We start from the raw sequence: 72,089 nt of genomic DNA, 5'->3' as shown, positions 1-72,089 counted from the left end.
TTTAATTTTGTCTGACTTGTGTGTGTGTGTGGCTAAATGTTTTCCTTCCTTTTAAGCAGCAGTTCCTTAGTTTAACAAAGGTTTATTTCTGAAGATTCACTGTAAGGAGTCCAATAGCTGGAAAACCTGAGGGGAGATAGAGTAGCCATTGTGCAAACATGATAGAGCCAGCTAATTCATAGTAGGTAACCTCACCACTGAAAATACCAGTACCAATATCAGCAGAAAAGCCATTTGTGGCACCATGCCAAGATCTATCTCTACATCAGGAAGACAAGATTCATTTCCCATTACTTAGATACCTGTCAAAGAGCCTTAGGTTTGGGCTCATAACCTTGGGTTCCTCTCACAAAGAATAAGGATTAATGAATTTGTCATGACTTGGGTGCCTATTACAGGTCTAATCTCATCCCATAAAACAGAGTAAATGAACTATCATTGGGATAATTCAGTCTGAGACAAGAAATCAGCCTTGTCAGATAAGTCTGGATCAGACTCGGCTATAATATTTAGATGGTTAATATTAGAGCTGAACCCCACCCTATGGGTTTGAAATTATTGTTCTGGTTACAACTGACCTATGGATATCTATTAGGGTCTCAGTTTTGAGAAAATAGCCTCATACCTTAAACCAAAGCTTCTTTTGGGTACATCACATGAAGACTATTCAACACTTTGCCTTCTCCTAAAATTGCTAGACACCTGTCTTGACCAGGTCATTATCTCTGATAAATATACTATTTAAATTAAGAATCAAGAAATATCCCTGCATTCTCCAACCTGTAACTATTGACATGGGTGACATCCCAGAGAAAGAGCTTATTGAGATCTACTTCAATTTTATTTTGTGCTTCTGCTTATTTTAGGGAAGGAAGAAAGAAAAAAAAAAAAAAAAAAAAAAGGAAACATTAGAAACTTATTTTAACATACAATGGGTAGGTGGCCAGATGTGGTGATAAGTATGGCCAGGACTGCAGGGGTGGTCCATGTATAAAGGCACCGGTGGGCTCTCCTGTATCCTATTCCAGCCAGCTCCAATGTACAGCACCACACAGCTGAGCTCAGCAGCCAAGGTGGTGGTACCTCTGGGAAAACAGGAGAGAGGAGGAAGGAACAAAATGAATAGGAATAAGCAGAAGGATCACCAAGGTTGGAGGAGGAGTTTGAGATGGTCCATCATGGGGCAGAGATTCACTGCAGCCCATGATGGACCTTGTACTGGAGCAAGGAAAAATAATAATGAGGAATGAGCCGTGGAGATGTACCATTCATGTATTGATCATAGCCCTCCAGTCCACTTCTCCCCTGCAACACTCAGGCGGGTCAAGGAGTATAAAGTGAAGGAGTGAAGGGAGCCTGGGCAGAGGTGGGGGGATCCAAGTGTTGTTTGAATGTTTGTCTTTGTATTTCTTACTAAGGAAGGGGAGTGAGCAAGCAACTAGATGGGAGTTTGTCTGTTAGTCAAAGTTAGCCCACCACAATATTGCACCAAAATAGGACTTTTAACTGATCCAGACCATATACTGTTACAGAAGGAGATAACGTTTGCAGCTGGAGTACATACTTTTACCTTATCTCACCTAGAGTTACCAGTACCTGCAGGAGAAATTGCTGAAGAAGTGCTTTTCTTCCAAACCTGGCTCTTCTGCTGGGTGGAAAACTAACATTGATCATCCCCTGTAAGATCAGGCCTATGATGACATGGATGGGTTTTCACATGTCCTGTTTGAACAGAAAGAAGTTTAGCCAAATGAAGAAAAAGTTGTGATTAACAGGTGTCATGGTTTACCCAGCAGGCAGCTAAAACAACCACACAGCCATTTGCTCACTCTGCCCACCCCACAGTGGGATGGGGGGAGAGAATCAACGAGAAAAGGTAAAACTTGTGGTTTGAGATAAAGACTGTTTAATAGGACAGAAAATGAAGATAATAATAACAACAATAACAATGATAAAAGAGTATACAAAACAAGTAGGCAAAGCACAATTTCTCACCATTCAGAGTCAAAGCTCAGCTAGTTCCTGAGCCACACACCTCCCAGACAAACTCCCAGTTATGTGCAGAGAGTGATGTCATATGCTATGGAATATCTCTTTGGCCACCCTGAGTCAAGTGTCCTGGCTGTGTCCCCTCTCAGCTTCTTGGGCACACCCTATCTTCTCATTGTCAGGACAACATGAGAAACTGAAAAGTCCTTGACTACTTGGAAACAACTAAAATATCGGTGTGTTACCAGCATTGTTCTCACCCTACACTGAAAACACAGCACTACACCAGCTGCTAGGAAGGAAATTAGCTCAATCCCAGGGGAAACCAGGACAACAGGTCAATAAAGAAAAACACTAAATCTGAGAAAAATGTGTCACTATGATGAAGATGGACTGCAGCCTGACCTAGGATCTTCTTTATTCAAAAATAATGTGGAAATGTTTAACATTGTAGATATTATGGGAGTCTCTGTGGATATAGCAATGATAACGCAGAACACACTACTGTTGTAAGGTTGTAACCTAATCTTTGGAGATTTGTAGTCTTCATTTTTCACGTGACTTTGGTCACTGCTCACCCTTTCAACTTCGTTAAACAAACATTATACTCAAAAGCAACTCCTGCCGGGAGGGTGTCTTGGTTTGACAAATACTATCAAGGATTTTTCAGTTGGTCTTTGGATGTGATTTGCAGCAAGGAGGCATCATTGCTAAAGCAAAGGCTCTCTGGTAAGAGTGGAGAGACACTAAGCAATTATGTCTTGAAGGGCACTGTCGTTATGGTGTCACTGCTGAGCATAGCACCACCACCAGGTATCCTATTAAAGATGCTTACACACTAGGCTACCAGAACAGACTCCAAAAAAGTGCATAGAAATAAACAAGATGTTCTTCAAGAGCTATCTGCACTGCCCTCATTTATGTCTTGTTGAAATAGTATCCCGTGGCTGATACTTTGATACAGCAAAAAGAGTGTAAGACAGGCCGAGGCAGTCTCACAGGGTCAACAGCTCAGCGTGTGCTGCTTTACAGAGAGAATCCCAGGTGCCGTCACAGAGAGACTAACCCTGTATGAGCAGAAAGGTACTAACTATTCAGTACTCAGGCTCTGAAGAGTAGTGTATGTTTTCTGAACATCCCAAAGGAAAAACTACACCAACTCAAAAAAATAGGGTGGAAATAGTTGTTCAAAGTCTTGAAAGAAAAAAAGAAAAGCGGAACTAGCTTGGATAGCGTGTCTCACCAACTGGAACAAAAGGTCAGTGAATGAGGCATTTCTTAGGAAAAAAAAAATGCTCCCATGCGAAAACTCACTAGAAAGCAACAAAGAGAACATAAACCAAACTTCACTGAGAAATACAGAAAGGGAGAGGAAGGACATCATTAATTTACTTCCTTTATTTTCTCACATAATACTTGGTGTAGCCTAGAATGGAAACGACTGAGGAAGCTGAGCCCAGTTCTCTATGAGTCAGAGTAGAATAGTGAGAGCATGGGTAAGAAATTAAAATGTTTACGTTACTGCTGTATTAGCACAACTTCAGAATGATGCATATGGCCTACCTGGGAATAACCAGATGATTGTCATTGTGATTTAAAAGAAAAATGAATTCTGAAATAAAGAAATGTCTTTTCAGTGAAGGTATTTAGATCTGCTCAAATCAGGCTCAGCTGTCACTATGGTCAGTGAACAGAACTACACTCTGACAAAACAACATTCCTCTCACCCTGCTCATTTTCACCCAGAAAGTGCCCATTTCTCTTCAGAGTCTGAAGGGAGCACAGAGTCATGTAACTAAAGTATAGGTGACTACAATATGCAGTTTTAATGTACAGGTCACAAATTCATCCCACCCTTGAAGTCTTGTTTAAACTTCACTGTGTGGAGCTATACTGTATAAAATGGCTTTAAGAAAAAGCATAATTTAGTCTGTCCAATCAGCATGCCTGGAAATTCAGCACTGATTTTCTCTTTGTCAGTGTATAAGCTCTGTTAACAGATTTTATGTTTTGGTTGAAAGGTTTAAGAGCACCGATTTGGGGGGGGAAAAAAACCCACCAAAATAAAAGCTAAAACAGGTAGTTAACATCGTCTGTGGGTAAAAATCTTTACCTAAACTATCTCCACTTTTCCACCTTTTAAATCTTTTGTTGTACATGGGAAAAAGGGTAAGATAAAAATTTAACACCACAATAAACATTCCATTTAGTTCAAGACTGGATTTAGATTTCACACTGTGATAGACTCCAACATAGATTATTTCCTGATTAACAACTCCAACAAAGGATCAAAGAACTAGTGGAGTTCCTCAGGGGGCAGTATTTGGACCAATGATGTTTAATATCTTTGTTGGAAACATGGATAGTGCATGCTCAGCAAGATTGCTGGTGACACCAAGCTGTGCAGTGGGGTTAACAAGCTGGAAGGGAGGGATGTCATCCATCTTCAGGACCTTACACTTGGCCTTGTTGAACTTCATGTAGTTTGCACAAGCCACCTCTCAAGCTTGTCAAGGCTCCTCTGGATGGTATCCCTTTGCTCCAGCATGTTGACTGAACCACACAGCTTGTTGTAGCCAGGAAACTTGCTGAGGGTGCACTGGATCCCACTATTTACATCGCTGATGAAAATATCAAATATTACGAGCCCCAGTACAGATCCTTGAGGGACACCACTCTTTACTGTTTCTACTTGGACATCGAGGCATCGACTGTAAGGTTTTGGATGCATCCATTCAGTCAGTTCCATAGCCATCTAACAATCAATGTGTCAAACTGCTATCTCTCTAATCTGGTAGCAAGAATATTAAGGGGGACCACATCAAAGGCTTTTCAGAAAGGAGTCACATACAGATGATTTTTGAAACTCACAGTTTGGAATGCATGGACAGTAATTTCCATTGTAGATAAGCCTATGTCTTAGAGTTTAATGTATGGAGTGGCCTGATACTGCTGCTTACAGAAAAAAAAAATAATTACATTTTCCTTATGAAATTAGGGTATGTTACGTCCTGGTTCTGGCCAGGCCAGAGTTAACCTCCCCAAGCAGGCAGCAGAGGTGAGCTGAGTTAGCCCAGGCTTTTCTCCACACCACTTGTCATCACTTCCCCATTAAAGAGGGTGGTAAGGGAGGGGCACTCCTGGGTACCTCCAGGGTAGTCCAAGTGTGGCTAGGTTGTATTCTGGAGTTGGTCCTCATGTTGTGCAACACTGTTGTCATTGGGTTGGTACTCTTCTATCAAGTGCAAGGGAAAGGTACCACGTTCATTGAAGAACTTGTGTGTTGGCCAAGCAAGTGGATGACCATGGTGCAGGGTATTCAGTGTTTGAGGGAGCTAGCCATGCGAGAGATGATTAACTATGATCCCGATAATCTGCAGCTGGACACTGAACCTGATGAAGTCCAATGTTCCAAGCCACATAGCATAAGTTTGTGCAGAGTCCACCAACATCATATGCCAACTCACTACAGGGGAAAGGAAGATGCACCATCAGGGGATGAGGTGGCTGGCTGAGTCCGTCTATTCAAAGAAATTCTTTCTTCCTCTCTTGTCTCAGCTGTGAGGAAGTTGTCTTGACAAGCCTTTGAACAGATCAAACAGCAGACAGTCCATGCAGTAGCCCTTGGGCCCGTCTAGACAGAGCCATATGTAAAGAACATGCTCTACATCACAGCTGGGGAGAATGGCCCTACCTGGGGTCTCTGGCAGAAAACACCAGGGGAAACTCAAGACCAACTCGTGGGGTTTTGGAGTCGAGGATACAGAGGGTCTGAGGCCAGTTACACACCAACGGAAAAGGAAACACTGGCAGGATATGAAGGGGTTCGAGGTTGTAGAGAAATGGATGTTCATCTCTTCACCCAAGCAACAGGTGATAGGACAAGGGGGAATGGACTAAAGCTGCACCAGGGCAGGTTCAGATTAGACATTAGGAAAAAGTCCTTTGCTGAAAGGTTATTGGGAATTGGAACAGGCTTCCCAGGAGGTGGAAGAGTCACTGGCCCTGGACATATTTAAAGCATGGGTGGATGAGGTGCTCAAGGATATGGTTTAATAGAGGACAGGTATGGTTTGACTTGATGATCTCAAAGGTCTTTTCTAACCTAGTGATTCTGTGGTTCTATGAACCACTTCAAAAGTGATTGGAACTGGAGCCCAACTCCTCCTAGCACCCTGATTGCCAGTTCTCGGATGGATGTTCAAAGGGAAGGCCCCTTCTATGTGCCCTGCCACCGATGCTATGTGGAGCAAGTGGGTCACGGTAACCACACAATGGCCTCGAACAGGAAACCCCAATATCCCAGTAATCCTGGAAGTAATCACAGACAGGCCTGAAGGCAAAGATTTTTGGAATATCAGCAAAGGAGGAGTCAACACGTGCTGAAGAGGCCCCACTGCATAGTGAACTGACAGAAAATGACAAAAAATATGCCCTATTCACCAATGGGTCCTGTTGCATTGTTGGAAAAACATTGGAGATGGAAGGCTGCTCTATGGAGTCCTATATTACAAGTTGCAGAAGCTGCCGAAGGAGAAGGTGAATCCAGCCAGTTTGCACAGGTAAAATCCATCCAGCTGGCTTTAAACATTGGCAAATGAGAAAAGTGGTCAAAATTATATCTCTATACTGACTCCTGATGATGGCCAGTGCCCTGTGGGGATGGTTGCAGCAATAGAAACAAAGCAATTGGCAGCACAGGGGCAAACCCATCTGGGCTGCTCCAATGTGGCAAGATATCTCTGCCCAGCTAGAGAACCTAATTGTAAAAGTATGTCATGTAGATCCCCACGTACCTGAGAGTTGAGCCACTGAAGAACATCAAAACAACCATCAGGTTGACCAGGTTGCTGAGATTGAAGTGGCTTAAGTAGACCTCGATTTGTAATGAAAGAGCAAATTATTTATAGGTGGCTGGGCCCATGACACCTCAGGCCATTGAGGAAGAGATGCCACATATAGATGTGCTTGTGATTGAGGGGTAGGTTTGACCATGGACACAATCTCACAGGTCATCCATGAATGTGAAACATGTGCCTTGATCAAGCAAGCCAAGCAGTTAAAGCCTCTGTGGTATGGAGGACAATGGCTGAAATACCGGTATGGAGAGGCCTGGCAGATCGATTACATAACTCTCCCACAGACACGCCAAGGAAAGTGGTATGTGCTCACAGTGGTAGAAGCAACCACCAGCTGCCTAGAAACTCATCCTGTGCCCCATGCCAGGACACCATCCTGCATCTCGAAAAGCAAGTCCTCTGGTGACATGGCACTCCAGAAAGAATCATGTCAGACAATGGAATTCATTTCTGGAATAATCTCACAGATGCCTGGGCCAAGAAACACAGCATTGAACGGGTATATCATACACCCTACCATGCACCAGCATCTGGGGAAATGGAGAGATACAATGGACTGTTAAAAACTACACTAAAAGCAATGGGTGGTGGAACCCTAAAAAACTGGGATATGCATTTAGCCAAGGCCACATGGCTAGTTAATTCCAGGGGTTCTACCAATCGAGCTGGCCCAGCCCACTCTTACCTCCCACGGACTGTAGAAGGGGATAAAGTCCCTGTAGTGTGCATGAGAAACCTGTTGGGGAAAACAGTCTGGGTTGCTCCTGCTTCAAGCAAAGGCAAACCCAGCCCCAGGATTGTATTTGCTCAGGAAACTGGGTGCACTTGGTGGGTGATGCAAAGTGACAGGGAAGTCCAGTGTGTACCCCAAGGGGATTTAATTTTAGGTGAGGACAGCTGCTAAATTGTTACTCTATAACAAAAACAGTCCATGGCAGATGGTTTAAATAATAGATAAATATATGTTATGAACCTCCCAAATACTCTTAAAATTTAAGATCTGAGCATGATGTAGCTGGTGTGGAAAAAGGGGTGGATAATGTCCTAGATCTGTCCAGGCCAGAGTTAACTTCCCCAGGCAGCCAGCAGAGGTGAGTGAGTTATCCACGCTTGTGTTCCACACCACCTGACATCACTCCCCCATAAAAAGGGCTGGTTGAGGATGGGGACTCTGGGATCCCTCCAGGGCAGTGTATGCAGTGGGTTGGGCTTTGTGTTGTTGCAGCATTCTGTTATTGTTGGGTTCGTAAGGTTCTCTGTGTTATTACCAGGTGTGAGTGTAATTTTTGATGCGCTGTTATTTTTCCTCTTTCTTTTTTGTCAGCAAACTGTCCTTATCCCAGCCCACGGAGCCTCTGTCTGTTTGTCTGGGAGCGAGCAAGTGAGCTGTGTGGTGCTCAGCCACTGTTTGGGGCTGAACCACCCTGTGGTGGAGGGGGGACGCACTATATCAGAACAAAACAGACACAAATTAAAGGGCAGAATGAATGTGTTCTAGAAGCAAAAATTTCTGAGTGCAATCAAGGGTGCAAAAATTAATATCTCTGAAAAGTACATGTGGCCTTCAACTTTTATGCAAGCAGTACCTTGCTGATTTCCAGTAATCAGGTTTTTCTTCCTGTTACTTGGGAAGATTCCCAAAGCGGCCACACGATGGTAGCCTAGGATCAGAAGCAAGCAAGCTAAAACATGAAATTAAAGAAATAAGAGAAAAACTACTTCTTCTTTTAAACTGAAATCAAAACAAACGTCCTCACACCTTGAGGAACTGAGCTATATCTCATCTTCCAAGCAGCACAATATCCAAGACCGGGCTGTCCGGTGTACCCAGTAGATAGACACAGGGGTCTCTGGAGCTCTGCACTGTTATGCACAAGCAAGCTCCTGCTAACATGTCCCTTACCACGTGAGGTCAGCACATCATCAGCTGCAGTTGCCTGACGTTTCCCCTCAAATTCTAAAGCACAAAACGGCAGGAATAGAAGTTTTAAGCAATTATTCTTGCTACAGTCTCAGAGTACCTTATTCATGAGAAAAACAAACGGCTTTTCATGTCGCATAAAAAAAGAAAAGAGAAGGAGGATTTGGGATAAAATCAACTAATTCTGTAGTTTGAGGAGACCTGGGGATATCAGGGATATGCAGATTTTAGCCAAATTCAGCCAAGAGATTTCCTGCAGACAGGTTCTTGCTGTGGCCATTTCAGCATAGCCAAGCCACTCCATTTCATGAAAGCCACTCAGGCAACGGGCTCCGAGCAGAAGATCACAATGGCTGTCCCTCCTCCAGTGGCTGAAACAGCAGCAAAAGACCCCGGGGGAGAGAGGGTTTCCAAGCCCCTCACCCCAGGGGGGGCGAGAGGGGCCTCCTAAGGACAGGTGGCTCTGACTCAGTGGGGGCATAGGCTAGAGCGAAGGCAGCCAAACCCCCTCACGTACAAGAGCAGCCCCCAGGGAGCACGTGTGGCACGGCAGTTGGTGCAGGGAGGGCGCGGGCAACTCACCTAATGTCTGTCGCTGGCCCAGAGAGACCAGCACCAGCTATGGTCTCCACTCTGCAGAAAGCCATTGACAGAAAGAACACAGCCACCCAAACAGAGCACCCGCAGGAACACGCAGTATTCCACGTCTCTGGCCACAGACAGTGCCTGAGCCTGTCACTGGAGGAGCACGGCGATGGTGCCGGCTGTGTGTGGTACAAGAAGGTGGATGGTTTGCTTGACGTGGTGGCAGAGCTTAGGGAGGAGGTGGAACAACTAAGGAGCATCAGGGAGTGTGAAAGGGAGGTAGACTGGTGGGGCTGCTCCCTGTCATTCTCACAAGGCAGGCTTGCAGAAGCTTCATAAGGCTATGCAAGTTACTCCACGATTGGCAGAGGTTCTCCTGCCCTGTCACCGTCAGACAGTGGGGACCAAAGAGACAGGGAGGAATGAAGACAGGTCCCTACTGAGAGATGCAGGAGCATCTCTTCCCAGCTGTCTTTGCCCTCCCAGGTGCCCTTGCACAATAGGTCTTCTGCTTTGAAACTCAAGAGGCAGAAAAATGATGACATGGACAACGGCACACCCCGGATGTTGCGTAGGGCGAATTGTTCATCCCTGCTCCTGCAAAAAACAAAAGCAAAAGCTGGGTAATTGTCATGTGTGACTCCCTTCTGAAGGGAATGGAGGGGGACATATATCACACAGACCCTACCCACAGGGAAGTCTGATGCCTCCCTGGTGTCTGGGTCAGGGACATCACTAGGCAGCTCCCTAAACCAGTATGACCTTCTGACTGCTACCCACTTTTGGGTATTCCAGTTTGGCAGCGACAAAGTGGTGGAGAGAAGCCCAAGGGCTATGAAAAGGGACTTTAGGGCATTGAGGCAATTAGAAGTGTGGGAGCACAGGTAGTGTTTTCCTCCATTCCTTTAGAAGCAGGGAAAAACACTGAGAGGAGCAGGAGAACACACCTGATCAACTCATGGTTAAGAGGCTGGTGCCATCAGTGGAATTTGGAGGTTTTTGATCATGGGATGGTTTATTTGGCCCTGGGTTTGTTGGCAGCAGATGGTGTCCACCTGTCCCAAAGGGGACAAGGATCCTAGCCTAGGAGAAGGCAGGGCTTGTGGAGAGGCTTTTAAATTAGACCTGAAGGGGAAAGGGTAAAACCAGGCTAGCTAGAAATGAACTGGACAACAGACTGTCAGAGTCGGGTGGGACAAAAAGTCCAGCTGAAGTGTGTTCACACGGCTGGTGATAAAATATGGAATGGCATGCCTCAATCAGAGGTGCTGTGTGTTAGTGAGTTCCTTAAGTCCACTCCAAGAGCTGTGGGGTACTTTGGAGCACATGTGAAGTGCTTCTACACCATTGCAGGTAGCATGAGGAACAAGCAAGAAGAACTAGAAGTTCTGGTGACATCACTGACTTAAGTGAAACCTGCTGGGAAGAGCCCTGTGAATGCAATGTGATGGATGTTTACAGGCTCTTCAGAAGAGACAGGCAGGGCAGGAGAGGTGGGGTGGTGGTGTTGTATGTAATGAAGTGGCTGGACTGCATGGAGCTGTCAGTTTGTGACAACACTATTGAGAGTCTCTGGGTGAGGATTAAGGGACAAACAAATAAAGGGGATGTTGTAGCGGGAGTCTACTATAGACTGTCCAGCCAGAACAATGACATTGATGAGTTACTCTTCAAGGAACTGAGACACCTCTAGATTGTCTGTTCTTGCCCTTATGGGAAACTTCAACTTGCCAGACATTAACTGGGAACACCACACAGCTAATACAAACTTGTCCAGGAGATTCCTAAAGCAACTGGATGATAACTTCCTTGTTCAGGTATTAAGGGAGCTGACGAGGAAAGGTTTCCTCGTAGATCTTTTGCTTGTAAAACGAGAAGGACTCATGCAGGAAGTGGAGGTAAGTGGACATCTTGGCCACAGTGACCACAAAGTAGTGGAATTTAAAATCCTTGTTGAGAGGACGAAAACTGCCTCCAAAACTTCAGTACTAGATATGGGGAAAGCAGATTTTGGGCTGCTCAGGGAACTAGTTAGTGAGGTCTACTGGGAAACTGCTTTTGAAGGCATCTGGGTCCATCAGTGCTGGTCTCTTTTTAAGTACCACCTCCTAAAACAACAGGAACAGGTAATTCCAAAACTTCAAAAATCAAGCAGCGGGGCAGGAGGCCACCTTGGCTGAACCTTCTTCTAGACCTTAGGATGAAAAAGAAAATGTATGGCTAATGGAAGCAAGGTCAAGGAACATGGTAGGATTACAGGGATGCTGTTTGCCTTTGTAGGGAGAAAATTCCCGTGGCCCAAGCTCAGTTAGAGCCGAGGCTGGCCAGTGCTGTGGCAGACAATACCCCGGCTGAGAGCCGAGATCCACACAGCTGCCTGCTCTTTAAAGGAAAAGAGCAGGGAAAGGGGGGGGTGGGAGGGTGGGGGAGGCAAGGGAAGGGAAAGGGAAGGGGCAAATAACAACCCCAAAACCAAGAAACCAAAAGCCGGTAGGTTGGGATAAGGGTAGTTTACTAAGATAGCAGAAAGATAAAATATAACAATGCTAACAGGACTTTAGAGCAAAAAATACATGAAGCTGTTGATACACAATGCAATTTCTTACCGAACCCACAACTCAGGCCGTGCCACCCAGAGCTGTCCCGGAACCTGACCATCCCCCCAAAACTGCGCTTCCCAGAGCCGCCCCTGCTCCTCCTCCCATCAGCCCCCCCTTATACTGAGCAGGACGTAATTGGCATGGAATACTCTCTTTGGCCCATTTGGGTCACCTGTCCTGGCTTCGCCCCTCCTTTCTCATGAATAGAGAAATACGAAGAGCTGAGAAAGTCCTTGACTGTCTGGCAGCAACTAAAACATCAGGGTGTTATCAGCACTGCTCTCATTTTAACTCTCAAACACAGCATTCCATCCGCTGCTACAAAAGAAGTTAACTCCATCCTGACCAAAACCAGGACATTATCCACCCCTTATTCCATACCATTTACGTCATGACCAGATCCAACCATTTCTTTTGGGTACAACCAATTTCTTATTTCAGACACACATACATGTATGTACACATGTATACACACACACGTGCATACAGGTATATTTCCCTTAGTCTATGGACCATTCCTCTGAGTTCATTGAGTAAATGAACATTTAGTCCATGATGATTTTCAGGCTCCATTCGTCGTAACAATCTCTCATGGTGTGAGTATGCGCCATTGGATCGTTGCATGCTGCATCTCGGGCTCTCAACTGATGCACCTGACATGTCCATGCCCATAGTCTGTGAATCAAAGGTGTTCATTTTCAAAGGGAAAGAGGAAAAAAGGTTCTTGGGAGGCCAGGTTTTGGTCCCATCATCGTGGCACTCTTCCTTCATTGACTTGTATGACTCCAGCTGTAATTCCATTGGTACAACATACAACAACATACAGCAATTATAGCAATAATGAATATATAGTAATGGGTTATTTAGCAATTATTATAATACAATTTCTACCTTATTAATTATATTGGCCATTCTCACCTAAAATCAAATCCCTCTGAGGTACATATCGAACTTCTCCATCCTTCTGCATTACCCACCAAGTACAGCCAGGTCCTTGAGCAAAAACAATCCCAGACATGGGTTTACCTTTGCCTGAAGCAGGGATGACCCAAACCGTCTTCCCTAATATACTCTTCATATGCACCACTGGGACTCTGTCTCCTTCTACAGTACATGGAAATTTTGACTGGGCAGGACCAGCTCGGTTGGTGGATCCCCTAGAGTTAACTAACCGTGTGGCTTTGGCTAAATGTGTATCCCAATGTTTGAATGTTCCACCACCCATTGCTTTCAGGGTAGTCTTTAAGAGCCCATTATATTGCTCAATTTTCCCAGAGGCTGGTGCATGATAAGGAATGTGGAACACCCACTGCCATGCTCTTTGGCCCAGGTATCTATGAGAGCGTTTCGGAAAAGAGTCCCATTGTCTGACTCTATTCTTTCTGGGGTGCCATGTTGCCATAGGACTTGCCTTTCCAGGCCCAGGATTGTATTCCGGGCAGTGGCATGGGGTACAGGAGATGTTTCTAGCCAGCCGGTGGTTGCCTTCACCATTGTAAGCACGTAACGCTTGCCATGGCGGGTTTGTGGGAGGGTGATGTAATCAATCTGCCAGGCCTCCCCATATTTATATTTCATCCACCGTCCTCCATACCAAAGGGGCTTCAACCGCTTCGCTTCCTTGATTGTGGCACACGTCTCACACTCATGGATAACTTGTGCAACAGCATCCATGGTTAAGTCCACCCCTCGATCTCGAGCCCATCTATATGTTGCATCTCTCCCTTGATGACCTGAGGAATCATGAGCCCATCGAGCAAGGAATAACTCACCTTTACGTTGCCAGTCTAGATCTACCTGAGCCACTTCAATCCTAGCAGCCTTATCTACCTGATGGTTGTTTCGATGTTCCTCCATGGCCCGACTCTTAGGCACATGGGCATCAACATGACGTACCTTTACAACAAGCTTCTCTAACCGGGCAGCAATATCTTGCCATAAGTCAGCAGCCCATATGGGTTTGCCTCTACGCTGCCTGTTGTTCTTTTTCCACTGCTGCAACCACCCCTACAGGGCACTGACCACCATCCATGAATCAGTATAAAGGTAGAGCATTGGCCACTTTTCTCTCTCAGCAATGTCCAGGGCTAACTGGATGGCCTTCACCTCAGCGAACTGGCTTGATTCACCTTTTCCTTCAGTGGCTTCTGCTAGTCATCCTGTAGGACTCCATACAGCAGCTTTCCATCTTTGATGCTTTCCCACAAGGTGACACAAGCCATCAGTGAACAGGGCATATCGCTTCTCATTCTCTGGCAGTTTGTTGTAAGGTGGGACTTTTTCAGCGCATGTTACCTCCTCATCCTCTGGTGACATCCCAAAATCTTTGCCTTCTGGCCAGTCTGTGATCACTTCCACAATTCCTGGACAATTAGGGTTTCCTATTCGAGCCTGCTGAGTAATTAGTGCAATCCACTTGCTCCACGTAGCATCAGTGGCATGGTGTGTAGAAGAGACCTTCCCTTTGAACATCCAGCCCAGCACCAGCAGTCGGGGTGCCAGGAGGAGCTGGGCTTCAGTTCCAGTCACTTCTGAAGCGGCTCGAACCCCTTCATAGGCGGCCAGTATTTCTTTTTCTGTTGGAGTATAATTGGCCTCAGATCCTTTGTAGGCCCGACTCCAAAACCCCAGCGGTCGACCTCGAGTCTCCCCTTGTGCTTTCTGCCAGAGACTCCAGGTGGGGCCATTCTCCCCGGCTGCCGTGTAAAGCACATTTTTAACATCTGTCCCTGTCCGGACAGGCCCAAGGGCCACTGCATGGACTATCTCGCGTTTGATCTGCTCAAAGGCTTGTTGCTGCTCAGGGCCCCATTGGAAGTCATTCTTCTTCTGAGTTACGTGGTAAAGTGGGCTCACAATGAGACTGTAGTTTGGGACATGCGTTCGCCAAAAACCTACAACACCTAAGCAAGCTTGTGTTTCCTTTTTGTTGCTTGGTGGAGACATAGCTGCTATTTTATTGATAATGTCCATTGGGATTTGACGATGTCCATCCTGCCATTTTATTCTGAAAAACTGGATTTCTTGCGTAGGCCCCTTGACTTTGTTTTATAGCAAAACCAGCTTCTAAAAGGATTTGAATTATCCTTTTTCCTTTCTCAAATACTTCCTCTGCTGTATTGCCCCATACAATGATGTCACCAATATACTGCAGGTGCTCTGGGGCTTCACCCTTTTCCAGTGTAGTCTGAATTAGTCCATGGCAGATGGTGAGGCTGTGTTTCCACCCCTGGGGCAGACAATTCCATGTGTATTGGATGCCCCTCCAGGTGAAAGCAAACTGCGGCCTGCACTCTGGCGCCAGTGGTATTGAGAAGAAAGCATTTGCAATGTCAATGGTGGCATACCACTTGGCTGCCTTTGATTCCAGTTCATACTGCAGTTCCAGCATGTCTGGTACAGCAGCACTCATACCTGGAGTGACTTCATTTAGGCCACGAAAATCTACTGTCAGCCTCCACTCTCCTTTGGACTTCCGCACTGGCCATATGGGACTGTTAAAGGGTGAGTGGGTTCGGCTGATCACTCCTTGACTCTCCAGTTGATGAATCAGCTTATGGATGGGGATCAGGGAGTCTCGTAATACAGTATTGTCTTCTGTGCACCGTCGTCATAGCAATTGGCACTTGCTGTTCTTCGACCTTCAACAACCCCACAACAGAAGGATCCTCCGAGAGTCCAGGCAAGTCACGCAATTGTTCAATTTCTTCTGTCTCCAAAGCAGCTATTCCAAAAGCCCACCGGTACCCTTTTGGGTCTTTAAAATACCCTCTACGGAGATAATCTGTACCTAAAATGCACGGAGCTTCTGGGCCAGTCACAATTGGGTGTTTCTCCCAGTCCTTCCCATTTAAGCTCACTTCAGCCTCTAACACAGTCAGTTGTTGGGATCCCCCTATCACTCTGGAAATGCAAACAGGTTCTGCCCCTGCATGATTCGATGGCATTAGCGTACACTGGGCACCAGTATCCACCAGAGCCTTGTACTCTTGTGGGTCTGACGTGCCAGGCCATCGGATCCACACAGTCCAATAAACAAGGTTATCCTTCTCCTCCACCTGGCTGGAGGCAGGGCTCCTCTATTGTTGCTGATTGTATTGGATGTTCATTGGTGCAGCGTTCTTCCTGGCAGAATCTCGTTGTGCGATTGTTTTACCCTGTAGCTCATTTACTCGTGCTTGAAGGGTTGAGGTGGGCTGCATGCCCCACTTACTCATGTCCTCACCATGGTCACGCAGGTAAAACCACAGTGTGTCTCGAGGTGTGTACCTTCTGTATCCTCCCTTTTGGGACGATGGACGCTTTCTCCCAGTAGCTGCAACATCACTCCATATGGGTTGGGAGTTGGACACATTGTTTTCAAGTCATTTGACCAGTTTCTCTACCACTGTGTTGACACAGAGGGAAACATTGTCTTGATATTTCCGGAGTCGGCAGGACACATCATATACGGTTGGTGGATATGCATCACTCCAGTAGCCACAGTGCTAGTCACGGGAGTTGCAGTAGCCTCAGTGCTAGTCACAGTGGTTACAGTAGCTGCAGTGCCAGTCACAGGGGTTGCAGCAGCTGCAGTCTCTGCTGGTCTGTTTTCCTTCCTTTCCCTCTGACAGTGCTGACAGTACTGACAGTGCTGCCTGTTATCAAGCAGTGTTTGGTAAATAGTGGCCAGGGCCCAGCACAGTGCAGTTAGGTGTGCATCTCTGGGAAAGCTACAGCAATTTCTTTTCAGATATGCAGTCACTTTATCAGGGTCTTGTAGCTGTTCAGGAGTGAAGTTCCAAACCATTGGGTGTGAGAATGTGCCTAGATACTTGCCCATACTCTGCCACATGCCCTGCCACTCGTGATTATCCAGCCTCGGAGAAAGCTCTTGAGTGGTATTCATAAACCTGTGATTAATATATAATGAAAACTGAACCACCTGCACCAAACCTACCAACAGCAAAATGCTAGTTTGAATATCCCAGGGATATTGAAAATTTTCAAAAACTGTTACCAGAGCTGTTGTATTTAGCCCAGAGGGAAAGCAAGCAGTGTAGTTATTTCTTTCTGTACCCCCACCATACTGGCTGCTGTTATTAACCCCTTCCTGTCCAAAGAATAGACAGGGCAGCAAAATCTCATACAAGTACCAGCACAATTTCATGGCCATCGATATTACTGTATCATAGACTGTTATTATAAAATACACCAAAATGAAGTACAGGAACAAAAACAGGAGCCGCAGACCCAAGATGGTAAAAAATCCTGCCAGAATTGCACACAGGATACAGTGGTTTTGTTGCCACAGCTGTGACCACAGCCTTGTGAATAAATACCACAGCATTGTGACCAGAGACTGCTTAAACAACAGTGCTTATCACAACTTTGTCTTAACTACAATCATGTCAGATCTACCGTTATCCCAACCTTTTGGGCCCCACGTTGGGTGCCAAAAAAAGGCTGTTGTGGTTTTACCCCAGCTGAGAGCCAAGATCCACGCAGCTACCTGCTCTTTAAAGGAAAAGAGCAGGGGAAAGAGGGGGAGGGGGTGGGGGAGTGGGGGCGGGGGGGAGAGGCAAAGGAAGGGAAAATGAAGGGGCAAATAACAACCCCAAAACCAGAAACCAAGAGCCGGTAGGTTGGGATAAGGATAGTTTACTAAAATAGCAGAAAGATAAAATATAACAACGCTAACAGGACTTTAGAGCAAAAAGTATATGAAGCTGTTGATACACAATGCAGTTTCTCACCGAACCCACAACTCAGGCTGTGCCACCCAGAGCTGTCCTGGAACCTGACCATCCCCCAAAAACCGTGCTTCCCAGAGCCGCCCCTGCTCCTCCTCCCCCCATCAGCCCCCCTTTATACTGAGCAGGACGTAATTGGCATGGAATACTCTCTTTGGCCAGTTTGGGTCACCTGTCCTGGCTTCACCCCTCCTTTCTCATGAATAGAGAAATACGAAGAGCTGAGAAAGTCCTTGACTGTCTGACAGCAACTAAAAACATCAGGGTGTTATCAGCACTGCTTCCATTTTAACACTCAAACACAGCATTCCATCTGCTGCTACAAAAGAAGTTAACTCCATCCTGACCAAAACCAGGACATGACCAAAATCCCCATTCCCCCAGTCCCTGCCCCTCCCTGTGCCACAATGAGGGGGAAGAAGGGAGTGAAATCATGACTGAAGTGAAGTCTGCTAAGAAGGAAGGGGTGGGGGAAGGTGTTTTAATATCTGGTTGCACTTCTCATTATCCATTTCTGGTGTCACTGGGTGTGCAGTGCAGTGTAATAAATTAGAGAGTTTTATTTCCTTTATTCTGTGTTCAGTCTGTTCTGTCCGTGACACTGATTGCAGAATGATCTCTCCCTGTCCTTATCTCAACTCCTAAGCCTCTCAGTATATATTTTATCCCCTGTCCAGCTGAAAAGGGGAGTGATAGAGCAGTTTTGGCGGGTGTCTGGCCTCCAGCCAGCATCAAACCACCACAGGTGGGTAAGAAACAAGACCTTGGTAATTACAGGCCTGTCAGTCTCACCTCAGTGCCTGGTAAAATTATGGAGAAAATCATACTGGGAGTGATTGAAAAACACCTAAATAACAATGCAGCCATTGGTCACAGGCAGCATGGGTTCAGAAGAGGAAGATTCTGTCTATCCAATCTGATTTCCTTTTACAACAGTATCACCCAGCTGGTTGACTAAGGAAAACCAGTTGACTTTATTTTTCTGGATTTCAGTAAGGGTTTTGATACTGTGTCTCACTAGACAAAGCCATAATGTGCAATTGGCTGAAGGATATGGTCCAGAAGGTGGTTGTAAATGGGGTTACATCACGCTGGCAAACAGTCACTAGTGGAATTCCCCATGGTTCCCTTTTAAGTCCAGTACTTTTTAATGTTTTCATAAGCGACTTGGACACAGGACTACAGAGTGTCTTAGATAAGTTTGCAGATGGCACCAAGCTGGGAAGAGCTGTTGACTTCATTGAGGGTGGAGAACCTTTACAGAGAGACCTGGACAGGTCAGAGAGCTGGGCAATAACAGCACCATGAAGTTTAACAAGGGCAAGTGCCAGGTTCTGCACCTAGGAAGGGGCAACCCTTGCTGCACATACAGATTGGGGGATGAGACATTGGAGGCCAGCCATGCTGAGACGAATTTGGGGATCTTGTTTGACAGCTAGTTAAACACGATCCAGCAGTGTGCCCAGGCAACCTGGAGGGCCAACCATATCCTGGAGTGCATCAAGCATGGCATTGCCAGCTGGTCCAAGGAGGTGATTGTCCCACTCTACACTGCAACCTCACCGGAAGTCCTGAGTCCAGTTTTGGACACCACAGTACAGGAGAGGCACAAAAGTATTGGAGAGTGTCCAAAGGAGGGCAACAAGGATGGTGAAGGGTCAGGAGGGAAAGACTTATGAGAAGAGGCTTAAGTCCCTTTGTTCATCCTGGAGAAAAGGAGACTGAGGGGAGACTTCATCATGGCCTATGGCTTCCTGATGAGGGGGAGTAAAGGGGCAGGCGCTGATCTCTTAGGTCACCAGAGCTAGAACCCGAGGGAATAGTATGAAACTGTGACAGGAGAGGTTTAGTTTGGATATTAGGATATTAGGAAGAGGTTCTTTACTGAGAGGGTGGTTGGGCATTGGCACAGGCTCCCCAGGGAAGTGGCCACAGCTCTGAGCCTGACTGAGTTCAAGAAATGTCTGAACAATGCCCTTAGTCACATACTCTGACTTGGCTGGTCCTGTGTGGAGCCAGAAGTTGGACTTGATGATCCTCATGGGTCCCTTCCAATTCAGGAGTTTCTGTGATTCTTAGCCCTGTATCTTGGAAGGGTACAAACTCTGTTTGTAAGATTTGAAGTATAGCTTAGTCATGCGGAAAGGTGAAGACAGTGTTTATGTTATACAAAAAATGTCACTGTACTTGAAGCCAGCTTGGGACTTGGGCAATTCTACTATATATGCATCTGTACTTGTTGGTGGAGTTAAAAAACAAAATTAAGAACTACCAAACTAAAAAGCAAAAACCAATTCTAAACTATATTCAAGTTGCTAATATCACTTGCTTTCTGCTTCTAATTGCGGAAGAGTGGCTACATGAGATGCAAGGCCATGGCTCTATGGAGCCATTGTTCAAGCAGTCTCCTGTGTAACTTAATAGTACGAGTAGGCGTTGCACCATCCTGACGCAAATGATAGAAAGGAAGGTCAGTGTTTTTGATAGCGATGTTACACAGTACAAGAAGTAGAAACACGATGTATATTTTCAAGGATCTGCTGTTCCTGAGTGTCCTGGTTTTGGTCAGGATAGAGTTAATTTCATTTGTAACAGCAGATGAATGCTGTGTTTGAGAGTAAAATGGGAGTACTGCTGATAACACCCTGGTGTTTCTAGTTGCTGTCAGACAGTCAAGGACTTTCTCAGCTCTTCATGAGAAAGGAGGGGCGAAGCCAGGACAGGTGACCGAGCTGACCAAAGAGAGTATTCCACGCCAGTTACGTCCTGCCCAGGATATCGGGGGCTGACGGGAGGAAGGCCTAGGGCGTCTCCGGGACGCGCGATTCTTGGGGGACGGTCGGGTTCTGGGACGGCTCTGGGTGGCACGGCCTGAGTTGTGTGGTTTGGTGAGAAACTGTATTGTGTATCAACAGCTTCATATATTTTGCTTTGAAGTCCTGTTAGTATTGTTACATTGTATCTTTCTGTTATCTTAGTAAACTATCCTTATCCCAACCCACGGGCCTCTTAATTTCTTGATTTTGGGGTTATTTGCCCCTTTCTCTTCCTTTTTCCCTTCCCTTACTTCTCACCCCCCTTTCCTCCTCCCTTTAACCTGCTCTTTTCCTTTAAGGAGCAGGCAGCTGCGTGGATCTTAGCCCTCAGCCAGGTGAAACCACGACACTGAGAAAGAGAAAGAAACGCTGTTCCCAGATTGCAAGATGAGTGATGTAATCTTTAACCAAGAACCAATCAAGTTGCAACAATTATAATATGCATTAGTAACAGTTATAATATGTATTAACGATAGTATAAAAGAAAGCCGTTAGCCATAATAAACCGATCACTTTGCTTACATTAAGCGGTGTCCCGTCTCTCTGTTGCGGCAAATGGTGACCCCGACGTGATTCGATCCTAAGTGGACCGGACAACGTGATTCGATCCAAAACGGACCGGACGACGTGATTCGATCCAAAATGGACCGGACGACTCGGCATTCCGAGGAACTGGAGAACTGCCTATCTGGCAGCCGGTCGCAACTCCCGCAGAACTACAGAGTACGCTGCTGAAAGGAAGCAGGAGCCAGCAAACAATCCCTCGGGGAAGAGAGGTGAGTTGCGGGTAATCAAGATGGGAGGGCAAGTTTCGACCCCTGTAGAAAGAGACGTATATGAACTTATGAAAGCCTTATTAGCCAAACATGATAAGACTATTTCGGGTCATGATCTTAAATGCACGTTGAAGTGGGTCCAAGTTAAAATCCCCACCGTCACTGCATCGAATATTTTTACAACGGATCAACTACCTCGGCGCCCAGGCGACTGTATAGACGGGTCCTGCCGGCCACGCACTGCCGAAGTCTGTCCAAAAGGCTGCTACAGCGTAGTGAGTTAAATGGCTGACAGACGAGTGGTGTATGATTTATGCTTTTTAGAAAAGTGAAAAGTTCAAAAAATAGATTGTAAAAAGGAGCTCCTGGAACTTTTAGCGTATGGGGTAGCAAAGGGATTTTTTAGAGATCATAATGAGGTTTTTGAGAAGGAGGAGTGGTGAAACTTTGGGAATAAACCTGGAAAGTTAGTCTTGGAAAGTGATTATGTACCTACCCCCCCCAACTGGACTTAATGAGGTTTTTGAGAAGGAGGAGTGGTGAAACTTTGGGGATAAACCTGGAAAGTTAGTCTTGGAAAGTGATTATGTACCTACCCCCCCCAACTGGACTATCGGTAACAGCTGAACCCCTTAAAACATCAGGGGCTTGTGAGGCACCAGTACCCTTTCCCCCACCACTGACTGAGGAATGGGGAATACACACTTGATAAAAAAGGCGAGGTGGTACTGAAACTCCTCCACAATCTGCTCTCTAAGAGAGTGATTAAAAATTATGCAAAGTCTTTAAAACCCCTCCTTTTTGTGGAGCGAAGAAAGAAAACTGATAACAAGCCTTGACAGCGCTTTTGATTTACCTACTTGGGAAGCTATTGGAACTCAAACCTAAGTCATTAATAACTCTCTGGAAATTAAGTAAAAGGACTTTAGCAGAACACATTGCTGCTACTTCAGCCTTTGCAGCTTTAGCACCTGTTCTGGGTTCTACCGAACCAATTTTAAAAGGGAAAAAATTTACAATGGAGAATGTGTTTTGGTTTTGGGTGCTCTTTCATCTACCCCAGTTACTATGCCAAGTAATAATGCTGTGTTATCAGAACAAAGTGATAAATCTGTCAGAACTGACCGGGAAGGGGAGAGAGTAGTGCGTGTAAATCTGCCACCATGGCCTGCGCGCCCCCCCCACCCCCCCACTACTATACCTCTGGAAGGAAAAATGTGGAAACAAACGTACAACCGACTGCCTAACTTTTACTGCACCTAAAGCACCACATGACGCAGTTGAAAATGTTAACCAGCATCAACAACTTCAGCCTGTCCTTGAAAAGCTGGAAAAAAGCGGAGCGGGCGATGGCATGCCCTGCTGGGAAAGGGTTTGCAGAACTGCCCACCCAGCCACCCGAAAACTACTGAGATAAAATCTACCAACATGAAGAATCACCAACTAAGGCACAGAGCAGTGTTGCCCCCATGGACAAGGAACCTAAGCACAGGGACAAGAATCCTACAGAGATGGACACATCACCCACACCTCCCGACGAACTCATCAATACATCACTGTCTCCTGATGCCCGAGACACTCTGCAGAGACTGCTCGTCCCAGCCTGGGCACATAAGATGGCATCAGAATGGGAAAAACGGTTACATCAGGGTATTTGGATTCATACTCAGTTGAGGAACTTACTGGGGAAAAGTTTACCTGGGAATGAGCGGGTGGTGGAGAGAGTTAATAGTGGGCCGGTGGGAGGTGGACGGAACAGGGAGACCGTGCGGCAGGTCCTGGTGTTCCGCCAGGTCCTAGTGCTCACCCAGGGCTCGGCCCTGGTGACCATCGGGGTCGCGCTGTGGTTCACAGCATGGGGAGGAGGGTGCTGCGGGCAGCAGCCGAGACCAGTGAGAGCATGCTGCACAGCCCAGTGCCTTGGCAGAATTGCCATAGAAGTGGGAGAACCCACTTGCATCTTGCAATGTCGCTTGTCTGATGGGTTGGTTTGCAGCGTTCACAGATTTAGCCAACTGAGAGCAAGGCTGGTGACGTAGCAAAGAAAATGGAAAATAACAGGAATTGGTGTTAGAGGAAATACAAGCCTCAACTCAGCAGCTGGAGTTACAGGCAGTTGTAAAAATGTTTGCAAAGTGAAAAGCCATAGTATGTGATTAATTGTATGTGGTAGGAGCAGTTACCCGAATGAAACGAACATTATCGAAAGGAATTTTAGATAAGAGATTATATAAGGGTTGTTTTTTTTTTTAAGGAATTGTGGCTGGATTGTGCAGTCACGCCTGGACTGTCGACAGTTTGCTAGTGGCCTTGTCCCTGGCGCGAGTCCTCGTGGCACAGGCCCACTAGAAGTTTGGCAAACGGACGTTACACACGTCCCCGAATTTGGTTCGCAAAAGTATGTCGATGTTTTTATAGAGTAGGTGTAAAAGGAAGTTTAAAAGGGGTCAATGAAAGTCAATGTCAGGTGTTGTTAAAAAATGAAATAAAGGTGTTGCATGAGAGAAAAGATCTGTCGAGATTGAAATAGGTGGAACACAATATACCTCCTATAAAAGTTGATAAATTTAAAACTTCACCTTCAAGTAGACTGGATTGATGAAAACATCCATGTCTAGGTCAAATACCAAGTATGACACTCTGAATGCCAAGTCTGGGATGCATATATAGTACCACAAATCCTCTGCAGAGGTCATCTTGTGTGTTTTGTGAATTTTCATGAAGTCATACATTCCATGCAGTTAGCTAAATTGCCTGCACTGAAATTGATAGCATATCATTTACTCTGTATAAATATTGAAGAATATAAATTTTCCAAACTATATGTAAAAAACCTGCAATTAAGAAAATTCATTTGACAGTAAATTAAATATTTTATAGCAACCCAGTTCCCTATAGCCTAGTTCGCTGAAAGAGTTACATTGTGGCCCAGCTTTTCCAGTAGAGTTTCAACAGCAATACAGTTCTGAGAATCTTCAGTTTCAAGAATTACAGAAGTAGACACCAGCATTATCATTATTCTCTAGCACAAGTCTTTCAATTCCTCTACAAAGCAGCCATCAGAACTATGTTTTTCTTTTCTCCCGTTTCCTCTTTTATGACAAAAATATTTGTACTGTATAAGTGCATTCCTAACTGACCACAACTTGGTCAGTTAGGTCACCTGTCCTGGCTTCACCCCTCCTTTCTCATGAAGAGCTGAGAAAGTCCTTGACTGTCTGACAGCAATTAACAACATTAGGGTATTATCAGCACTACTCCCATTTTAACTCTCAAACACAGCATTCCATCCGCTGCTGCAAATGAAGTTAACTCTATCCTGACCAAAACCAGGACACCCTCTATTCTGGTCTACTTGTCTCCCTGTAGAGAAGCAATAGCTGTCACTACGCTACTGAAGTTCGGGGTAAGGGAAATGAGTAAGGAGTAGGCGGGGTTTTTTTTTACCCTGTAAGTGCAAGAGTTGTTTGGAAGAACTTAACAATGATGTCACATTGTTAAAGCCCATCAAAATACACCACCAAGGCAGATTCACAACTTCCGTCCCTTTTCCAATTACTGTTACTGCTGCAGGGAACCCGGTTTTAAAGGAGGAGGTAGGTTTACTTTTATTGTTTACTTTTCTCAAAAGAAGCTGGGCAAAAATATAGTACATTCTGTTATTTGGGCTAGTTTTAGTGCTGTTAACACAGCTGTCAGGGGTGATCTGAAAAAGTTGACGGAATGTAGGCTGTGTGTCTTTAGCTTGGAGACTGAGGGGTGACCTCATTAATGTTTATAAATATGTAAAGGGTGAGTGTCAAGAGGATGGAACCTGGCTGTTCTCAGTGATGTCCAATGATAGGACAAAGGGCAATGGGTGCAAGCTGGAGCATAGGAGGTTCCATGGGAACATAAGGAAAAATTTCTTTGTTCTGTGAGTGACAAAGCACTGGAACAGGCTGCCCAGAGAGGTTGTGAAGTCTCCTTCTCTGGAGACATTCAAAACCCACCTGGATTCTGTCCTGTGCAGCCTGCTCTAGGTGATCCTGCTCTGGCTGGGTGGTTGTACTAGATGATCTTTTGAGGTCCCTCCAATCCATAACATTCTGTGGCTCTGTGATTATCAAAGAATATAGGAGACAATTCAGAAGGGTGTAGTACAGAGGAACTCAACTGTTCTTTGCGTCACAACTCATAAGAAAGGATAATGAGTGTGTGGCTCCTACCTCTTTTTCAGTGAAATAATGATAAAGAGTGGTTAAGCAAGAAATCGCTAGAACAATCCAGCTAGTTCCCAAGTGTAAACTCAAAAGAGAAAATTTTCAGTTTCATATTGAAATAATGAGAAAAGTGTCTCATGAAGTCTTAATGCAATTCGAAGTGTTGCTAATTTATACTGTGAACAAATATAGTAGGCTCAAAAGTAAACCTTAACGTAAGGGTACTCACACCTGTCTACCCTGCTGTAATGTTTTGCATATCCACAGAAAGTGAATAAATAAAAAAATAAAAATAAATTCCCTCAAAACCTGAACATAAGTCCTATCAGCAAAGGGGACAGAGTGACACACACATATCAGAATGGCCTTCCTAGCATATGCCTGATGTTGCCATGAATGTCATACTGTGCGGTTGACAATGGATGTTTTGTAGGCAGAGTAATGTTCTGGCCGCAGAACTCTGGCTAATTAGTTTAAAGAATATCTGAGTATATCTTTATGCAGTTCTCTCAGATATAAAAAAACTGAGGCCATCACTGAAGAGGCCAAGGATGTAGTTTCATTTGGCTTTTCCTTGACCACAATGCAATTTGAGGAGTTCCTTTCACCCTATTTCCCATGTCTACAGCCAACTCAACTGCTTGTTGAGCCCCGCGGGAGTCAAGTTGTGATCGGATTTGAAATCAGAATAATGCTTTTTGATTTTGATCTGCGGCATTGCCAAAGATTGCGTAAAACCCACCCTTCTAAGGCTCTTGCACAGCACCTAGGATCATAACTCAGACTGTTGCATTTACCTCACAATTTCTTGATGGGAAGAAAACTTCTCTATTTCTTCTATAAATAAGGAAGTGAGGTACACAGATTTGATTGACCCTGGGTCATAAAGTGAATCTGCGGCAGACCAGAGAACTGAGAAAAACTCTCCATCACCTCAGGACAGTACCATAATCACTGGACTCTTGTGAGAGGTTTGTTACATATAATAGAATCATAGAATGGATACATACATATATTTATGTATCTCAGGAGTGTGTTTTAGCTCATTCTTTTCTGGAGAAGAATGGCTATTTCTTGCATTACAGTTGAGAAGAAAGGAATCAGGAGGAAATATACCTCTCTAATTCTCCCTAATTCTCTCTAATTCTCCCTTTGCTCATCATATCGGTGAGGGATGTGGTAGAGGCCAAAAAAATAAACGGATTAAAAGGAAATTAAGGGTTGGCCAGGCTTTCTTAGACTGATAATCACAGTGATCTATGAGGTAGCCTTCAATTTTGGCAGTTGACAGGGTGCTGCTTGCCCATAGCTGAGAGAATACAAGCTCTGTGCTTAGGCTCTCATACTTTTCTCATCAAGGATAGACTGATGTCAGACATTTTGGTCTGCTCAATAACAGCATTTCTTCTCAAATCAGTGCTATCAGCAACATGGTCAGATGCTTGTGGGATCATAAGGAAATAGAGGCTTCCAGATTGGACTTCTGTGAAGTTTGGATGGGAAGTGGTCACTGGTTTTCTTAATATAATAGTGTCCTGCTTCCATCCAGGACAGACTTTACTTCTCCAAACGGCCAGCACAGGTGAACCACGTTGGCCCAGGCTGTCTCCCACACGACATGACATCATACCCCTGTAAAAGGGGCTGGACAGGGAGGGGTGGTTCAGCGCAACTCTGTGTGGTTAGGCTTTGGGTCAGTGGTGTTGGTACAGTTCTCTGTTATCGCTCTGTGTGTGTGTGAATTCGGCCACAGGCTCTGTTGCTGTTCCCCTTTCGAGGTGCTTGTTAGTAAACTGTCCTTATCCCAACCTGCAAGGGCTCTGAGCAGGAGATGGTGCTCATCCACTGCCTGGGGCTGAACCACCATAGCCCTTTTTGGCACAAAGGGTTGGGATAATGGTAGTTCTGACCTAATTGTGTTAAAAAGCTGCGATAAATGTTTATCATATTATTCAAAAAGGTGATGGCAATAATGATGTTTTGTTAGATCACCTGGCTTCAGTATGTGAACCCATACCCGCTTCATGCAATCCCTGCTGTGTTATTTATCACCTCGGGGAGTCAGGGTCTTAATTTCTTTATACTGTGTGATACCGATTTATGACAAGATATCATCTGTGTCTGTGAGCCTCAGAGGGTATTTCGACATGGCATTTCTGTCATTTCCAGCTATTGGGCAACATATCTTAGCATTATTTAATAATGACACTTGATTTATGTGGAAGATGGGGGGGGGGGGGGGGAGGGGGGATGCTTCCTCCCCCCCTTTTTCCTTCAAGCTTATTACAGCATCTTTTGAGAACTGACTATTCCTGAGATGTCCAGACCAGTTGCTTATTCTCCTGAATGTCTTTCAAGTCTTACGTGCTATGAAAAACTGTTTCAAGAATATTGCCAAGAGATCTCCCCTGGGGCTGAAGGGTCAGGGGTGGCATGGTGTATGGCAGGATATGAACAAAACAAGTATCTATCCAGGAAAAACAAATCCTTAGGCACTGCAGCTACTCTGACTCCTGCAACAGACACTGTGGCTACCCAAACCTCAGAAACCAACACTGTAGCTGAGCCAGAAAGAAGCTTTACAACAGGCACTGTAGCTGCTCAGAACTCAGAGAGTACAGCTCCTCTAATCCCCACAACAAGCACTACATCTACTCAAACTTTAGAGGCCAACCCTGTAGCTGAGCCAGAAAGCCAAACAGTACCAATTTCAGTCTCCCCTATACAGAAAAGAAATACACAAAGAAATCTGCCTGCTTTGTGAAAGACAGTGATGAACCGGGACCACTGAGACAACCTGAAGAAGAGGCAGTACCAGAGGTCATCACCTGATCCCTGTCCTTGAGTGAGCTGAGAGAGAAAATATTTCAACCACCTTCTGGGTGAGCACATCATCACCTGGCTACTCTGATGCTGGGACAATGGGTCCAGCAGCCTGGAGTTAGAAGGTGGGGAGGCCAAGCAGCTGAGATCCCTGTCCAGAGAAGGAGGCATCAACAAGGTGATCGGAAGAAAGTCCCAAGCCCTGAGCTTCTGGAGGCAACTTCTATCAAGTGTAAGGGAAAGGTACCTATTCAGTGTAGATGATGTGTGTCGGCCAGGCAAGTGGACAACAATGGAGTGGGGTATTCAGTACTTGAAGGAGTTAGCCATTTGAGAGATGATTTACTACAACCCTGATGATTTGCAGCTACCCACTGATCCTGATGAAGTCCAATGTACCCAACCCATGTGCGGTAAGTTTGTGTGGAGTTGTGGGATGATGATTGGAGGTAATGGTAACTTAACAGTTAAATCCTATTTCAAAAGGCTCAGCATTTACAAAACATTCCAAGGTGATAAGCAGCTGAGATGCCAGGCACCCACTCAGCCATAAAGTTCCTAAACATCCTCCTTCGTAATACGTTCCAAGGCAATCTGGAAGGTTAGTAACATCAGGGGAGTTTGACTTATTGACTCTGACACAGCTACACAGAAGATGGAGCAAAGTGGAGACATTGTGGACAAACTCTGTGATAGCACGGGAACTTGAAGGTTAAGATGGAACTGGTAAGTTGCATTCCTGCTGCCCTGGCCCACAACTTCCTCCCTTGTCTCAGTTGTGGAGAAACTGTCCTGGAAGATCCCATGACCTGAAGAAAATTTGTCATACTGACCACCTGTACAGACCACGATTTCAGCTATTAGAAGTGTTCCCCTGTTCCAGAAAGAGCTTATAAAAAGTGCACACCATGAAGTGTCTTGTGGTTCTGTCTGCGCAACCATGGTGAAGACATGAGGAAGTGGGATGGGAAACCCACCTCAGTCCTCCAAGCCCAAGTCAACGAGCTACAGTTATAAAAACAGTTACAAAAAGAGGAAGAACACTGCGCCAGTTTCTGGTAGACAGCCCACCAGACTGTGTGATTGTACCTGTGATCCTCTTGAAGGGACTTTTCCTTCTTGCAAGAAGTAAACAGCAAATATGATCAGCAAGATTAGAGTGGCCCTGCCTCCAGTTAAGGGAAGGAAAAGGACAATTGGATCTATTGGACTGTGTGTGTCCAATGGCCTGGCACATCAGATCCACAGAAGTACCAAGCGTTAGAAGACACTGGTGCCCAATATACCCTAATACCATCAAACTATGAAAAATCAGAGCCCATCTACATTTCCAGAGTGATGGAGGACCCCAGCAGCTGACTCTATGTCGCAATTTTGTGTTGTGGGTGCTGGGAGAGACCGGGGGCTGCAGAAAATGGCTGCTGTAAGGAGCAGCTAGAGTTCTGTGCAGGCCCCAAAGAGTAAACATCAGCCAATTCAAGGCCAGAGTTGCTGCTGATCAAGGCCAAGCCAATCAGCAATGGTCACACTGCCTCTGTGAATCACATATAGGAGAAAAAAAAACACAGGCAGCTGCATTTTGCCACCAGAGAAGGGAATGAGATGTAAAGAGCTGTGTAGACCCCAAGGCTGGGGAAGGAAGGAGAGGAGGTGCCCCAGATGCCAGAGAGAATGATGCCCCTGCAGCCCATGGAGAAACTCATGGTGGAGTGGGTGTCCCCCTGCTGCCCATGGAAAAGGCCAAGACCCCACCTGTCACCTGTGGAGAGGCTCCACACTGGATGGAGCAGGTAGAGACATACAGGAGATGCTGTGACCTGTCTTGGAGCAAGCCCCTGCCAGCACTTGCGGTCCATCGAGAGATACAGAGACACAGAGATGAGCAAGAGAAAGATTTGTGCTGGAACAAGTTTGCTGGGGGAGGCTGGTGACCCCATGGAGGACTGGGACTGAGAGACATTGTGATTTATGACTGCCCACCATAGCAGTGACCCATGCCAGGGCAGCTGGTGAAGAGCAAAAGCCCTGTTGGAAAGGACTCACATTGGAGAACTTTGTGGAGGACTGTCTCCAGTGGGTGGGACCCCACAAAGCAGCAGGGGAAGGGTGTGTGGAATGAATGCCCCCCCCAGCCAAGAAGGAAACCAACTTGCAAGAAACTGACTGAAGCCCCCATTTTCCCAGTCCCTGCCACTCCTTGTGGTACAGTGTGGGGGAAGAAGGGAGCAAAATCATGACTAAAGTGAAGTCTACTAAGAAGGGAGCGGTGGAGGAAGGTGCTTTAAGATCTGGTTGCGCTTCTTTAAGATTGGGTTGCACTTCTCATTATCCTGTCTGTGAAAACAGAGTTGTAGTGTAATAAATCAATGTAGTGTAGTGTAATAAATTAGTGTAGTGTAATGAATTAGATAGTTTTCTTTCCTTCACTCATGCACTTTTCTTAATTTGTTTCAATTGTTTTCCCAAGATACCGTATAATTCTGCAAGTAAGAATCTCCGAATTCAGGTCATCTTTATATTCAACATGCTATGGTCTTCCATGTAATATTTCAAAAGGATTGAGACTTTCTTTGCACCTAGGCTTTACATGTATCCCATAGCTGCAATAGGTAGTGTTTGATGCTAATACAAATTTGCTTCTTGTCAAATATTAGCTAACTGTTGTTTTATCAAACGGTTCATCTTCTCTACCTGTTCACTTGTTTGTGGCCTGTAAGGAGTGTGTAACTGCCAATCAGTTCCCAATATCTTGCTCACTTGTACTACTTGCACACAAAAATGTGATCCTCTATCTGATGAAATGCCCATAGGTACCCCAAATCAAGGTATTATTTCATTTAGTAGTACCTTAGTTACCTCTCTCACAATTTAGTTCTGCAAGGAAATGCCTCTGGCCATCCAGAAAAGGTGTCAGTAAGTACCAATAAGTACCTATACCCCCCTTTTCTTGGGAGCTCAGAGAAACCAGTTTGTCAGTAGCCCCCTGGTATGTTTCCTTTTCCAATGTTCCCTAATCGCACCTGGTTATCTGTGTTGGGGTTATTTTTCAAACATTTCACAGAAATGTTTACAGTCACTGTCAAATTCTAATATATAGAATTTTCGCTATTAATTTTTGATTTAAAATTTATACAGGGAGTCCACTCCCCAGTGCATCCTATTGTGGTCTTCTTTGACAATTCCCTTTACATGTTACTTTAATGATTCTTTATCAGCTCTAAAGTATTCTATATTTTCCTGCTCATTCAAAACTCCTATTCCTTTTTTCCAGAATTAATTTTAAAATCTCTTGCATTCTTTCTGCTGCCTGTTGAGCATCACGATCAGCCAATCTATTACCTTTATCTGGTCAGTGTTACCCTTCAGCTGTCCTTGGTAGTGCATAATGGTGATCTTAGTTGGCAGTTGAACTGCTTCTAAAAAGCAAAGTATTTCTCCTGCATGCTTGATGTGTTTCCTTTGACTTGTTAAAAAGTCCATGCTCCTTCCAAATTGCTCCATGGGCATGCACAATTCCAAAGGTGTACTTAGAATCTGTCCGTGTATTTCTCCTTTTTCCTGCTGCTCTTTCTAATGCTCTGGTTAAGGTAATAATTTCAGCCTTTTGGGCTGAAGTTCCAATAGGAAAACGATTTGATTCTATTACCTGATCGGTAGTGGTCAGTGCATATCCAGCCTTACGGATACCTTGCTGAATGAAACTACTACCATCTGTGAACCATGAATCTTGAGCATCTTCTAAAGGCTCTTCTTTCAAATTCTGCTGGAATGGAGGGCTTCTGTTGTCTCCAAGCATCCGTGTGTCAGTGTTTCAGTTGTGGTTTCACTGAGGAAGGAGGCTAGATTCACAAAGTTAGTTACTTCAATCACAACCTCATCAGACTAAACAAAAATACCTTGTTATTTCAGAAATCTGGATGGGGAAAGCAAATATTGTCCCTTTTGTTACAGAACGGCATACCCAGTATGAGAGACCATTCCTGTCATCTTCTGGCCTAAAGTTAATTTCTGGGCTTCTTCGATGTTAAGTATTGCAGCAGCTGCTGCTCGTAAACACCCTGGCCATCCTCTACTCACTGTCATCCTCCAGCTGTTTAGAGAAGTATGCCACTGCTCTTTTGTAAGGTCCTAAATGCTGAGCCAGAACTCCTAGGTTTAACCCCTCTTTTTTCGTGTGAAAAGAGCAAGAAGGGTTTAGTCACATCCTGCAGCTTCAAGGCTGGAGCTCTCATAAGTTCCTTTTTAAGTGTATTCAAAGCTTTCTGGGCTTCTTTTGTCCACACCAGCTGGGCAGGATTAATTTTCAAGAGTTCATAAAGAGACTTCGCTATTATTCCATAATTGTAAATCCACAACCAACACCAAATCAACATTCCCAAAAAGGTTATGAGTTCTCTTACCATCAGAGGAAGAGGGGTCTTACAGATGGCTTCTTTATGCTCACTAACCTATTCTCCTTGTCCTCCAGAAATTTCATATCCCAGATAGGTTACTCATTGTTGTACCATTTCAGCTTTCTGTTGAGAGACTAGATATCCATTTAGGCCCAGAAAAAAATCAACAAGCTTGTCCCTTGAATACAGTCAGGTTTTGTTTCAGTTACTATTCATAGGTCATTCACATACTGTAGAAAGATTCCATCTCCGGAGGGAGGGTCCCATGTTTCAAATTCTCCTGCAAATTGATTCCCAAAGATTGTTGGATTTTATGCGTTTATTTCTTAAAAAAATCTTTGGGGTAACACTGTCCAGCTAAACTGGGTTTTCCCACCAGTGGTAGGACCTTCCCATTCAAATGCAAATAACTTTTGATTTTCTTTGGCTAATGGCAAGCAAAAGAAAGCATCTTTTAAATCTAGGGCTGTAAACCAAATACGTGTATCGTTAAGTTTTGTCAGCAGTGTATAGGGATTAGCTAGCACCAGGTGGAGATTTTTAACAATACTGTTGGGGAATCAAACCCTGGGCTGCCATGTGACAGGCAGGAGTTCTCCCACTGAACCACAGAGCAGCATGATCTTACAGAAGTGTGCAGCAGAATCCACACTCACTTCATGATTACTTCAACGTCTCAGTCACACCTGAATAAGATCTTTACAAGACAAATCCAAACCAGAACAATACTCAATATAATTGTTGAGGTTTCCAATCATTTACATGCTACTAACCAGGTGTATACAATCAGGCACTAGTAACCTGGTATACAATACTCACTTGGGATGTCTCCTGACACCTTACAGTATCCCCAAATGACCGGTCTCCAAAAACAAATACCAAAGTATACCAAATACAACTGGGTATACACTAAAACCGAGAGCTCACATAAGTTTAAAAGAATACCTTAATAATCAGAGGATGGTCCTTGCAGTGAGCTGAGCAGGGCAAGGAGTCCTTCCAGGAAATCCTGGGCTGCACTTTGGGAGTCCTGTTCCTTACTGGATCCTGCAGCCAAGCAGAGAGGGTCCCATCTGGGTTGCCAAACCGAAGCCTCAAAAAGCTGGAATCAAAACTCAATAGCCTTGGTGACTATGAAGCAGATATTCTTTATTGCAGTGTTGATCACAGAGGGGATCGCTCCTCCTAATGTGTGTGCCATTTAAAGCCAAATTTCTCATATTTCATAGAATCATAGAATCATAGAATCATAGGCGTTGGAAGGGACCTCAAGAGATCATCAGGTCCCACCCCCCTGCCAAAACAGCTCTCTAGCTCATATTGCACAGATAGGCATCCAGATGGGTCTTGAATATCTCCAGAGAAGGAGACTCCACCACCCTCCTGTGCAGCCTGTGCCAGGGCTCTGTCACCCTCACTGTGAAAAAGTTCTTCTGCATGTTGGTGCGGAACTTCCTGTGCTCCAACCTGCAGCCATTGCCCCTTGTCCTATCTCCACAGACCACTGAAAAGGGGCTGGCCATTCCCCCCCTGCATCCCATACTTAAGATATTTATAAATATTAATAAGGTCCCCCCTCAGTCTTCTTTTCTCAAGGCTGAACAGTCCCAGCTCACTCAGCCTTTCCTCATAGGGGAGAATCTCCAGACCCTTAATCATCTTTGTAGCCCTTCTCTGGACTCTCTCCAGGAGATCCCTGTCCTTTTTATACCAGGGAGCCCAGAACTGGACACAATACTCCAGGTGGGGCCTGATCAGGGCAGAGTATAGGGGGAGGATCACCTCCTTTGACCTGCTGCCCACACTCCTCTTGATGCACCCCGGGATCCCATTGGCTCTCTTAGCCACCAGGGCACACTGCTGGCTCATGGCCAACCTGTCATCAACCAGGACCTCCAGGCCCTTCTCCACAGATTAACTATACATATTCATTATCATTTCTAAGAAAAAGCAGGGTTATGCAAATTATTCCCAGCAAGCCATTTACACTAACTCCTCCCAGGCAGAGCATGCTCAGTGACACTCAGGGGATCTTCTGGTGGTGTTCAGGGATGAAGGCTGAAAGTCTTCCTCTCCTTCAGGGCATGCTCTTTATGGTTTTCTCCACAGTCTCAAAACCACATTCCTGCACAAACTAGTTAGGAACCCTTTTAACTGAAAACAAGATAGACTCTGTTTTGCAGTTTTGTGAGGCTGTGCTGCTGAGATGGTTTTTTAAGCAGCAGTTACAGTTTTCTGCCAGCCTAAACTGTAAACAACGAGCAATTCAAGGCCAAAGTCACGGCCAGAGAGATAGTCACAGCGCCTTTGAGAATCACATATAGGAGAAAACAAGCCAGCAGCAGCTGCATTTTGCCACCGGAGAAGGGAGCGAGAAGATGTAACGAGCTGTGCAGACACCGAGGCCAGGAAAGGGCAGGGGAGGAGGAGACCCAGGTGCCGGAGAGAAAGATGCCCCTGCAGCCCGTGGAGAAACCCATGGAAAAGGCTGATAACACAGCTCTGATAACACAGCACTATTACTTAGCATAGTAACTGGGGTAGGTGAAAGAGCACCCAGAAACAAAAACACATTCTCCATAGTAGATTTTTTCCCTTTTTAAATCGGTTCTGTAGAATCCAGAACTGGTGCTAAAGCTGCAAAGGCTGAAGTAGCAGCTACGCTTTCTGCCTCCACTTTGGTTAAAGTCCTTTTACTTAATTTCCAGACAGTTAGTAACGACTTAGATTCTTTCGCCCGAACTGAGGGTTCGTCAAGGGTTTGAGCTCCATTAGCTTCCCAAGTAGGTAAAACAAATGCACTGTCAAGGCTTGTTATCAGGTTTCTTTCTTCGCTCCACAGAAAGGAGGGGTGTTAAAGACTTTTCATGATTTTTAATCACTCTCTTAGAGAGCATATTGCAGAGGAGTTTCAGTACCACCTCGACATTTTATCGAGCGTGTATTCCCCATACCTCAGTCAGTGATGGGCCAAAGGGTACTGGTGCCTCACAAGCCCCTGATGTTTTAAGGGGTTCAGCTGTTAGTGATAGTCCAGTTGGGGGGTAGGTACATAATCACTTTCCAAGACTAACTTTCCTGGCTTATCCCCTTGGTTTTCCAACTGAGCAGACGCTACGGCTGCTATGTGGTTTTTGGTTTTGTTTTTTTGCTTGATATTGCTGTATGCAGTTCATAACTGCTCGCCACGGCTTCATGAGCTTTTGGCACCTTTCTTATCATCTATTACCATAGTCCACTATTTATCTCCATTCTCCCACCATTCTGACATTTGCTCTCTGTACGCTACCAACCCTCTTAATTCTTTTTTAAGGTTAAATTCCTTTACCCCCTGCTTTACTAAAAAGCATAATAATAAATTGAAGGCTACCTCGCACTCCATGGAGATTTTCACAGCCTTTTCTTTGGGCTGTTTTCAGTAGGCTGCCTTTCCTTTGGGCAGTTTTGAGCAGCTTTTCTCACGTTTGTAGCCTTCCTTGGACGGCGAGCCCCTGCTATCAGGTCGGCTCAAGCACAGATCAGACGCATCATATCCTGCATTCGCTGATCTTCTGCTCCCCGGTCGCTGCTACCGGTGCTTCTCCAAGCTCTTTGCTGCCGGGGTCCTGTTGATACTGGGTTGGGGCAGCCAGTCAGGGCCCTTTTCAGGCTGTTCAGGTGCCATTTCTGTGACGGAGGGAAGAATGCAGCCAGCCAATATGGTTGATAAAGCAAGCTTTCGCTTTATTGCAAGTGTTCCTTTTATGCTATTCCTACCACGTGTTATACTTCTTGTATTCTAATTGGCTCTTAACCAAAAGTTACATTTACATACTCCACCCATCTTTTAGCCTGGGAATCATGTCTCTTTCTCAGTCCCAGGAACACTGAATCCTTATCACACCTCCTGCTCCCACATCTTGTGACCATGCTGTATGAGACACAAGAATACGCTGACCGATTGTTGACCCTTCTGTTGTCACCAAGATGGCGTGGGACCTAGTCTTACTAAGCTACACAGGCGACTGTTTGGACAACTGCTCCATAGGCTCATGGCCTTGCTTCTCAAGCCATTCTGCAACAGAGGACTATCTCCTGTGGGTGAGACCACATGGTGCAGCAGGGGGAGGGTGTGGAATGAATGCTCCCCCCCCACCACCCAGCCGAGAAGGAAACCAACTTGCAAGGGACTGACCGAAGCCCCCATCTCCCAGTCCCTGCCCCCCTCTGCTGCAATCATGGGGGAAGAAGGGAGTGAAATCATGACTAGAGTGAAGCCTGCTAAGAAGGGAGATGTGAGGGAGGTTAGAGGTGTTTTAAGATCTGAAAGAGGAAAACAGCTCATGAAGAAGTAACCGAGAACCCCATTTTCCCCTGTCCCTGCCCCCCTTTACTGTGAGCAGGGGGAAGAAGGGAGCAAAATCCTAACTAAAGTCTGCTAAGGAGGGAGTAGCGGGGGGAAAGTGATTTAAGATCTGGTTGTATTTGTTTTAAGATCTGGTCGCACTCCCAACTCCGTTTTTTTCACTTTTCTTTGTAGTGTAGTGTAATAAATTAGGTAGTTTCTCTCTTCTTCACTTTCTGTTGAGTCTGTTTTGCCCATGTCATTGCTGACAGAATGATCTCTCCCTGTCCTTGTTTTGACTCCTGAGCCTCTTAATATATATTTTCTCCCCTGTCCAACTAAGAAGGGGCGTGATAGACTGACTTTGGTGGGTGTCTGGCCTCCAGACAGGGCTAAACCACCACACTCTGTCTCTTAATTGGTCGTTGGTCTCATTATTTATAACTCCCCTATCTTCACTTTTTTTATCTTCAAGGCTGTTCCACTGTTCAGGTTACATTTTGTAGCTGGTCTAACAAAACAGGTCACACAGCTACATCCATAGTCTACTAAAATCCAAAACACACGAATACTTACTATTCTCAAAACACTCAAATTCTCCTTATATTAAAGCTGTATTAATTAATTGTCTCTTAAACTGCATCACTGAATCACTTTATCTTTCCTAACCTGATCCCAGGCAGCTCAAACTATTTACTTCTATTCCTCCCAGGCTACATACAGGTTATCCTTCCTGTGTTTGCTGGCATGAATGGGACAGCCATTGAAAATTTTGTCTGTGTCATTTTTAATGTTTCCTTCATGAACTGCACTTGGCACGTGGGCAGGACTGCTTCAGAAAATACCCAATATTTCCTGTACTGGAAGACCTCAAAGTAAGTCAGTCTGCTTGAATCTAGGGAATTTTGTTTCTAGTTTGACATGTGACATTGTCAACATTTAACTGATGTGATATTTCATGTGAAGGAAAGGAGACTTCTCAGGATGCCCGAATTACATCGAAGACAATATTGGTCGTCACACAGGATGTACATTTGAAAATGTCACAATAAAAAACAAGAAAGCTCATTTCCTGGTAAATGGGTCTAGAAGTGGACAAAGCATTCAGTCGTACATGAAGATGATTCATCTGTACAGTATTGGTAAGGTGTGGCTTTTTTTCAATTTTCTGTCCAGTTTTATGTGAAGGGAATGAAAAATTAATCCCCAGAAAAAAATCATAGATTTTTAAAATACTGCTCCTCAGAACAGATTTTTTCCCTTTTCCCCCAGCCTTGACAGCTGAAAAGTCACAAGTGCAGACCTGAACAAAATCGAATGAATGCAGAGACAATCTGAAATCATAGGTCAGAGGACTGTGAACTTTTCAACCATATATTTATTGTCTGAAAGAAAGATGTCGTATTTTGGAACTAACTAGTGAAAAATACCTGAGCAGGACTATCTAGATGTTGGTTTTATATCATTATCTTGTAATTTTGTTCATCCACATAATATGATTACCTATACACTGTGAAAAAACCCTACTTTTTTTTTAAAATGAATGTTGTTAATAAATATATATAAATTACTTCTGTTTAATATAAACACAGTATATAAAAACCCCAACAAATAAAAACACATCTTCCCCTGGCCCCAAACCTCCACAGACTGTATGCTTGCTGAAATCAGTAAAATCTAACAAATGGATTGTGTTTTTCACTTTCACCTACTGTTGCTGATGATAATCCAGGCTCCTCAACTGGAGTGTTAAATCAGGGATTCCTGCTTCACAACATGAGGTGAATATAATAATGCTGTTTAAGCTGAATTAAATCATTTTAAACCTGTTCTTTATACATCTACCTATATTTTGAAAAGGCAGAGTGAAGAGAACTGATAATTCATTAACTGTAGCTCTATTTTTTTTTTTTTTCAGAAAAACTCACCCCTCCATTAAATGTCACTGTAAACTGTACAGGAGCTTCTCATGCCTGTGAAATTCAGTGGCAGCCACCTCGCACAAGTCACGTGAAAAGACAGAGTTGTTTCAAATATGAAATTATCATAGAAAGCAAGGTAAGAATAATTATGACACTTACATAGTAATTGCATGCTCGTATTTCCATACACACTTACCATAGAACCAATGCCTTTTTTCTTTCCCTACTTAACTAGCCTCTCCTTTTTGAGATGTCATGCCCCTCTTGCACATGAGCCAAGGACAGCTGTCACTCACAAACAGGGGTAGCAAACTGAGGGAATGCTTTCAGCCCCCTGTAGAGCTGGTCCTTAGAGAAATTGGGCAGGGGTTCCCCACACTGAGGTGAATAGCTATTCTAGCACATAGAAGAAAATGGACTATATTGCCCAATGAGTTTATTGTGAACCTTTACAGGATACAGCAGAAGAACTCTAACTCTACTACAAAAACCCCAAGGCTACTGTTAAACAGGGTGCAGCCAATTTTATGCGTCCCTGTAAGGCCTAGTATAGTATCTCAGTCCTACTGATGGTTTTTGCTGAAGTTAGGTCAGGACTTTCTTTTCTGCAGTTCTGCTCTCTGCAGTCTCCTGTCCCATCAGTCACTTTCTATCATGTCTTCCACACACACACTTTGTGTTTGCTCCTACTTCTTGTAGTTGCCGCTACTGCCCCGTCAGGTTTATGGTAATACTAAATTAGGTGCAAAGAAGTAAAGATGTCCTTGCTTAATGCATGGGGGATGGACTAGATGACCTTTAAAGGTCCCTTCCAACCCAAAGCATTCTATGAGTCTGTTCTATGATTAATAACACATCCTCTATTGCAAAGGCTCACCTGTAGGTTAGGATGTGGTGCAAGAGCACCTGGACCCCCGTACTTTCCATCTGACGCTTCGTGTATCCAACTTTTCTGCCTTCTCCTACTGCCTCAGTTGACTGAAACCAGTGTAGTGTTGCTGAAGGAGCTTAGAGGTTTACATGTAGATGAAGGATACGCAACAAAGCATACGCAAACAGGGTGGTTGCAGTATCACTGTCAGAGTGACATGTAAGGGACAGTAATACAGCCTTTGTTCGTTGTGGGGTTTTACTAAGTTCAGTGTCCATCCTTTTTAACTTGAGGTGGAAAGAGCCACCCATGTCTTTGAATAAAAATACATAATCTGTCAGGTTATTGGAACAGAACATCCATTTTTTCCAGATCCTATCTGTATATGGTTGCTATTACACATTTCAGTAACTTTTGAAAACTTGGATGAATACAGACAGTAATATTGTATCAATCAAAAATAAAATTTTAAACATTTGTGGAAACATTTGTGACTTCATTGTCCCAACAGTAAAAAATAAAAAGGAGATATAGCAAAGCTAAATTAAATGCTTAGAAATGTAAAAACTACAGGTGAAAGTTTTAATTGAAAAAACATTGTCCAGTTTGCTAGTATTTTTTTTAGATACTTTGTTTTGTACAGGTAAAACATGCAATTTTAATTGTGGCAACCTGAGCCCTTTTTTGTCTATTTATTTAACAAGCAGCTCTGCAATCAAATTTAAAAGGTAGAGTATTTCAGGTACCAGTGGTGAGGAAAAACCTTTCAATGGAAGAACAGCTTAACTTCATATTCTTTAAAAGAAGGAATTGAAAATATTAAAACTACTTTTTTTTTCCCCTGAAAATCAATCATTTGTAAAGCAGGACCCCCTATTAAATAGTAAAGAATAATAATATATTTTTTTCTTGTTACTAGGCTGATCCTGCCAAAAACATCAAAACCACAGCTAAAACAGTAAGTCTTTATTAACATGTTAAACTAATATATATGCTGGCTGGAAATGTGACCTATATCACACCATCTTTTAAACAAATTGGTTTTGTTTCACACTACCCATTTCAATAAATGCTCTTTATTGACAAGATTCCTAAACTCAAAGCTTTAAACTTTTGGTTATAAAACAAGGTGCAGAAACCACCTGCACATGTGGAAATTTGTATTACTTCTATGCAAGTCATAAAATCTTCCATTTTACAGTCTTCTGAACATCCTATTAAATTGAGAGATATGTAGAAATATGGATCATAGCTCCACATTACACTTAGACGTGCAGAGCATGGAGCAAGTTTTCTTTATTAATGGTCCTTGAAAGGGGTTGATATGGAAGAGGCAAAAAAGGTGAAAGATTAAGCCAGCATAAAAAAGGATAAAACCAAAACCCAAACAGGTTTTCAGGAAGGCTCAATATTCTTCTAAGAAAGATTTCAATATATCTATCAATTTTTTCACCTCTGACTATTAACCTCTACTTCAGTTTAGAAAATATCAGTGGTAACCTTTAAAGAAGTAGCTTCTCGTAGAATAAAATATTTAGAGACCAACAGTAAATGAATTATAATTTTTTTCCCAAAGTCCCATTGTTAATAAGAGTCTAAGGAGCCATGAAAGCATACCACAAATGTAATCTTCATTTCACCAATAACAAAAATGTTCAAGCAATGGAATGAGCTCATTTAATGAAGGATAAATTTCTATTTGCTATTTCTGTTCAAAGATATATGTGTAAAATTTTCTTTTGTAATTGTTTGCCTCATTAAACGAACCTGACTCATTATTAACATCTGTACATCTAGTGAATAAAAAGTTGCCAATCCAGTTGTTTTGTATTTAGGAGAGCAGCATCACAGGACACTCCTACATATTTGGGAGCTTCAGTACAGGAAGAAAGTACAGCGTCAAACTCAGAGCAACTGACAATGGTTGCTTAGTGAGCACGAGCTGGGGAGAGTGGAGTACACCTATAGAATTTGGTAAGAATGAAAATAATTTTCCTGACCTAGTTTTGCCTCCATTGTTACATGTCTGTGTCTTTTATTACTTCATACTGACAGATGGAAACACATTCATATTCCCACATTAATTTGTTAGGAAGAAAAGGAGCGAAGAATTGGCTTATCTCTTAATTCGAGGGAAGTCTCCAAGTATCTTGGTGTGACAGTGGGAGCTTCTTGCAATAAGAACTGAATGAAGCAGACCTTTTTGAGGTCTGTTTCCAGCTGTGGTGGGTTGACCCTGGCTGAAGACCAGATGCCCACCGAAGCTGCTCTATCATTCCCCTTTTCAGTTAGATGGACGATAACATGTGATGAGGCTTATGGGTTGAGACAATGAAAAGGAGACACCATTCAGCAGTTAGCATCCACAGGGAAAACAGACTCAACACGGAATAAAATGCATCTAATATTTTAACCAATCAAAACATAATAGGCTAATGAGACCCAAAATTTAAAACATCTCCTCCCACCCCTCCCTTCTTTCTGGACTCAAATTTATTCATGATTTTTCTCCCTTCCTCCCCCCACCCCAGGTGGCACAGGAGGAGACAGGGAATGGGGGTTTCAGTCAGTTCATTACACATTGTCTCTGCCACTCCTTCCTCCCCAGGAGGAGGACTCCTCACACTCTTCCCTGCTCCAGTGTGGGGTCCCGCCCATGGGAGGCAGACCTCCAGAAACTTCTTCAATGTGAGTCCTTCAGCTTCAGCCCGTCATGAACTGCACCAGGAGCCTGTTCCAGCATGGGCTTCCCACCTAGTCACAGGCCTTCCCACCTAGTCACAGCATCCTTCATATATCTCCATCCACTCCACCATGGGGTCCTCCACATGCTGCAGGCAGAATCTCTACTCCCCATCATCTTCCATGAGGTGGAGGGGCACAGCCTGTTTCACCATGGTCTTCTCCACGGGCTGCAGGGGATTCTCTCCTCCGGCGCCAGGAGCACCTCCTCCCCCCTTCTTCTTCAGTGACCTTGGTGTCTGCAAAATTTCTTACATCTTCTCACTCCTCTCTCTGGATGAAAAATGCAACTTGCACTCTTTTTTCCTTCCTAAATAGGCTACTTCTTAAATATGCTGCAATTTACTTAAATATGATACAATCAGCTACCACCATGGCTGATTGGCTTGGCCTTGATCAGTAGCAGGTCTGTCCTTAAACCTGTCTAGCATTGGTTCTGTCAGACTGGAGGAAGCTTCTAGCCTTCTTGGCCACCTGGGCACACTGCTGGCTCATATTCAGCCTGCAGTCAACCAACACCCCCAGCTCCTTCTCCACCTGACAGCTGTCTACCCAGTCTTCCCCAAGCCTGTAGCGCTGCACGGGGTTGTTATGTCCCAGGTGCAGACCAGTATGCGGTTGCTTTTTCTTTAGCTTAGCACCTTGTTGCCAAGTAGAACACGAAGGAACAGGATGGTCGATTATGTGACTGTCTATAGCAATATGTGACCATACCAAGCATTTTGGAAGGAGCTGAAGCTCACAGTGTATGAAAACCCAAGGTGAAAGAGAGTGAGAGGGGAAAAGAAAAGATTTTGAAGTCAGAAATGGAGGAAGAAAAAGAGCTGGTGTATCAGAAACAGCATGGTCAGCAAGCCCAGGGAAGTGATTGTGCCCCTGTACTCAGCATTGGTGAGGCTGCACCTTGAGTACTGTGTCCAGTTCTGGGCACCTCACTACAAGGACATCAAGGTCCTTGAGTGTGTCCAAAGAAGGGCAGTCAGTCTGGTGAAGGGACTGGAGGGCAAATCATATGAGAAGCGGCTGAGGGAGCTAAGGATGTTTAACCTGGAGAAGAGGAGGCTGAGGGGAGACCTTGTCATCACCTACAACTACCTGAAGGGAGGTTGTAGAAAGGTGGGCGATGGTCTCTTCAGCCAGGTAACAGGAGATAGGACAAGGGGAAATGGCACAAAGCTGTGCCAGGGCAGGTTCAGATTAGATGTTAGGAAAACGTTTTTCACTGAAAGAGTTGTCAGGGCCTGGAACAGGCTGCCCAGGGAGGTGGGTGAGTCACCTTCCCTGGATGTGTTTAATAAAACAGCAGATGAGGTACTTAGGGATATGGTTTAGCATAGGACAGGAATGGTTGGACTCAAAGATCTTAAAAGTCTTTTCCAACCTAGTCATTCTGTGATTCTGATGCTTGACACTACCATGCAAAGCCACTTGCACACAGCTGTGAGGTCATGTCTGTTTTGTGATACTAATCAACACCTTTGGTGACTCCTTGCCTGTCTTTCAGGAACAGATCAACTTATATCTACTGCATCATATACGTTATTTCTGATACCAGTGCTGACAACAGGTTTTGTACTTCTTGTCTTCACAATGTAAGCCTCATTCCTTGTGCAAGCTTTTATTCTGTACTTATTCCCACTTTCCCCAAAAGAATTTTCCAGCCTTCTTGTAAAGGAGAGGAGGGAGGGGGAAAATCAACACTGAAATGTAGCAGGAATCATGACCTATTGGATGTTCCGTAAGTGGGCTCTATATTTATGATTCCCAACCTTCTTATTCACTTGATAAACATTAACACTTTCAAATCCTGGGACAGGGCCTCATATCAGTGTCGCCTTCCTGCCATCAGGCCCTGCAATGTAGATGGGTGGTACATGAAATTGTTTCCTTGTTTTGAGGAAATTTCCCTTTCAGCTACTTTAAAAAGTAACTTTCTATGATTCCTTAATAAGTCATAAAATGATTAAGTATCATCCAAATTCTGAATGGTGAAATTATACCACTGTGTTCAGGTTACGTAACTTTTAGTTACTCTTTTGCTACTTTTGTGTTAGAGAAATAAGATAATACCTGAGGAGCATTATTATGTATTACATTTTCTTATGTTTGCATGCTAAGTATTTTCTTCACCAACCTTTTTTATCACTGTAGAGGCATCTATTTGAAAAAAACATCTGCTACTGTACCAGAGCCAAAAAACCTATTCCATGACAACTCTCCAAAGGATTTCCAGGTATGTTTTCCTCCCACTTGCCCGAAATCTGTTGTAAATATGGATCCGTTGCAATCGCAAAGCAGTGGTGACCTAAGTATCAGATAGGTGCACAGCAGCAAAGTTATTTTTCCTTTCTTTTTCATGTTCTTGGGGTGATGAAATGCAAGTTCCATATGCAAGAAATTCTTCTCTATTTTCCCCTTTCCATTTGTCATCCATCTGCCTGGGGCATTGGAGAAATTTCACCCTGCTCTCCCTATAAGCTGTATGGTGCCACCCGAACAGCACTGAGCCAAAGCTTCTCAGCACAATAAAAATACAGAATCAGACTGTTTGTCAGCTATGGGGAACAAAGGGACAAAGAACTCTACTGCTGGTCAAAAATAGTTGTGCCATAGCAGATGTTGAGATTCATGTTAGTATTTGGTAATAATCCTGAAGGAGGAAAATTTTCTAGGGTATAATGAGCAAGAAAGTACAGCAGAGAAGTGAGAGGTTCTAGCTTATGTAGAGAGCTGGATCCAATTCATGACAAGGCCAGACAGATGTTACAAGTAACAGAGGGGAACCACCCAGGTAGACAGCATGTTGCAAAGTTTGCTGCCATTTGCAAAGTCTTAAATTGGCCTCAGCCAATTCTGGAAGCAAGATTGTGTCTGCGAGGACACACTGGGTCACTAGTGAACCCTTATAATACCTTTTACTTTCTGTTCCTTAAGCATGTTAACTTAATTGTTTGTTCCTCTTTGGGGAGCTCATCGTGAAGGGAAGACTTAGACATAACTGCTTCAGTCCTCTCATTGACAGAGTCCCATTGCAGCATCTATATAATAACTAACTCTTTGAATGTCAGAAGATTCATAAATAGTAAACTTGTAGATATCCTACATACGAAAGACTAATGAAATGTTTTATTCTTCCTTTAATAGGAATATAGGGATCTATTAATAAAGCATGAAACTGAAGAACCAGTAAAAATTACTGAAGAAGTACCATAATGGCATGCAAGTGAAATGAACAACTCTTTTTTTTTTTTTTTTTCAACTATGTATGTCTGGTTGGAAGTAATTTACAGGCTTTTCATATTCTCTCCTTGCAAACAGAGAGAATAGTGTTACCGATAGAGACAATTCCCCAAGAGACTATCTTAAAAAGTCTGTCTGGATCTGATTTAATTTTCCATAAATAATCTGAGTTGTTTGCACTATTTTTGTTTCTTCTTATGATGAGTATTCTTTCAATCTTTCAGAGAAATATTTCTGCAGAGCTTTGGAAGTTATAATACTGCTTTTCAAAACAGTTCAAAAGGATAAACTAAAACCAACTGAACTTAAAGGGGCTTATTCAGGATCTCCGGTGGCCCCATGCCTTGTAAAAGGTACAGCCATATTCAGATTGAGATCATGAATAATAACTTTGTTATCTGTACAAAAACTCACTGAAAACCTGCTGTGCTTGCTGGCTGGGATAATTTCCTTCATAGTAGCTCGTATGGGGCTGTGTTGTGGATTTGTGCTGAAAACTGGGTTGATAATACAGAGAAGTTTTTGCTACTCCTGAGCAGTGCTCACACAGTGCTAAAACCTTTTGTTCTTTTCACGCCACCCCACTAGCGAGGCGGCTGGGGGTGCAGAAGAATTTGGGAGGGGACACACCAGTACAGCTGATCCCAGCTGACCAAAGGGATACTCCATACCATATGATGTCATGCTCAGCATATAAAGCTGGAGGAAGGAGGCAGATGTTCAGTGATGCCGTTTGTCTTACCAAGTATCTGTTATGCTTGATGGAACCTTCAGTTTCTGAAGATGGATGAAACAGGTTCTGCCTGACCTTTGGAAATGTGGAATGAATTCCCTATTTTTATTTGCTTGTGCATGCATAGTTTGTACTTTACCCATTAAACTGTTTTCATTTCTACTCCCAAGTTTCCTCACTTTCATTCTTGCAATTCTCTCCCCTGTACTGGGGGGTCGGAATTAGAGAGCAGCTGCATGGGCCTTAGTTGCCAACCGGGACTAGACCATGACACTGGCCAAGACTAAACCTCTTAAAACTTATCATTTGTCCATACAAAATAAGTATTGTTATGGTTACAACAGCAAAGTTCACTAATACTGCCATTACAAATAATCTATTTTTTCCTCACATCAGTATTACGTGGAGAATATTTCTATAGAATAAACACTAAAGATGACCTGTGCCTACTAGGCAATTCAGTTCTTGACTGGCTTTTCCAAAGCTTTACCTGAGGTGGCAAAAATTACTTCATCTGAAACTGAGTTGGTGTTTGTTTCTGTCAGAAAAAAAAAAATCTGTATGACAAAGCCTTACGCAAATCTCGAGTGATTTGCACATTCCGGTAAATTGAATCTCTGCCAAAGACAAGAGGTACTGCAGAGTTCAAGAAAAGACTGATGCAGGTGAAAAAGCAGCAGAATAACTCTTGAAGTGAGAACCTGGAGTTAGTTGCCCTCATCAATCCTAAGCATCCTATGGGAGTTTAGCTTCTGCCTGCAGCAGAGCCCTGGCTTGAAGGAAACATGCATTGAGCCATCTCATACTGCAAACTGAGCTCCAGAAGGCAGGTACCAAGTCAATCAAGGACTGAAATCTGAAATTGTGGGTCACTAAACTGCACACAATACTCATGGCAGATAAAGTTCCCTCTGCGTGGTAAAATTCCAGATCAGAAGAAACGAGATTACCTCCAGTAATCTGTAAAAAACAGATTACTGCCTTTGATACTGTTTGTTTCTATGATTCTATGTTGCAAAATAAACTTTCATTAACAATTTCTTTTTAATAAATTTTAGAACAGAACCAGAGCAGGAACTTTGTGTTTAAGTTATAAGTGCCTAAAGATTAGACCCCCTACATCAGAAGTGACCAACTAAAGCCAAAACTTGCTTTAATCTAGGGGGTTAAAAAGGTGAGGTCTACTGGATCCTCTGCATTCTGCTTCACTCACAGCTGAACATGGCCATTGGTGCACCCCCTACATGCCCACTGCTTTTACCGTGAAAGGTGCTGAGAGACTGCAAAGCCATTCAGAAACTTGTTCACTATCATCAGCCTGATAAGAACACCAGAAATCCTATTCAAGAAGCAGTGGAGGTGGGAGAAAGAGTGGGATTAAGGTATCCCTCTCCCTTCCCTGAGCAAAGACCCAACATAACATTGACTAGGAAAGGATAGTCATGTCATACAACCTTCTAGCCAAACGGCTCAGATGTTTGCACAGGTACAGGTCCTTTATTCTGGCCTCCTATGGCCATTTCTCTGCGCTGCATAGAAATTAATTTGCTGAAATCTAGACAGTTATTGCTGCACGGACCAAAGAGAGGGTGCCATCTCCTATTTGTATCTTTGTATCTACACAAAAGCTGTAACACACCAGCATAGCAAAATACTCAGCCAGTTCTTGTGACCAGTCATGATTGTTGTTGGAGCAACAAATTATTCTTCAAGCTTTTGGGATTTTAAGAAAGGTTCTTTTTAAACAACCTGCAGTGACTCTGCTCCTTGCAGAACCAAAGGTATGTAAATAGCCCTAGCATCTCTGCCTATCTTTCTCTTCTCTCTTCCTCTTTCTCCTCTTCTCATTTCAAGCTCCTGCATCATAGTGAAGCCAATCAACACTAGTTTTCTGCCCTCTAAAATGTAACCGACTTTGGCAGCACCATCAATAGCAGCAGCTTTTCTTGGGGATATTTTATTTTTTAATTTGTTTGCATTTTTGAAAGCCTTGGGTGAGGACTTGCCCTAAATATAGGCAAGCAAAAAGTCCCCTGTGTAGGCCAGTTCCTTTGAATGTGGTAACCCCACTGTCCTTGTGGGCTGTTTGGATTGTTTTGCTGAAACACATTCCAGCTTAGAAACAAAAAGTACCAAACCTCAAATCTCAGACTTCCTCATTATTTTACAGATGTGCACAATCTGACAGGGCACCAGAGACAACACTGCTCCTCTACTGCCTGATGCACAGGCTCAAGAGCTTTACACAGTGGGAGCATGGCACTTTGCTTGGGGTGCACAAATAGCCACACAGTTGAGAATTCAGCTGGAGAAAGAGAACCCAGCACTGGACAGATGTGTTTGTCCTCGTCCAACCATTGCAAGATGCGTAATTGGGATGACTTGAAAGCTGGAAGTTTGCAGCACTTCCCAGGACCAGATTTAGGCACAGAAAAAACACACAGCTGCCCAGGGCAGTCAACAGCCTACTACACCAGCTCTAAGCAGCGTGATACAGACACTTCCCTGTCACAGCCATCAGTAGGCACAGCCTTGTTGTCTAACCACTTCCGCCAAGAAAGTCTATCTGTGTAGGATTGTGGAGCTTCTGCCTCCTCATAGCAACAGCTGCCCTTAAACACCATCCATAAAGTACTGCAGGATCAGTAAATGCAACTTTGGTGCAATTGGTCCTAGCCTTTCTCCTCCACAGCCCAACCTCTGGGCTGAACGGTTTGCCTCAACTCCCTCCCGTCCCGGCTCCTGCAGTGTGAGGTGCCAGAGCGTGAGTAGACCTCCTGGTTTGTATGTGTCTGCTGCAGGAGTAGGTGGGAGCCTAGTGCTCTGGGAACTGACCTGCTGGAGGAGGGAGACCAAAGGAGGTGAAAGGCTAGGGGAGTGGAGAAAGACAGACACGTGGAAACTCTGTCTGGAACCCTATTTAATTCTCTGTGACTTTTCCTGTGGCTCTGATTTTATAACCCAGGGCACTTCTCTCCCTCCCTTCTCCATGAAATGCAGCATGTCACTGCCACAAAATTGACTGCTTTTCTTCCAAAGATGAGAACACAATAAAGTGTGGGGGGTTTGTATTCTTTGTGACCAGAAGTCCTTTCTTCAACCTTTATAGCACAGTAAGTGTTAAAAAAACACTTACATGGGTAAATATGGATTTTCTCTAATCTGGAGGTGCAGTGAGACCTCTAACCATGGACTGAACGATTGCCATGGGCGCCGACCTGAAGTCTAAACTTTCAGTTGCTTTGTCTGTCCACACTTTTAATGGGATAGGGATAGGGGTAGTGATTCCTATTTTTTTAAAAAAATAACTCCTTCTAAGACTAAATCTACATTTCCTTAGAATATCCGCCTACTCTTATTAGTCATTCAGTCCCACTCTTGCTTCATAACTATGCTTCAGAAAAGCTGTGTCACATTTTTATTCACTCCCAGCCTCCAAGAAAGTGAGCTCCCATTAATTGGTCCTTATAAAACCACCATTGCCTTAGACCTTTCCTTCTGAACCCAAAAAGACCAGGGCAGGCTCTGTTCATTCTCTTGTGATTACTGTTTCTAAGGCGGTTTTTTTAAGTTCTGGATGCTCAAGGTACTTGTTCATTGCCTCAATCAATACCAAGTTACTGACAGACAATCAAAAGCATGAAAACGACTACAGGGTATCGCTTAATACATTGCTTTCCAGTTCAGGCCTTGCTCTTTGCTTCTAGTACTGCGTATGCAGCAGAAGTGGAGCTGGTTTAATTTTTGTTATTTCTGAAAAATACTTTTTCAGTCAAAAAGTTGCTAATACAATGAGTTGACCTGCTGTGTTACACCTATTTCCTATACCCTGTATGAGCTGCAGAGAGGGAAGCACATCAGACATCCCTTTGGCTGTTGGCTGGTCTCAGTGACCACTCAGTATGACATTACAATTACAAGCTATGTAAGAGAATGGACCTGGGAAATGATCACACACACACACACAAGATCACACAAGAATCACAAGGTTGGAAGAGACATTTGAAGATCATCAAGTCCAACCATTCCCATCCGGTGCTAAACCATACCCCTAAGAACCTCATCAACCCTTTTTTTGAACACATCCAGGGAAGGTGACTCAACCACATCCCTGGGCAGCCTGTTCCAGGCCCTGACAACTCTTTCAGTAAATTTTTTTTTCTAATATCCAATCTAACCCTGCCCTGGCACAGCTTTGTGCCATTTCCCTTTGTCCTGTCTCCTGTCACCTGGCTGAAGAGACCATTGCCCACCTCTCTACAACCTCCCTTCAGGTAGTTGTAGGTGGTGATAAGGTCTCCCCTCAGCCTCCTCTTCTCCAGGCTAAACATCCCCAGCTCCCTCAGCAGTTGCTCATAGGATTTGCCCTCCAGCCCCTTCCCCAGCCTGATTGCCCTTCTCTGGACTTGCTCAAGGACCTCAATGTCCTTTTTATGGTGGGGAGCCCAGAACTGCACACAGTACTCAAGGTGTGGCCTCACCAATGCTGAGTACAGGGGCACAATTACCTCCCTAGACCTACTGGCCACACTGTTTTTGATACAAGCCAAGATGCCATTGGCCTTCTTGGCTGCCCAGGCACACTGCTGGCTCATATTCAGCCTGCAGTCAACCAACACCCCCAGGTCCTTCTCTTCCTGACAGCTCTCCAGCCAACCTCCCCCAAGCCTGTAGTGCTGCATGAAGTTGTTATGTCCCATGTGCAGCACTCTACACTTGGCCTTGTTAAACTTCATCCCGTTGGTCTCAGCCCATGGGTCCAGTCTGTTCAGATCCCTCTGAAGAGCCTCCCTACCCTCAGGCAGATCAACACTTCCTCCCAGCTTAGTGTCATCTGCAAATTTACTGAGGGAGCATTCAATCCCTTCATCAAGGTCACTGATAAAGATGTTGAATAAGACTGGACCCAGGACTGAGCCCTTGGGGACGCCACTCGTGATCGGCCTCCAGCTGGATTTTGTTTCATTCACCACCACCATTTGGGCCCGTCCATCCAGCCAGTTTTTAACCCAGTGTTAAAAGCCACTGTGATGACACACTTAGAGCTCATTGATCATTAATCTCATGCTCTAACAGGAATTCAGGAAGCAGAAACACCTATGAACCCAGGCATTTCTGGATCTCTAGAGAGTAAACCCTCTTTTTCCCCAAAGAAATTCAGCACTGCACTATCTTTGGCTTTCCCTTTTGGAAATAACTATACACATGAGTACCTGACCCATGAACTACTGCTGATATGGTTGTATCACTCTGTATGTCCATGATGAAGTAGTAGGTTAGGGACAAGCTTCGGATTTTGATAAAGGTGAATCCTGGAGCATCCTGGAAGGGTATCAGGTGATGTTTTCAAAATATAACAGGAAAGAAATGGAAGTGGTAGAGAAGTACATGGACAGTTCTCTCTCCTAAAGTTTTTAACTCCAGCAGAACAGATGTGCCTGGTTTTTAGGAGGAAAATGTTGACATATCTTGCTGCTTGAATATTTTCTAGTCATGCTTCAATTTCAACCTGTGAAGAAATGAAATTACAAGGATTATAAATTTCCATATTCAATAAATTGTTGTCTTTTTTGGTGAAGGAAAGCCTTTCAGGGTATAAGGAAGCTTTTGATGTTTTATATTTTTTATAACTGTCTCCTTTAGAGATTCACAGCTGTGACCTGAGGTGAAAAGAACTGCTCAGCAGCAGGCCTCAGAGTCGTTTTATGTAGTTGGATGATTACTACTTGCAATTTTTTGTCGTTTTTTTTACAGTACTTTGTGGTTTGAGTATTTTTCACATTGGGAGACCAAACCCAGATCACAACTTTTGATTATGAATTATCTCATTTTAAGACTTTCTTTCCCACAAGCTTAAGGAACGTTTGCAGTTTGCATTGTCATTTCCGAGTGCCCCCTAGACCATTCCTGCCCAGCCTCCTGGGGCTCTCCCAACCCTGTCCAGGGCACAGGACTCCATCTCAGACCCTGCCCTGCCCTGGCCACATGTCATGTGCAGCCAGACCTACCTGTGAGCCCACGTCCCAGCCATGACCCATATGCAAGGAGGTGCCAAATTCCTGGGGCTGGGGCTGCCCCTGATGTCCCCCACTTCCCTGTGCCTGGCTGGGGCTGGGACAGGCCTTGGCTGCCAGGCCCTGCCCTGCGCCACCATGGGGAGGCCCCACAGTCCACAGCCCCTAGAGATGGTGTGTGTTGAGAGGTGCTTTGTACCATGCAGTATTATTTAGAATAAGAGAGAAATACCTGTAAAGGAAAAGGAGTTTTTGCACCTGCCAGATTTCCAAGCACCAGCGGACTCTATAAGAGAAGGGAAAATTTAACTGGCTGCATTCTCATGTTTTATGAAATCATGAGTTCTGCAATTACATAAAATTGGTAAATGGGGGGAAGTAATGACCATTGTGTCTTGCAACAGTTCCGATGGTGTGACAGTTCTCGAAAACACACCAGCCCAGGAAACAGCCCTATTTATAACTATGCAAGCATTTTAAATAGACCTTTTTCCTTCTACTTTGAATCTGAAGACTATGATAGAAAGATGAACGAGACGTTCTGAAATAAAAGGTAGGTCCATCTCTTTCTTTCTGTTTTGTTTGCTGACTTATTCACTGAGACCCTAGGAAGTCCAGTGGAGGGGTGATATTCCAGGCAAAATCTGAAAATCTGTCAGAAGAATACATAGAGCTAAGTTGAATGAACTTTTTAAAAATAAAGGACTTACTGCCTGCAAAGAAAAGTTCTAGCCATAATTTTTATTTTCTTACTGGGTTTGGTAACGAATTTGTAGAAGCTAGATCCCACTTTGTAGCTCCCAGATCCACTTTTAAGCATATACACAAAAAATTCTTGAAAGTACATGGACCAAACTTACCGCATTCACCATTGGGTAACTAAAGCTGACTGCTATTGCTGGGACCAATTTTGATATTTTGTGTTTGCAGCTCTTTACCCATCTGCTTGGCATTTAATCATCATAACCTTTGTCTATAGCAGGTAGAGAAATAATATTTAGACCTTAAGACAGCAGTCACAAAATGTATGTACGTAACTTTTATACAGCACTCCTGAGACCACCAGCTTTAGGGAAGGTTGTACACATTTTTTTGTTACAGAAAAGGACAACTTCTTTAACATTGTTCCTGTTTATTTGAATATTTCTCTGACTGCTTGAGGAGTCTATCTAATCTTTCCTCCCGCCAGAACTGATGTTGTCCCAAAAGTTGGGGTAATTACCTGTTGAGCAGTATGCTAATATACACACAGAGAAGGGGTATTTGATTTATTTCATGTCTGTGCAGAGGTGATCAGATCATGTAGAAAGAGGCGCAATGAGCATCTCAGACTAGACAGATTCAGATGGGAGTAGTTCACACTGCCAGCTTTCACCTTGAGAAGGTTTCACTGTTCTCTGTCTCTAAGGAGGAAGAGATGGTCACTCCTCTTGCACTCATCTTTATGACCCAGTGGATGCTTCTGAACACCCAGTTGTGTGTTGGCTGGCACTGCACAGACTGTGAGTAGAGCACTACCAGAAGTGAAGTGTAAAATACTATTATGGGTAGTTGTGCTTAAGTTGCCTTCTCTCTTAGGCAGTAGGTAGTAAACTCTGCACCTAGAAATACAGGAATCAGTCCTGCATCTTCCTGATCCTATTATGTGACACTTGCTGCAGAGATGACAGATTCCCCTATTATAAATTTGATACAGAATCTGTGGAGAATGAAAAGGAGTTGGATGAGTAGCAGGAATTTCACTGAGAATTGGTGTTCAGTGACTGCAGGAGATTTTGCCAAGACTATAATTGTAAATTTGCTATGAAAATTTTCAAAGGAGATAAATCAATACACTTTCTTTTGTTCTTTCATATCCTTAAGTAAAAAAAAGGTATCCTTGTTAGGAACAACGTCTCTGTCTTAGCAGTCCTTTCTAATTTATGTTGAGACCTATGTTGGTACTGGTCCTCTCTGACAACTCTTGTGAAATTGCCTTCAGGGGATGCTTGTGGAATCAGAGACTTGATGGGACTGAAGTGTAAGATTTCATAGGAACTTTGGTGAGAGGGATCTCATGCTGTGGAGATGAGAATTTTTAAGTAAAAAGGACAGACTGAATTCAGGGACATTGGAGATGTGGTGATGAGCTTGCTCAGGGCTGACTGGTGTGACACAAAAGCTTGTGAAGACACAACATTTCTGCAGTGGCTCCTGAGGGCCAAGCAGGTTCATACAATCATAGAATGGTTTAGGTTGGAAGTGAACTTTTAAAGATCATCTAATTCAACCCTCTTGCCATGAGCAGGGACACCCTTCACTAGACCAGGTTGCCCAAAGCCCCATCCAACCTGGCCTTGAACACTGTCGCAGAGCGGGCAGTCACAGCTTCTCTGGGCAGCCTGGGCCAGGGCCTCACTACTCTTATAGGGAAGATATTTTTCCTAATATCTAATTCAAATCTCCCATCTTTCAGTTTAAAAAACTGGAGCCACTGTAGAAATATTGTGTCTTCACAAGCTTTTGTGTTACACTAGTTAGCTCTGAGTAAGCACATCACCACATCTCCAATGTTATCCCTTGTCTTATCACTACACTCCCTACAAGAGAGTCCCTCTCCATCTTTATCCCTTTAGATACTGGAAGGCTGCAATTAGGTTTCCTGGGAGGCTTCTCTTCTCCAGGCTGACCAAGCCCATCGGTCTCAGCCTGCCTTCAGGGGAGAGGCGCTCCAGCCTTCTGACCATCTCTGTAGTCCTACTCTGGACTCACTCCAATAGGTCCATGTCTTTCTGGTACTAGGGACTCCAGACCTGGACACAGTAATTCAGGTGGGGTCTTACGAGAATAGAAGAAATGGAAAGTCTGACATAACTTATTCCTTTTTTTATGAAAGGGGTAGTACATGAGTCTGTTAAAAAATGAGAAGCAAAGGCTGTGCATTTAAGCAATATGGAGTTGGCACATACAAAATGACACTACTTCCTGCCTCCAAGTATTTGCTGATTACTTACTAAAGGAAGGATAAGAAATTCTTCCTTTGAAAATGTATGTTTAGTCTCCATTGGGTTTTGTTGGGCATGGGGGTTAAGGAGTAAATTGATATGCTTGTGATCAGGAGAAGATTCCTCATGTTCATCCCAGGTGGAAGAAAGCATTGCTGCAAAGCACAAACACCTCACAAGTTTGTATCTACACCTCCCTGAAGTCTTGAAAAACTTCACAGCTCTGCACTTGGGTTTCTCTCTCCCTCTCTGGAGTCCACAAGAAAGCTCCTCATGCTCCTTGTTCATTTGTCAGAGTGCTGAAGAACATCTTTCCAAATGCTGCAACAGGGTTTTGAAGGATGACAGACAAATTTTTCAGTCTTTGGCATTGTGGCACAGAATTACAGAATCGTAGGGGTTGGAAGGGACATCCAGAAATCATCAGGTCCAACCCCCCTGCCAAAGCTCATATTGCACAGATGGTGCAATACAGGTGTCCAGAGGGGTCTTGAATATCTCCAGAGAAGGAGACTCCAAAACCCCCCTGGGCAGCCTGTGCCAGGGCTCTGTCACCCTCACTGTGAAAAAGTTCTTCCGCATATTGGTGCAGAACTTCCTGTGCTCCAGCTCGAGGTCATTGCCCCTTGTCCTGCCCTAGCAGACCATACAAAAGAGGCTGGCTATTTCCCCATCTCCCACACTTCAGATATTTGTAAACCTTAATCAGATCCCCTCTTAGTCTTCTTTTCTCAAGGCTGAACAGTCCCAGCTCACTCAGCCTTTCCTCATTGGGGAGACACTCCAGGCCCTTAAACATCTTCATAGCACTCCTTTGGACTCTCTCCAGGAGATCCCTGTCTTTCTTTATACCAGGGAGCCCAAAACTGGACACAATACTCCAGATGGGGCCTGACTAGGGCAGAGTAGAGGGGGAGGATCACCTCCTTTGACCTGCTGGCCACACTCCTCCGGATGCACCCCAGGATCCCATTGGCTCTCTTAGCCACCAGGGCACACTGCTGGCTCATGGCCAACCTGTCATCTACCAGGACCCCCAGGTCCTTCTCCACAGAGCTCCTCTCCAGCAGGTCATCCCCCAGCCTGTACCGGTAGAAGCAGTTATTCCTTCCCAGGTGCAAGACTCTACACTTGCTTTTATTAAACCTCATCTGTTTTCTCCCTGCCCAGCTCTCCAGCCTGTCCAGGTCTCCCTGTAGCCACTCATAGAATCGTAGAATCATAGAATCATAGGGGTTGGAAGGGACCTCGAGAGATAACCGAGTCCAACCCCCCTGCCAAAGCAGCTCCCTAGGACATATTGCACAGATAGGTGTCCAGACGGGTCTTGAATATCTCCAGAAATGAAGATATTCAAGACCCATCTGGACGCCTAATCTCTCCAGCCTGTCCAGGTCTCTCTGGATGGCAGCGCAGTGTTCCTGCGTGTCAGCCACTCCTCCCAGCTTTGTATCATCGGCGTACTTGCTGAGGGTGGATGCTTTTCCCTCATCAAGGTTGTCAGTGAAGATATTAAACAGAACTGGACCCAACACCGAGCCCTGGGGAACACCGCTAGTCACAGGTCTATCACTCCTCCCAGCTTTGTATCATCGGTGTATTTGCTGAGGGTGGACACTATTCCCTCATCGAGGTTGTCGATGAAGATGTTAAATAAGACCCAACACCAATCCCTGGGGAACACCGCTAGTCACAGGTCTCCAGTCAGAGACCTCCACCCTCTGAGCTTGGTCCGACAGCCAATTCTCAACCCACCTCACCGTCCACTCATCTATCCCCTGCTCTCTCAGCTTTGCTATCAGGATGTCATGGATGACACTATCAAAAGCCTTGCTGAGGTCAAGGTAGATGACATCCACTGCTCTGTCTCCATCTACCCATCTGGTGATGACATCACAAAAGGCTACAAGGTTGATTGAGCATGATCTCTCCTTGGTGAATCCATGCTGACTACTCCTCATGACCTTCTTCTCATCCAATTGCTTGGAGATGGCATCCAGAATAAGCTGTTCCATCACCTTTCAGGGGCAGAGGTGAGACTAACTGGTCTGTAGTTACTGGTATCCTTCTTCTTGCCCCTTTTGAAGACTGGAGTGATATTGGCTATCCTACAGTCCTCAGGCACCTCTCCTGTTCTCCAAGACCTGTCAAAGATGATAGAGAGTGGCTCAGCAATCCCCTCCACCAGCTCCCTCCACACACGTGGATGCATCCCATCCGGGCCCATGGATTTGGGCACCAGTGTCTCTTTTTGAATAGGAGGAATTGAAAGCACGGGCTAGCCACCGTAGGTGTCACTTTGTACTGCAGCAATATAGGCTCCCCTGAGACTTGTTCTATCAGATGCAGCTATAATATCTCTGGAGAATTTAATCCATGACAAAGTCTTCATTGAATCTGTCGGTGCAAATACTTTCCACTGCTACTATCTAAAATGAAGCAAGTAATTCTTAACCCAGCCGATAACCAGCTGGAGTTGCAAGTGTCTCACATATCTAAGCATGTGCCAAGATCCCCCAGCTTGGAGCAGTCACACAGTTCTTCCTCATCACAGATATTCCTGTGTTTGCAGGTGCAAGTGGGACGGCCGTTGAAAATTTCTCCTGTGTGATTTATAATGTTTCCTTCATGAACTGCACTTGGCAGGCAGGCAGGGGTGCTCCAGAAGATACCCAATATTTTCTCTACTGGAAGCAGTGGAGGTAAGCAGGCTTGAGCTCAGAGAAGTCTGAATTCTCATTTAACAGACCACTTTGCCCACATTTAACTAAAATGCAATGCTACCTACAGTAACGTCGATAAGAAGGAATGTGAGCTTTACATTAAAGATGAAAATGGCAGAAACACAGGATGCAGATTCCAAAACGTGGTGATAGAGACTGAAAAGGCTTACTTCTTGGTGAATGGATCTAGCAATGACTCCCTGATCCAGTTCTATGATGAATACATTCCACTGTATAAATTTGGTAAGTAAACCATCTCTTTCTGCTTTATTTTCATTATTGCATGAGGGTACTAGAGCATTTATCTCTGAGAAGGAACCAGGTCCCCTGTCTCACCTAGGGTCATAAAAAAAGTGGTTTTAATTATTTGAATTCTTGGTTATATCATTTCAGAAAAGCTTATGCCTCCATCAAATATCACTGTCAGCTGTGATGAGATTAAAAAAGATTGCATAATTCAATGGCAACAACCACAAATAAGTCATTCAAGCAAAGATAAGTGCTTTAAATATGAAATCAACATAAAGTATAAGGTAAGAGGAATTTCATCACTGACATTTAACATTAATATACGCTTGCATTTACTAGTACTCATGGATAGAAAGAAAATCCATCTCTCTGTATGGTGCAGCCTTCCTCATACTTGGCACTGTACTCCTTTGCTGTTGTGCCTCTCAAGTGCCCTGTTACACCATACTGCTCCATTTTTGACCCCCGTTCTCCTGCATGAGACATTGCTGGAGATAAACAGGCTGACTGTGACTGTTTGGGCATAAGAGGAGGGCACATGGTTAATCAAGACTTGAACACATCACAGTTTTGGCTGTGAATAAAAAGCTCAGAAAAGGTACTCTGTTCACTAAGAGCTATGAAAGCTGTCCTGGACAGGAGTCCTTCCAGCGGTGATGGCATCTCTGTGAAAGGGCAGAGCTCAGCTGTAGAGACTGGGTGGAGAAATGGGCATCCATTTAACAAGTACGAGCTGATGGAGCCGAAAGAAACTTAGATATACAGGAAATGTACACAGCTTATCCAGATAAGATGATTAAGGGCCTGAAGCATCTCCCCTATGAGGAAAGACTAAGTGAGCTGGGACTGTTCAGCCTTGAGAAAAGAAGACAAAGGGGGGACCTTATTAATGTTTATAAGTATCTTAAGTATGGGATGAAGGGAGGGAATGACCGGCCCCTTTTCAGTGGTCTGTGGAGACAGGACAAGGGGCAATGGCAGCAAGTTGGAGCACAGGAAGTTCCGCACCAACATGCGGAAGAACTTTTCCACAGCGAGGGTGACAGAGCCCTGAGACAGGCTGCCCAGGGAGGTGGTAGAGTCTCCTTCTCTGGAGATATTCAAGACCTGTCTGGATGCCTATCTGTGCAATATGAGCTGGGTAGCTGCTTTGGCAGAGGGGTTGGACCTGATGATCTCTCGAGGTCCCTTCCAACCCCTACGATTCTGTGATTCTGCCATTACCTATCTAAGAAAGCAACACGTCTGTTGATCTGCGAATTGAAGCCGTTTAATGGTAGGCAAAAGGAAAATAAACGTGAGAGAAAGCAGAAAGTCAGCGTGAACAAGCACTAAAACTCAGAATCACGCCTTGGCTTCCCAAGCCTTTCTGCAGCCAGGGAGGAGGGGAGAGGTTATGGCGTTCTGCTGCAGAACACCCAAACCACGGTAACCGTGGCGGAATTGCGTCCTGTGACTGCAGGGTGGCAGAGCGTGACCACCCCACAAAGACTGCCCACACCGTGACCACCAGAGAGACTGCCCACACCGTGACCACCCCACAGAGACATCCACACTGTGACCACCCCACAAAGACTGCCACACCGTGACCACCAGAGAGACTGCCCACACCGTGACCACCCCACAAAGACATCCACACCATGACCACCCCACAAAGACTGCCCGCACCGTGACCACCCCACAAAGACATCCACACCGTGACCACCCCACAAAGACTGCTACACCGTGACCACCAGAGAGACTGCCCGCACCGTGACCACCCCACAAAGACATCCACACTGTGACCAACCCACAAAGACTGCTACACCGTGACCACCAGAGAGACTGCCCGCACCGTGACCACCCCACAAAGACTGCCCACACCGTGACCACCCCACAAAGACTGCCCACACCGTGACCACCAGAAAGACTTCCCAGAACGTGACCACCCCAGAAGACTGCCCCGCCCCGCAACCAGATTCGGCCGCTCTGTGGCTGATGTAAGGCGTTTCCCGCATCTCTCTCATTCGGAGCTTCCTGCCCACATCCGGCCTGGTGTTCCACAGAGGAGTTTTTCTCGCAGGCCCCAACACCTCCTACAAACCCACATCGCTTCTCGAATCCTGTGGCAGCTGCCCCAAAGGAAGTCGATAGGGAATCCCTCGTGGCGCTGGAATAAAATGCTTCTAAAACTATTCTAACATGCCTAATACTCGGTTTATAAAGAATATTCAGCTCCCACAAAGTCTGAACAGCCTAGGATTTATTTCAATAATCATTAGCGGCTTTCATAAGAAAATAAATTCACTTGCTGAGCGTCTCGGATTCTTCTTCAGTGAGGTCTGAAGCTAAGGCTTTATAGATCAAGGTATTTGGGAAGCCTGAAGGCAAAACTCACCCACTGAAAACTAAGCTAAAAAGGCATCAAATACCTCAGGCTTTCCCAGATTCCTTGCTACTAGGTCAGTAGATTGGTGCCACCAAAGTCATGGGTTTCATCCAGGTCTGTCTTGCTTGTGTTTCAATTTAATCATCAGTCTGAAATAAACTCTGGTAGTACTTTTCTGTAGCAGGATTAATAACTAGATAAACTTGGTATTGTAGATGAATTACATACTATATACTAAACGTCAGATAAATTACTAGTTGTGAAAAAACTATCAAGTAAGCAAGGAAGAGTAATGCAAAAAAAAAGGGAAAAGTAAGTAAAATAACTTATTCCTTCAGCACAAAACAAGCAGTCATAATATTAAAGTGGGGTACTTTTTCTCATTTTACAGGACAGTCCTGAGGGAAAACCCAAGTATATTTCTATACAAGTAAGTCTGCTTGTTCTATTAATTAGCAATGCTTTATAATTTTGTAATCACTTGTGAAGTGCAAATAGTATGCACATGCCTTTATGTCAGTACCTGTTCAATGTCCTATGCCAATGTCTTATATCATCCTTATTTATAAGTTTCATGAATGTGTCAAACTGCTAGGTCATCATTATATATATCATTTATTATACAGTGAAGGGCAGAACATTATTAATATTCTGTAAGTATTTTGAAAATCCTTCCATTTTACGTTATATTTTCCGCTCTGCCCCTCATCTATTTAGAACAGAATTTGAAATTGCACATCTGTGACAGCAGAGGAAACAGCTCCTGGGAATTTCATTTTTGTTCATGAAAAGTAAAGACCACAAAAGCCCTTTGGGATCCTTTGGAGTCGAGGCTGTCCCCTCTGTATACTGCTCCTCCTTCTGATCAGGGCAGTTTGCACATCCACCTCTATCCTGACAGAATCCAACAGCAAATTGTCGTAACATAAACTATTGCAGCTTTCTGCTTGTTTCAGTAGTTTGGCTGGCAGGTTATGCCAGTCAAAAGGCAAAGACTGAGGAAGGTGAGGTGCAAGCAGTCAGTTTGTTCCTCCCATCACTCAGTTCTCACAGGATTGAAATGAGACGATTCAAGACACTCTTCTGCCCCTGCCAGTGGAATAGATCACACTATATTGTAAGAAGTTACAGGATATAGTTTAGAAACACCTCCAAACATAAAAAGCATACTGACAGGTTACTTTTTTAAGGAGACACACAGATACAGACATATTCTATGCATACCAAATATGCATATGTTTACATTTTGCTTTATAACAGCAGCCTACTTTGACAAGCAATGCTGCCCTTGCCTTGTAAAAGTCTCACTGGTAAATGACACTTTACAAAGAAAACAACTCGGTTTTGCTTTGTTTATCAGGAAGGGGGGAATAGCCACACATTTCAAAGATCCAATACAAGAAAGAAGTACCTCTTGAAAATAAGAACAGCTGGCAGTGCCTGCCTGGTGAACCCAGCCTGGGGGGAGTGGAGTGCGCCTGTAGCATTTGGTAAGAATGGAAATCCATCCCTTGGGCTGCTCCTTCCTCACAAACGCCCCCGTCTGCCTCACACATTGCTGTGCATCTGCAAGCACACAGATTTAAAAAGGCTTCATTTTGGAAACATTTTGTTTCCTTCCATATTACTGAGAGGAAGAGGAGGAAAAGAATTAATGCATCTCTGAACAGCCTGACACTGGAAATAACACAAAAAGTTACACCTTTGCAATGGAGATGCCCAGTTGTTCACTGTGAGGGATGGACAAACAAGCTCAGTGTCAGTCCTTCCCATCAAATGTTACTGCTAAGGTGCCACATTAAAAAGTTGATTTTTATACCAAGTTAAACCTTCCAGATGGACATTCACCAGCCAGTCACTAGAGCAGATGTTTGACACGGCTCTGCATCTATTCCTCTTTGTTAGCAGTAGTATTTCATGACTGTTTCTCTTTCAGGCAATGAAGAAACTGATGTATCTTCAGTATGGATTATATTTGTGGTAGTAGCTGTGACCCTCTTAGTGACAATTGCTGCAATGTTTTTATGCAAAAGGTAAACTTAATTTATGCATTTATTTTATTTTGTGGGGGTGCATGAAACATCTGCGGCTCTTTCTTAAGGTAGAGGTATCTCTGTAGTACAGATAAAGCTTTTTCCCTGACATTGTAGTAGAAACCAATGCAAATGAGTGATCCTGAGGCAAGTGCTACAGTGGTGATGCCCAAAGTTCCTCCCTGGCCTATTCACACAACTTTTTCCAGGGCAATTATATGCGGTTACTTACATGAACAGTACAGCTGGTCTGAATATTTATGGTGCAGACTGTCTATGCAATAGCTTCTTTGCAAACGCATGGGGTTATGCCTGTTCAAAGGGGAAGAAGAGAAACCACAGGTGAATTTGTAGACCAAGTTTTGCAACCTTTCAATTCAAGGCTGCAAATACTTCAGTCTTCCCCTTAAGTAAGTAAATATCTGGTGGGGTTAGCTAGAATTGTCCCAGCTAACTGAATTTACCTGAAAGCACGTAAGCTAAGCAGTTACTGCTTGAAATAAACCCTGAAAGTGAAACAGCCAAAAGCATATTTTGTTGTATCATTGAGCTGTATAGAAATAGTAATGCAGAGAAGATGCTTGTCTTCTAACTTGTTAAATATTTTCCATCCACTTTTTACTGGTTGTGATGGCTTAAAGAGCAGGAAAATCGTGAGTTCTCTTTTCTTTCGAAGACCAGAACTACTAGGGATTCTCTAACCACAAATGAAACTGTCACCAAATTCTAAATTCTTAGTTTTCTAATGTGTTCACTCTGCGCTGAGATGATGTGTATTTTTCCTTTCTTTTCTATCCTGGAAGAGGAAGATCAGAGCTGGTCTGAGGGTGCAATTGTTTTGACACATGATGGTTACTTAACTTTTCTTTTCTACTCCATCCCTTCTGATCTACAGGACGGGCTGTTGGAAAGCAGCATTTCCAAAGATCCCGGAGCCAAAAAATGCGTTTCATCGACTGTCTGATACAAATGCAGAGGTATGTTCTCTTTCGGATTTATAATGTATGTGTGAAATCCATACAAGACTATTGCAGGTAACTTTTAAGTTATGAGCAACATATTATTTGTGTTAACCCTTCTCTTTCCCATATTCTGAGGAGTTACAAGAGGAAATCTGCAGGCAAGTTTGTTAAGAGAAGTCAAATGCAGGCCAGTAGTTCCTAAACTTTAGGCCAATGTGTTCTCATCTATTTCTACACCTTAGCAAGGTTAATCCTTTTTTATTCACTCATTTGAGATGATTTGCAGTAATCTGTGTGGTGCACTGGAGAAAAACATGCATTCACTTGTCCACTTCCACGTCAGTCAGAAATCCGCTGTCAGTATTACAGACTTGCTGGAACGTCACTGTTATGGCCAGCCAAGGGAAGCTTATCAGCTAACAAACAAAGAAGTGAAATATTTCTATAAAATATGCAACAAAAGTTTAAATGCTCTTGGAACTTCCTCTTAAGAGACTAAATTAACCATATGTATAAAACTAATGGAAGTTTTTCTTTTCCTTTCAGCCGTCTGGGAGCAAAATTCAGTCAATAACATCTCAAAATGAAGAGATAACATTAGTTGCTGATGTAGCCAAATAACAAGAAAAACTGGGGAATTTGAAAGTGCATTTCTTAGCTGAGGCAACTGTATATACCCAGGGAAAGTCTGGAATAACATATAGGCTTTCTTCACTTTATTTCCCTTCTTGGCATAAACAGTAGTGTGGCCAAGAGAGAATGATGCCTTGCATGCCATTTTTTTAAACTGCCATTGTATTTGCTTCGAATTTTAGCTAATTTTCACTGTTTGTGTACCTTGTCTGTGTCAGATATCATTCATTTTGTGAATTTGATCAAAATATTTCAGCCAAGAAGTTTTAGTTACTTTTTGCCTGATTTGCCTCAGGAAATACTGTGGGTTCATCTCATATTAAAAAGAATAAGAATGAATTTATTGATATAATTAAAATGTAAAATAGAAATCTGGTGCCTGAATGTCATCATTCTACTGTTAAGAAAAGGCTGCTTCATACTCGACGTTTCCTCAGATCTTTTGAATTACACATGGACAACTAGAAAATTAGGAATGGGATTGAAAACAGGCTGACACATTGAATGGCAGCCTGTAATCAACAGGAATCTCAAAGGACAGGAGTACGTTTATAATCCTAACTAATCCTACATCTTAAGTCTATTATTGCTTAGATGTTAGGAGATCAGACACCTTTTACTATCAGCACCAAGAAACCTGATCTGACATTGAAGTTAACTCCGGTCTACATAAGAATCCTAAAAGGAGTACTAGTATTATCAGTCAGAACAAAAATGACTTAAAATATGATTCTTAATCAATGGAGAAAGAACCACAGTGTAGGAGCAAAAGGTCTTGTTATGGTGGAGGGAAGTAACCCATTTTAATAATGTGCTCATTTTATATAGATGTAGGAACATGTTTCTCACTTTCTGATCCAATGATACTGCAGACCAGAGAATTTGCGAAGTACAGAGATCGTTACCAGAAGGGAAAGGAACTAGTCTGGTATGAACTTTTGTCCTTTTTAGGGTTCAGACAGTTCCCAGTACGAGGAGAAACACAGCTGGAGAAAGCAGCCTGAGGAGGCCTGAGAACTCTCAGACTTATGAAGAAGTACCCTTCCTGCACAAAACTTTGAGACAAGCTGAGACTTATATTTCTGTTTGGGAAAGATCAGAACCTTGTGCACAGAACAATGGTTCATCTTGGAGGATGGGTGCTTTAGATTTGGACCAACTGTTTTTCCCTCTTTCATTTTCTATGGGAAGTGTATACACAACCTGTCTTCTTACAGGTTTGCTCCTGGAAAATGTAAAAGCTCCACCCAAGATTTTCAGAAAAATTACTTCTGTTTCTGTTGTTGGCCACAGGTCTCTGACATGGCCTTACCTTGCCATAAACTCATTTGCAGGAATGGAGTGCTTTTGAAAGGACTATCAACAGCCTTTTCAGACAAGGGGTAAACATAGGGAACCATTTCTAAAGAAAGGCAAATAGGGGTATCTTCTGGGGTATTGTTCATGAGGTAAGTTCTGTTGGGCCATTTTCCCAAAAGCCTGGGAAACCCAAGATTTTCTTTACCCTATTTCAAATTTGAGATTGTGTTCCGCAGGAGAGGTCCTGCTTTAGTGGTGAAGCCCTATTGCCTGTTTTCCCCACTTAGAGCTGTACTACCTAAATTTGGTAGGTTTGAGAGGTTTGCTGCTAAATATTAGATGACCCTTGCAGCCAGCGTCTCCAAGTATGCCTTGGAAAACTGTTTGTATTTCAGCCCTTCACGTTCTCCTCTCTTCCTAGAAACACTGGGCTGTGTTCTGCTAACACTTTTGTTGCCAGGAGCAATTACTCTTTCCAGTGCTAGATTTCTTTACACTCTTGCTTTGCTGCATCCCTGCACTGATGCAATTTGTCAGCATTAAGCAGTTTCAGAAGAGATTCCATCCTTCTGGTGGTGTCTTCCCTGTTCCAGAGGACAGATGGACTTCTGTCAGGCTCAGGTGATGCAACCACCCAAGTCAAGCATTTTTAGACCAGACAGAAAAAAATCCCTTGGAAATTTATCATAGAGCAATGACAACAGACAGAAGCATAAAGGCCATACTGTATCAGAGTAAAATGTCCAGTCAGCCAATCCAGCATGTCACTATGTTTGGATTTTTCTTCATCATGTGTACAACCCTACCATTTTGTACATTGTGTGTGCAACTGGTGCTTCATCTGTCCATTTATCATTCGGTCACTCACTATTGTCAAGTTATTGAACTTCTTCACAGACATCTTTGGTTTCTATTATCCCCAAATACTTAGAACTATTTAGGATCCATGTGAGGATCCTCCTCTTATCTCAGGGCAGCTTAGACCTTTCTTCTGGTCTAACAATGTGATGTTCATTTTTTTACTAACCTCTTTGACTAGCACTTCGTTTTAGGCATGAGCTTCCCTCACATTCCTCTTGAAGAAAAGTCATCCAACATCCTTGAGGGCACCTGTAGTACCCAATATTGACACTTTTTGTCACCTTGCCTTCTTTAACGTATCTTTTAATATACCTTAATCATTTATTTGCCCAATAGTTTCTGGTAAGTTTAACTTTTTTAAAAAATATATTTTATTTTTAGGCTTTTATTCCTCTTACAGGTTGCTTCATAAAAAATGGGGTTTTGGCCTGAACATTGGCCCTTCTATTTATCCTATCAGAATTCATGTGTTTTCCTTCTGTGGCTTCAACTTTTTGACAAATGCTTTCTTGTTTCATACAGCCTCCCTCACCCTTTCACTTTGCTAAGCCAGGAGCAAAGAGGTTTTTCTTTCTAAAGAGGCAAAAAACCCTACAGTTTTTATCTGTTTGTTTTTAGAATGGGAACTCAGAATACATTTCCATGCTTGATTTACATGTGTCCCATAGCCATGTCTTTATCACGTACTGTCATGTGAAGGCTTATGTAAAAGCCAAGAGTATTAGGTAACATTTCTACAGAATAATGTTTCTATTGGTTCTTGGCAAAAATCTGATTTCTGCATCCCTTACAAAGTGCAGCAGTGGGCAGACAACACAGGCCCTTGTAAGATCCAAGTGGTCAGTAGAAACACTGAGATCAGCACTGAAGAGAAGAGGTAAATACCCTCACCTCCTGGGGTGTCTCTTCACGCGCTCGCTGAAGATCAGGACCACAGCAACAAACTGTGTTTTACTTGTATAATTTGATTTCTGATCTCTTTTCTTTGGGAGAGGAGCATATTCCAGTCAGAATTTGAGCAGGTAAGAGCAGAGGACAGACAAGACTTCCACCTCCAGTTCCATTCTAATTCCATAGAATTTAACTTGGCTTTGATCCAGAGTTCCACCAAAAGAGTCTTGTCATCTGGCTCCTCACTTTGGACGTTTGGTCAGCAAATCATCCACAGGTTCCTACCTGAAGATGTAATGCTGGAAGCTCACCATGACTTCTAGGGTGGTATTATATAGAAAACGTTTAGTATTTTTTCCCCCTTAACAGAATTAACCTTTAAGCACTTTCATTCTGTGGTGGTTTCACCCTGGCTGGAGGCCAGACACCCACCAAACCCCTTCTATCACGCCCCTTTTCAGCTAGACACTCTTTAGAGAGCGAAATGTGATTCCCAGATGTGCTGTGGCTGTTGCTGATGGGCTTGGCCTTGGTCAGCAACAACTCCAGCCTTGAGCCGGCTGGTGTTTGCTCTGTTGGGCTTGCAGAGAGCTTCCAGCTGCTTCATGCAGAAACCACCCCTTCAGTCCCCTTCCTCCATGCAAAACTGCAACAATTCACAAGAAAAGAAGTTCATCCCCTGACAATCCCCACTAAATCCAATGACACATACACCTTGCTGCTCCTTTTGTTCTCTGAGATTCAGATTTTGTATTCATAACTGTTTATTCATGCTCATTCTTCTATTGATTTCTTTATATATTCATTTATGCTTTGCTATAAAACTGGTTTTCACTGAGATTCAGGTTTCTATTCTGGACATTCAAACATAGCTATTTGATTATTAGGTTAGTTTTATAATGATACTGGACTTTTGATTATTAGACTAAATAATCTCAGGACAACTGTCTTGCACTGAGGCCAATTGCTATGTAAGAGTCCAGATATGTTTTATTAAACCTCTAAATAAAGTAGACACATGCAAACTGCCTTTAGATACTAGCCCTGACCTGAACTAACCTCTGGACTATGTTCAGAACATTGCTTGCATATCCTGGCCAAATCAATGCTGGGAACAGTTGTTCCTGGCATGTTCTGGTGCTGGGGAGCTTTCCAGTTACTAGTGCAGTCAGGGGCAATACCCTGCATGATCCAACTTCTACTGTAACTGGACACAAACAGTGCTTGGCACACCTAGTGCCTTTGACAAAGTTAATGATTGCCTTTTGGTAAAAGACTTGCCTGGGAAGTTTTTGCAGCAGATCAGAACAACTAGGCCAATTTCTTAATGAGGGAGAGGTCATGCTGGACACACATGCAAACCATCTTTGCATTTCTCTTACTACACAGCAGGGGCTAGAGTTGAAATGGTCACAATCACCTCCAAAAAGCGTGATGGGGTTGTACTAGACTACACTAGTTTTAGTTTATACAGCCTTGCTCTAATCCACCCAAACATAGCCATGAGCTATTAACAATTCACTGGGGCTCTGTAGGGAAAGGAACAGGAAATTATAACAAAAACAATAGCAAGACACTGAGGAGATGGCATCTTGTTCTTCTTAAATAGATGTTATGCAAACTACTGATTTGTTTCCTGATTTCTCCTGGAAAGGGATAACATACTTCAGCTTATTCAGGAAAGGTGTTACACCCATGTTAAAAAAAGCCCAAAAGTTCAACCCGGAGAGCTGCAGGCCTGTCAACCTGGGAAATCAATGGCATGAGTCCTCTTGGAGCACATTTCCAAGCACAGTAAGGATAAGGTCCCTGAGAACAGTCAATATGATTTTACCAAGGCTAAATGCCTGTGGCAAGCAAGGTACCACAGGGATTTGTCCTGGGACCTATCTGGTTTAACGTTTTTATCAGTAGCCTGGAGGAGGTCTGCAGATTGTCATCATGTTTGCAGATAACAACAAATTGGGCGACCAGCTGATTTGCTCAAGATGAGGGCTGCCACCTAGAGGCACCGAGAAACACTGGAGGAGTATTACAAAAGGAATCCTGAAGGGATCCACTACTCACTTGAGTTTACACTGTCCAGAAGAGGTAAAAAAAATACCATTGTTTGAAAATAGCTTTCCCAAACCCCATGTTTTGAAAACTTCTGCTGTGTGTTTTCTAGAACTCTGTTCATTATAGCAGTCCTTGTAAGTCTGCTAAAAAAGAGCTTCACAGATTTGGAAACTTCTTGCAGGATACAAACACAATTGACACATCTGGTCCTTTCTTTGAAGAGTTGGTAACATTTCTGAAGCTTTTGTTAGCCTGGTGTTTTTCTTAGAGCTTCTTATAATGCTGTGAATTTTAATGCTAAACTGAGACATTATTAATAATAGATATTTTTGACCATGTAGAGTGATTTTCCTGTCTTTCATTTCAACGAAGCTATTCATGAATTACCTATCAACATCTGCATAGACAGCATGGAACACCAAGTGCAGTAGACCACCCTACACCTGTGGACCAAGAGCTCTGGTGCTGGGAGGGGCTGTCATGGGGGAACTGGAGAGTCTCTACCTACACATGATTACTCCTGGGGGAGTCTTCAGCCACTCACATTGGCGACACAGAACTAGAATAAAACATGTAAGTGTTTATTAAACAAAACCAAAATCATTGCTGGGTTATCATAAACCCCAGGATGAAGACTGGGAGTTCACAAGCAGTCGAGGTGATCCTTCTCAGGAGACGGGGGGCCTGTTGAAGCGGAACATGAAAGATTTCATACGTCCTGAAAGAAGCTGGTTCCCAGGACAGTCCAGGACCTGAGGGCAGCCAGGGTGCCAGGCAGGCCGTGCCCTCGCCAGCCAGGGCCCATCCACCCCACCCAGTGAGGGAGCGCAGGCTGACAGACCCCCAAAAAGAGATGAACAGTGACTGTGGCAGTTGATGCACACAGAGCCCGATTAATTATTCCAGATTAGAGTTTATAATGGATCTGTTAAAACTAGTTCAGCCACTGTTTGGTCTGATACTGTTCAGGTGAGACTGTAAGACCACTCTCAGGTTACTCGGAGCCGGACCAAACTTGCCACTGCAAAAGGATTCAAATCCTTTCATCAAAGTTAATCAGGCATAATGACATACACTTTTGTTATGGTTTTGCATGGCTGGGATCTGGCTGAGGAGGGGGGCTGTAGGGCTGGCTTCTGCAAGAAGCAGCCAGAAGCTCTCTAAAGGCCCGACAGAGCAAACACCAGCTGGCTCAAGGCCAGAGTCGTTGTGACCAAGGCCAAGCCCATCGGTGACGGCCACAGCACCTCTGAGAATCACATTTAGTAGAAAAAATACGCAAGCAGCTGCTTTTGCCACCAGAGAGGGGAGTGAGAAGATGTAAGAAACTCTGCAGACACCAAGGTCAGTGACGAAGGAGGGTGGAAATTGTGCTGCAGATGCCAGAGAGAGATATTCCCCTGCAGTCTGTGGAGAAACCCATGGTGGAACAGCTGCCTCCCCGCAGCCCATGGAAAAGGCTGAGACCTCACCTACAGCCTGTGGAGAGGCACCAAGCTGGAGCAGATGGAAACGTACAGAAGATGCTGTGACCTGTGCTGGAGCAAGCCTCTGCCAGCACTTGCAGCCTGAGAGAGCTAGAGAAAAAGAGAGAGCAAGAGAGATCTACAACAGAACAAGTTTGCTGGGTGGGGGGTGAGACTTGTGACTCCATGGAGGACCAGGTTCAAGCAGTCTGTGCCTGAGAGACTGAAAGACATTCTATGATTTATGACTGCCCACCATAGCAGTGACCCATGCTGGGGCAGCTGGTGAAGAGCTGAAGCCCCGTGGGAAAGGACTCACATTGGAGAAGTTTGTGAAGGACTGTCTCCCATGGGTGAGACCCCACGGTGCAGTGGGGCAGGGTGTGAGGAATGCCCAACCCCCACGCTAAGAAAGAAAACAACTTGTGAGGAACTGACCGAAACCCCCATTTCCCCCCTGCCCACCCCCTCATGCCACAGTGAAAGGGAAGAAGGGAGCGAAATCATGACTAAAGTTGAGTCTGCTAAGGGAGGGGTGGGGGGAGGTGCTTTAAGATCTGGTCGCACTTATTATCCAACTCTGGTGTCACTGTGTGTGTGGTGCAGTGTAATAAATTAGAGAGTTTTATTCTGTGTTAACTCTGTTTTGCTCATGATTCTAATTGTAGAATGATCCCTCTCTGTCATGATCTTCATTCCCAAGCCTCTCAACACATATTTTCTCCCCTTTCAGCTGGAAAGGGGAGTGATAGAGTGACTTTGGTGGGCATCTGGCCTCCAGCCAGGGTTAAACCACCACAACTTTGCATCACAGATATGTTTGGCATGGGAGGATAGTGCTATAAAGAAGTTATGCAAGGTGTTAGTGGTCAGCAGCGTGGCTGGTGGTACCCAAGCAGGACATATTTGAAGAATATGCAATTTCAGACCACAATGACACATACACTAATTGTGTCCTTTTTAGGCTATGTAAAATAAAGAAATTAAATCTTTTGGAGAGTAGATTTGAAACACGCCAG

The 72,089-nt window shown here is 44.1% G+C and overlaps 2 protein-coding genes across 2 annotated transcripts; both read left to right on the top strand.

The window, feature by feature from the left end:
• Nucleotides 1-37,768: 37,768 nt before the first annotated feature.
• LOC311205406 (granulocyte-macrophage colony-stimulating factor receptor subunit alpha-like) lies at nt 37,769-44,876 on the top strand (the record flags this gene model as incomplete). The annotated part of the gene is made up of 7 exons (XM_084279832.1): nt 37,769-37,896; nt 37,988-38,163; nt 38,940-39,079; nt 40,734-40,772; nt 41,650-41,788; nt 44,061-44,148; nt 44,708-44,876. The coding sequence occupies 7 exons, from the start codon at nt 37,769-37,771 to the stop codon at nt 44,874-44,876; spliced, it is 879 nt and encodes a 292-aa protein (XP_084135958.1).
• Nucleotides 44,877-57,335: 12,459 nt separating this feature from the next.
• LOC311205403 (granulocyte-macrophage colony-stimulating factor receptor subunit alpha-like) lies at nt 57,336-64,860 on the top strand (the record flags this gene model as incomplete). The annotated part of the gene is made up of 9 exons (XM_084279829.1): nt 57,336-57,437; nt 58,048-58,229; nt 58,318-58,493; nt 58,644-58,783; nt 61,259-61,297; nt 62,228-62,357; nt 62,804-62,900; nt 63,796-63,877; nt 64,409-64,860. 9 exons carry the CDS (start codon nt 57,336-57,338, stop codon nt 64,481-64,483), a joined length of 1,023 nt encoding a protein of 340 aa, XP_084135955.1. The 3' UTR covers nt 64,484-64,860.
• Nucleotides 64,861-72,089: the final 7,229 nt, after the last annotated feature.

Source organism: Gallinula chloropus, assembly GCF_964237585.1.
Source record: "Gallinula chloropus genome assembly, chromosome: 1".
In the NCBI taxonomy this organism is placed as follows: domain Eukaryota; kingdom Metazoa; phylum Chordata; class Aves; order Gruiformes; family Rallidae; genus Gallinula; species Gallinula chloropus.
Note: the sequence above shows the minus strand (reverse complement) of the source record. Positions and strands in the feature narration are given on the sequence as shown.